The 60,948-nt window shown below is 47.3% G+C and overlaps 2 protein-coding genes across 6 annotated transcripts; one reads left to right on the plus strand and one right to left on the minus strand.

Annotated features, from left to right (window-relative positions):
- Positions 1-10,600: 10,600 nt before the first annotated feature.
- On the minus strand, positions 10,601-48,909 carry ZMYND12 (zinc finger MYND-type containing 12). Its single transcript, XM_039509380.1, has 8 exons — positions 48,763-48,909; positions 33,049-33,190; positions 27,506-27,677; positions 25,663-25,832; positions 23,170-23,292; positions 20,579-20,699; positions 13,696-13,841; positions 10,601-10,856 (listed from the first exon to the last, which is right to left on the minus strand). Exons 1-8 carry the CDS (start codon positions 48,876-48,878, stop codon positions 10,737-10,739), a joined length of 1,110 nt encoding a protein of 369 aa, XP_039365314.1. The 5' UTR covers positions 48,879-48,909; the 3' UTR covers positions 10,601-10,736.
- On the plus strand, positions 48,631-58,007 carry PPCS (phosphopantothenoylcysteine synthetase). 5 transcript variants are annotated; one of them, XM_039509383.1, is made up of 3 exons: positions 48,631-48,771; positions 49,777-49,880; positions 56,368-58,007. In XM_039509383.1, the coding sequence occupies exons 2-3, from the start codon at positions 49,788-49,790 to the stop codon at positions 56,725-56,727; spliced, it is 453 nt and encodes a 150-aa protein (XP_039365317.1). In that variant the 5' UTR covers positions 48,631-48,771; positions 49,777-49,787; the 3' UTR covers positions 56,728-58,007. The 5 variants fall into 5 exon arrangements, with proteins under 5 accessions (XP_039365317.1, XP_039365318.1, XP_039365316.1 ...); XM_039509384.1 differs by lacking the exon at positions 48,631-48,771 and adding an exon at positions 48,869-48,995; XM_039509382.1 differs by lacking the exon at positions 48,631-48,771 and adding an exon at positions 49,005-49,517.
- The last annotated feature ends 2,941 nt before the right edge of the window (positions 58,008-60,948 follow it).

The following is a 60,948-nucleotide window of genomic DNA, read 5'->3' on the forward strand; positions in this document are numbered from 1 at the left end:
GCCCTGCATATATCTATTATGGAAACATTACTGAGGAATGTGATGGAGGTTGAGAGTGCTCGTATAGAGTGTGTCTTGATAGAGGCAGGTGGTTGCTTATTGTGAAGTTCGTAAGACATGCGTATGCACTGGGAAATCCATTGAGAGAGGCATTGTTTAGATATAGCGGAGTCTTTAGCACGTTGGGCAATGGATATGAACAAGCGGGACGAATTCCTGAACAGTTTGGTTCTATCCAAGTAGAATGACAATGTTTGTCTCACATCTAAGGTGTGGAGAGCTGCTTCTTGGTAATTATTGTGTGGTTTGGGAAAGAAGGAAGGGAGGTGTAGAGGCTCGTTTAGATGGAAGGACGTTATAATCTTTGTCAGGAATTTTGGGTAGGGACAGAGGCTCACTTTGTCCCTATAAAGCATTATATGTGGTGGGTATGCCATAAAGGCTGATATTTCTTGCATGTGCTGATGTAATGGTAACGCGGGAGGCCATTTTCATTGCTAGATGAAGTTGTGAGCAGGCTGCCATTGGCTCAAAAGGAGGTTTAGTCAGAGAGTGTAGGACCTGGCTGGGGTCCCAGGGTGGGTGGGGGAACGTATGTAGGGTATAGGTTTCAAATACCCTTAAGAAAATGTTTGACAAGGGGGTGTGCAAATACTAAATATCCCTCAACAGGGCAGTGGAATGTGGTAATTGCAGTCAGGTGCACTCTAAGAGAACTAAAAGCCAATCCATGTTGTTTGATTTTAAGGAGATAGTCCAATATGAGTGGTAATAGAGAGCAGGCTGCATCGACCTGTCTGTCGGCACGCCAAAGTTGGAACCGTTTCCACTTGTGGATACTTGGTACTTCTGGTAGAATCGCTGCTATTTATCACGATATGTTTTACTGAATCTGAACAGGTTATTTCCGAATCCCGGAGCCACGAAGGAGCCTAGCTTTCAGGTGGACCATCTGCAGATTGGGATGGTGAATGCATCCCCTGTCCTCAGAGAGGAGCCATGATGCTGGGGGAAGGTTTATAGGCTGAGAGAGTATCATGCGAAGCAGGTACGTGTACCAGACTTGTCGTGGCCATGTTGGTGCTATAAGTATAACCAGAGCTCGATCTTCCTGTACCTTGTGTAAGGCTCAGAACAGGAGGGGAAAGGGAGGGAAGGGGTAGAGAAGTGGCACGTTCTAGTTAATTAGGAATGGATCCCCTAGTGAACTGCGTCCCAGGATAGCTCTGGAACAAAACTGAGGAGAGTGGGTGTTCTCGCGAGTGGCAAAAAGGTCTATGGTGGGGTGACCCCATTGGCAGACGATGCGTCGGAGTGTTCTCATGTCCAGCGCCATTCGTGCTAGTGTGAGAAGGTTCTGCTCAGCATATCCGCTGTCGTGTTCTGATGTCCAGGGAGATACACAGCAGAGATGGAAATGTCATTGTACATACACCAATTCCATAGCTTGATCGCTTCTGAGCACAGGGAATAGGACCTGGCACCTCCTTGCCTGTTGATGTAATACATGCAAGCGAGGTTGTCCATCATTACTCGAACAGGCTGGTTTCTGAGGAGTGGCAGGCATTGTGGGCCGCCCTCAGTTCCAGGAGGTTGATGTGTAAGGTGGACTTGGTGGGCCACTATCCATCTGCCCTGTATAGTGTGTTTGCATAGATGCGTTCCCCAGCTGAGGAGGGAGGCATCAGTGGCAAGTATCACAGTAGGTGGAGGTTGAAGAAAAGGGACCCGGGCACAGACATTATCGGGGCACATCCACCACAATAGTGAGTCCTTAACCTGGGTTGGCATGGACAGGAGTTTTTGCATGGTGTGCTTGTGAGGAAGATATAGTGTACGGAGCCAGCACTGAGACACTGCATGTGCAGCCTCACGTGTTTGACCACAAACGTAGCTGCAGACCTATGTCCCAGAAGTTGGAGGCATGTATGTGCTGGGATTTGGGAGCATGCTCGGTTGGCTGAGAGTAGTTGTGTTATCACAGTGAACCTGTGAGGTGGTAAAAATGATCTTGCCTGCTTGGCATCGAGTACATGGCCAATGAATTCCAGTGTTTGCACTGGGGTTAGTGTGGACTTTGTGAAATTGATAAGGAGGCCCAGTTTTGTAAAGAGGGTCATTGTAGTGAGGACTGCTTGGAGCACTTTGGCCTCAGATGGCAGTCGTCTAGATACGGGAAAATGGTGATGCCTTGTTTGCAGAGGAAGGCTGCGACCACTGCGAATACTTTGGAAAAATCTCATGGAGCTGGGGATAGTTCGAAGAGTAGCACCCTGAACTGGTAGTGACCATGGCTGATGATGAATTGTAGGAAACGTTTGTGAGCAGGGTGTACTGTGTGACATTACACCCCATATTCTTCATAGAAATATTGTTATGATACGAATATGACATAACTAAGATATGTTTTATGCAAGTTGGGTCATGTGAGGTAGCATTGAAAAGGTTATGATCTACTGTATGTATATATCGTTTCTGCATCTGAAGTTAGGAATATTGACTATGTAACAATTACAACTGCACGCATCCGATGAAGTGGGTTTTAGCCCATGAAAGCTTATGCCCAAATAAATTTGATAGTCTCTAAGGTGCCACAAGTACTCCTTGCTCTTTTTGATGATACAGACTAACACGGCTACCGCTTTGAAAACAATTACAACTCTGTGTGTACTTGGGGGAAACCCCACCAGACAGTAGGCAATCAGCCTGAATGAGCCATTTAAGAAGGACAGTTTTCTTACCCACGAAAGCTTATGCCCAAATAAATCTGTTAGTCTTTAAGGTGCCACTGGATTCCTTGTTGTTTTAATAGAACTTTGGAGATACTAATCTCCCACTTTCCTGAGGAGCTTCCTGGGATGTTGCTTTGACAGTGAGGGTCATTTGATGATGTGACCTGGTACGGAGGACCACCTTGGACTCTGCTGGTATTTTTCCACTGGAAACAAAGGGCTCCCGCCTTGAGTAAATTCTATTTAAGGCTGGGGAGTAAATCAATCAGGACTTTTCTCCATTGCCTCCCCGTCCAAGAAGGAAGATGGCTAAAAACACCTGAAGGGAAAGGCAGGGGCTGAGTCCAGTCTGTAAAGAGAAATAACTTGAACTCTAAGGTACAAAAACCCTGCAACCAGCCTAAAATAACATTTAGGGTGAGAAATTACATTTTGTAACCTGTTTCTTGAGTGTATTAAGCTTAGTTTGTGTGTTTTGTTTTATTTGCTCAGTAATCTGCTTTGTTCTGTTTGCCGTCCCTTATAACAGGGGATGGCAAACTTTTTGGCCCAAGGGGCACATCTGGGTGTGTAAATTGTATGGTGAGCCATGAATGCTCACGAAATTGGGGTTGGGGTGCAGGAGGGGTTGAGGGCTCTGGCTGGGGGTGCAGGTTCTGGAGTGGAGGGGCCTCCGGGCTGGGATAGGGGGGCTCAGTGGTGCAGGCTCTGGGCAGTGCTTACCTCAAACAGCTCCCAGTGGCATGTCCCCCCTCCAGCTCCTACATGGAAGCACGGTCAAGCGGGTCTGCATGCTCCCCTGTCTGCAGGCACTGCTCTGCAGCTCCCATTGGCTGCATCTCCCGGCCGATGGGAGCTGCAGGAGTGGCACTTGGGGTGGGGGCAGCGTGCGGAGCCCCCTGGCTGCCCCAATGCATAGGAGCTGGAGGGTGGACATGCTGCTGCTTCCAGGAGCCATGCAGAGCCAAGGCACACGCATCCCCAAGCTGAATCTTCCCCCACAGCTGATTTCAGTCTGTGTCTGCAGCTGGGTGTGGCCTTACCTGTGTGTGCCAGAGGAGGCTTGAGGGCCTGGCACAGCAAAGACAGGGAGAGGGAGCCCAGGCTGGTGGAACGGGCGGGCTCAGTGAGACCGCAGCACATCAGGTGGCATCCCGGACAGGGGGGTTCAACCTGTCACAAACTGCAATATGAAAGTCCTGTAGGTTGAGGGCCGAGAACCAATCCCCCCTGTTCCAGTGCTAGGATGATGGTGGATAAGGTGATCATCTTGAAACATTGTAGTTTGACAAATTTGTTGATATTGTGAAGGTCTAGGATGGGGCACCAACTGCCAGACTTCTTTTGTGCCAGGAAGTAGTGAGAGTAGAAACTGCATCCTCTGTGTTGTGGAGGGACTGGTTCTATGGCTTCCAGTTGAAAATGATGTCTCCATGCCCTCTCCATCCAGTACGGGCTCATGAGAGGGTCCTTGAAGAGGGACAGGGAGGGGGGTTGGTGGGATGGTATAGCTAGGAAGGGGATGGAGTAACCTTCCTTTACTATTTCCAGGACCTATCTGTCCGAAGTAATGAGCATACAAGATAGAAAAAATGGAGCTAGGCGATTGCCAAATTGTTGGTGTGTAGATGGCGTTATAGACGGTAGGGGCAACTGAAGCAGGCAGGAGGTTCTCTGGAGGTTGACCACCTTTAAATTTGCTGCTTATTAAAGGGTGTTTGGGACAGTGTCCCTCGTGCAGGCGATTGTCTGCGCCTGTTGAGAAGTCGGTGATGATGGTGTTGGTTGTCAAACAGCCACTGTGGGTAGTATGGCTGAGGATGAGATTGTGGAGGGAGCTAATATTTCCCTGGTCTCTGTTTGGGCTGTGGTGTGTACATACCAAGGGATTTTAGAGTGGCTTGGGAGTCTTTCAGTGAGTGTAAGGAGTTGTCCGTGCACTCAGAAAAGAGTTTTTGTCCCTCGAATAGGAGATCCTCAACTGTATTTTGCACCTCCTTAGGGAATCCAGAAAGGTGCAACCTCGATGCACGTCACATTACTACCACAGCAGCAATGGATTGGGCAGATGTGTCAGCCCAGTCCAGGGAGACCTGCAGGGCCTTGCAGGCTATTAAGTGGCCTTCCGAAATGAGGGGCAGGAACTGTTCCCTTTTCTCCTCTGGCAGATCCTAGCAAAGTTCCTCCAGCTCAGAATAATTTTTATAATCGAATTTGGCCATAAGGGCCTCATAGTTGGAAATTCAAAATTGGAGGGTAGCAGATGAATAGGATTTTCTGCCCAGGAGATCTAAACATTTCCAGTCTTGGTCAGGATGGCCAGATCGGGATTGGCATTGGCGTCCCTTCTCTTGCACCTCATTAACCCTGAGGGAATTTGGCGCAGGTTGTGAAAATAAAAACTACGCATTTTTTGCAGGTACATAATATTTCCTATCCACCCGTTTCCATGTAGGGGGGATAGAGGCTGGAGTCTGCCAAAGAGGGTTTGCAGGTTCAAGCAGGTCACTGTTAATAGGTATGGCAATTTTTGTTGTTGAGGAGGTATGGAGAATGTCAATCAGTTCACGTGGTTGTTCCTTGATCACCTCAAGTGGGATGTTTAGGGAATCAGCGTCAGCCACTTCATGAAACAACTCCTGAAAGTGATGAAAATCAACAGCCACTGTGGGGGAAGGTGGTGGCATGATGGCTTTGTCAGGTGAAGATGAAGAAAATGGGAGGACCTGATGTACCTCCTTATCCTGTTCTCCTTCCAGTTCCTCCTCCAGTGGTGGTATCTGCACAGGCTGTGGTTCTGGAGCTCGAGAGATTGTTGAGGAGGAGATTGATGGACGCCGACGTGTTTGCAGCGGTGGGGGATTACCGAAACATGCCCTATGCAGGGCCCTGGGGCATGGGCACCAACTTATATGGGCTCCTGGGGCTTTAGCCCCAGGAATATTCACAGTCAGGGGCTCTGCTCCAGCAATATTTGGAGCTAGGTTTCTCCCCTGCTCTGGGCTGCTGGCAGGCAGCCCCCGGGAGCCCAGAGCCTTTTAAATCCCAGCCGCAGCCGGGAATCAGAGGGCTCTGGGCTGCCCGCTGCGGCGGGGAGCCCAGAGCCCTTTAAATCCCAGCCGCGGCCGGGAATCAGAGGGCTCTGGGCTGCCCGCCGCAGATGGGATTTAAAAGGCTCTGGGCTCCCCGCCGCAGCGGGCAGCGCAGAGCCCTCTGACTCCCAGACGCGGCTGGGATTTAAAAGGCTCTGAGCTCCCCGCAGTTGCAGGCAGCCCAGAGCCCTCTGACTCCCAGCCGCGGCTGGGATTTAAAGGGCTCTGGGCTCCCCGCGACTGCCAGCAGCCCAGAGCCCTTTCAATCCCAGCCCCTGGCCACTGATTGCCCCCTCCCCAGACCCCTGCCCCAACTGCCCCCAGGACCCCACCCCTATCTAAGCACCACAGGTCCGTGGCCCCTGATGACCCCCGCCCGACCCCCCTGCCCCTCACTGCCCCGTGGGACCCCAGCCCCTCTCTAAGCCTCCCGTCTCCTTGTCCCCAACTGCCCTCTCCTGAGACCCCACCCAACTTCCCCCCAGGACCCTCCTACCTGTCCCCTGATAAACCTCCTGGACTCCCATGCCTATCCAATTGCTGCCTGTCCCCTGACTGCCCCTCCGAACCTCTGCCCCATCCAACCCCCCCTGCTCCTTGTCCCTTGACTGCCCTCCGGAACTCCCTACCTCTTCTCCAACCCCCAAACCGCTTACTGTGCCACTCAGACCAGCGTGTCTGGCTCCGTGTGGCTCCAGACAGTTGCTGCCATGCTCCCCCATGGAGCCTACAGCCCTCTCCCACCCCCAGCACCTGCCTTCCAGATTTGAACACCTCAAAATTCAGGAGTGCTCAAGCTCGGTTTGGGCACCTTTTACTTCATTTCTCCCAAATCAGTTTCCCCTGCAAGGTGCCAACTGAAGGTGATGGAGAACACCTCCTAATGCCTGGAAAAGAGACAAAGGCTGGAGGAGGGACTGTCAGTGCCTGTGCGGACTTCTGGGAAGTGCCAGTCAGGACTCTGGGGGAGCCTCCTCTCTTGGAGCATACTGTCTCCAGGGCAAGAAGCTTACACCTTCCCGGGTCTGACCTCGGAGCATTCAGCCCTTCCACATCATGCACTTTCCACAGCGAGTCTGCCCAGGCTGGTCCTGGGGCAACCAGAGGTCCCTGCACCCCAACTCTGCAGTCAGATGTGACTCTCAGCCAGACAGTAAAACAGAAGGTTTATTAGATGATGGGAACACAGTTTAAACAGAGCTTGTTGGTACAGAAAACAGAACCCCTCTGTCAGGTCCATCTTGTGGGGTGGGGAGCCCAGAACCAAGTTCTGGGTCTCTCCCCATTTCCCCAGCCAGCTCCAAACTGACACTCCCTCCTCTGGCCTCTGTGTCTCTTCCGGACAGGGAGGCCACCTGATCTCTTTGTCCCCAACACCTTCAGTTGGCATCTTGCAGGGGAAACTGAGGCACCCACACAGTATTCAGAGAAAATATTAAGAACATTCCCACTTCATCACAACAGGTGCAACAAAATATAATACTGTGTATTGAAGTAGGCAAGTGCTGCTTCTGACTTTCCACTTTTAATTGACCCTTGTAATCTTATGGCACTGACGCGTTGTAGCTTCATTTTATATCGGCTTACAGGGCGGGAGCGGGGGGGGCACCACCATTTTGGGCCCCACCAAAAATTATACAAACCTGCCGCCTATGCCCTGGGGTCCCAATATGTCTAATTAGGGGAAAGGGAATATATGATTGCATCCGTGGAGGCCCCTGAAAAGCTGGGTGCCTGAACTGCAGCAGGATAAGGCTGGTAAGTTGATGTCAATTGCCCTGATGTTGATGGGGCAAGAGAGTCTTGATAATCACCCTTGTCCTCCTGGACATCACTAAGGAAAGGAGGTGCTGTCCCTGTGGGAGAGCGTGAAAAGTGTCTTGATTGAGACGATGACGACCCGGACGTGCTGCCCCAACAACGCACAGACTGTCGCTCCTTTCTATTGGCCGCCCCAGGCACCTGCTTCCTTCGCTGGTGCCTGGTGCGGGCCGTGAGTCTGTGTGAATTCCTGTGGGTGATCTCTCCTCAGGGCCTGTGTTGAGCATGGTACTGAGGTGTGATATGGAAGAGAGTCAGCAGATGGCGCCAGAGCGCTTTTCGGAGCCATAGCCTTAGTAGGAGTCAACCCTGTCAGGGCCAAGGGCTTCACTGGAGCCAGCTGTTTTGCTGGTGTCGGTGCTGATGGTGGTGCCCACGTTGTCCTTGGCACCAGAAACAGACCTGGAGCCGCCAAGGAGGCAAAGGGATCGCTTTGGTCGCCCACAACAGGAGGTGGTGCCGATAGCGGCTGTTTCGCATGGGCAAGGTCCTTACACTTAGGCCTTGCAAACTTCCAGAGTGCGGTCGCCACTCGCTTCTCTGCTTCTCGCAGCTCTCATTCTGGGGTCCCTGTGCTGGTGGGCCGAGGCGAGCTCAGCACACAGATCCAGGAATGTGACCTTTTGCATCCAAACCTGCATTACTATGTGACCCCACTACTCAGTGCTTGTTTCTCAGGCCCAGAAGTGCTGTTCCTTGGTCTGCAGCTTCTCTGTGAAGCCAACAACCTAGAATTGTTTTTCACTGTGTCCCACAGTAAACTGTTCTCAAAGAAACTGTCATGTCCCTCATTGTCACTTCCTCCGCGTCTGCAAATACAGGACAATTGCGTGTCTGGGGCTCCATGCTTCTGTTAGAGCAGGGATGGGCAAACTACTGCCTGTGGGCCAGATCCGGCCTGTGAGCTGTTTTAAGCCAGCCTGCGAGCTCCCACTGGGGAGCGGGGTATGGAGCTTGCTCCGCTCCAACACTACAGCTGGGGCTCAGGGTTGGGGGCCGTACCATGCAGCTCCCAGAAGCCGTGGCATGACCCCGCTCTGGCTCCTACGAGCTCCAGTGGCCCCCCGCTGGCACTCCAGTGGGAGCTGCAGGGGCGGTGCCTGAGGATGTGGCAGTGTGCAGAGCCTCCTGGCCGCACATCCACGTAGGAGCCGGAGCAGGGACATGCCACTGCTTCCAGGAAGCAGCTTGAGGTAAGCACCACTCGGAGTCTGCACCCCTGAGCCTCTCCCCACACCCCAACCTCCTGCCCCAGCCCTGATCCCCCTTTCCAAACCCCTCAATCCCAGCCTAGAGCACCATCCTACACACCAAACTCCTCATCCCCAGCCCTACCCCAGAGCTCACACCCCCAGCTAGAACCTGCACCTGTTCCCACATCGCTGCCCTGATCCCCCTCCCGACCTCCAAACCCTTCGGTCCCAGCCTAGAGCACCCTCCTACACATCAAACTTCTCTTCCTTAACCCCACCCCAGAGCCCTCACCCCTTCCCGCACCCAACCCCAATTTTGTGAGCATTCATGGCCAGCCATACAATTTCTATTCCCTGATATGGTCCTCAGGCCAAAAAGTTTGACCACCCCTGTGTTAGAGATAACAGAGATGGAAAGGTGGTGTGTGGGTTTGTGGGATTTTTTTAAAATCATGAAAATTATGGGATATGGATGGCATTATGGGATGGAGAAAATTGCATGCTGGGAACTTGACCTCTAGCTCCAAAAGATCCCTGACTGAGTTATTTCTATCCCACAAACATTGCAAAAATTTTCCAGTGCAAGCAGTCAGGTATCTAATTCCAAGTGACATATAAACTTCAGCAGCTGTATACCAACACAACTTCATAGAATATCAGGGTTGGAAGGGACCTCAGGAGGTCATCTAGTCTAACCCCCTGTTCAAAGCAGGACCAATCCCCAGATTTTTGCCCCAGATCTCTAAATGGCCCCTTCAAGGATTGAATGCACAACCCTGGGTTTAGCACCAATGCTCAAACCACTGAGCTATCCCTCCCCCCAGCAACCACAGTTTGTAGTGTAGGCATGGCCTAAGGCACCTTTATATGCAGAATACAGAAAATCGTTCCAGGAAAAACTAGCAAAACTCCTTACAGCTTTATTAAAGTAAGTTCCACGTGTGGTATATACAGAACCATGGGATGCTGTGGTGTGGTATTAAAGGTTTATCATGGATTTGGTGGGAAGTAATGCATCCATCCCAAACACATGCTGATCATCCTTTATACCACGCTATCATGTATTCTCCACATATCCTCATTATCATTGAATTTAAAAAATAGTTGTGTCACAGACAATCTCCATTAAAATGACTCACTGAGAGCAATATGCCCCCAGAATTAGAATGGGGTGCTTGTGATAGGGGGTGCAGAGTATCCACTGCTAGACTGCAACTCTGCCTGTGGGACTCTGCCTGTGGGACCTCAAATCCCAAGGCATCATCTAGTCCGGATCACAGTCCTGCTGGTTGAGGATGGTAGAGTTGAAGATCTGAAAGGAGACTGGGAGGGGTGGGAGGAAATCAGGGCTGAGCTGGGACAGTGCCTTCCCATAAGGCATTTCCCCAGCACTGCTCTGTACAAGGCATGCTGTCTGGCAGTAATCCTGGTAACCTTTCCTCTCTCTGTGTCCAGATCACAAGCCCTTTAAACGCCTCCTTAAAGCTGTCTGCTTGAACATATTTGAAAGCTATAAATTGAGACATTTGAAGAAAAGAACAAGGACACAACATTCATCTCCACCACTGAAATATACTGTACTAAGAGAGCTTTTCAGAGGGATAGCATGGAGAAATGGTAGCATATTTTGCTTGTTCATAGTATTGGGTACACATCTGTTTTATAGTTGTTAACCCTGTTTTGATCGTATTCTCATTTCCTACTCTGCTACATTGTTATATATTACCACCATCCATATAAAATAAAATCAGCTACAATAAACTAAAACTGGCAAAGTGTAATTTTAATAAAAGCAAACAAATATACAGAGAATGTTTATAGACAAGTGATAGCAGGCAAAAGTACGACGTTCATAATGCCATCTAGTTGAAAAGATAAAGAGGTGAAGAAACTGGACCCTATTTTGTGTAGAAAAGTTTGGATTTAATCAATTTTAATAGATGATTAATAGCTTTGGATGCATCTTGGTTTGGCAGCTGTTTGGTTATTAGAAAAGCTTTCATCCCAAGTTCATGAGCCTGAAACGATATTTAAAAAAATATACAAAATAACTGCCATGAAATAGTGGCACAGCCTTTTCTCACAAGGGTAGGAAAACTATAGATGGGATCTTAGGAACTGTCATACTGGGTAAGAGCCATTATCCTGTTTCAGGGCTGGTCTACACTACGGGGGGAAATCGATCTAAGATACGCAACTTCAGCTACGTGAATAACGTAGCTGAAGTCGAAGTATCTTAGATCGAATTACCTACCGTCCTCACGGCGCAGGATCGACGTCCGGGGCTCCCCATGTTGACTCCGCTATTGCCGTTCGGGTTGGTGGAGTTCCGGAGTCGACAGGAGCTCATTCGGGGATCGATATATCGCGTCTAGATGAGACGCGATATATCAATCCCCGAGAAATCGATTGCTACCCGCCGATACGGCGGGTAGTGAAAACATAGCCTCAGAGAGCAGACAGCACAAGCTGCTTCGGAGAAAGTTGTAAGAAACCTCCTAGTGGACAAGTATTGAATAACATGCCCATTGGAGAACTTCGCGATCCCATTGGTTAATGGATGGTTTATGCTATGAGGCAGGAGGGTTTATATCCCTTCTAAAATCAGAGGGCCAAACTTTCTACTGAGGTAAACTGGGACATCTACATCAACTTCAATGGTGCTGAGCTGCTTTTCATCAGTGGACAATGTAGGTTATATATTATTAACATTATTAATCCCATCCAATATAGCTGTAGGTGTTCTCATTATCTTTATCAGTGTCCAAGCTTTGATTTCTGCAGAACTCTTGGCCTCAATGCTATCATAGGGCAATGAGTTCCGTAGGCTAATTTTGCATAGTGTAAAAAAAAATTTCCTTTTCTAAGCTTTAAATGTGTGGCCTTTCAATTTCATTGAGTGTGCCTTTGTTTCATAGAGTCATAAATGTTAAGGCCAAAACACTGACCTTCTACATAACACAGCCCAGAGAATTTCACCCCTGCACTGAGCCCAATAACTTGTGTTTGGCTAAAGTAGTTTCCAGAAAGGCATCCCGTTTTGATCTGAAGACATCAAGCAAGATGGAGAATCCACCATTTCCTCTGATAGTTTGTTCCAATGGTTAATCTCCCTCACTGTTAAAAAAATTGTGCCTTATATCTAATTTGAATGTGTGTGACTTTAATTGCCAGCTATTGCTTTTTGTTCTGCCTTTCTCTGCTAAACCGAAGAGCCCAGCAGTACCTGGTATTTTCTCCCTATGAAGGTATTTATACAGTAATCAAGTCACTTGTCAATCTATACTGACTGAGTTCTTTAAAGTCATTTCCCCAGCTCTCAAATAACTTCTGTGGCTCTTTTCTGCACTTGCTCCACTTTTTCAACAGCCTTTTAAAGATCTGAGATATCAGAACTGTACCCAGTATTCCAGTATCGGGCTCATGAATGCTGTATGCAGAGGCGAACCCTACTACGACTACTATATCCAAAGATTGCACTGACCCTTTTTGCCATAGCATTGCACTGGGAGCTCATATTGATTTGCTTGTCCACTATGATCCCTAAATCCTTTTCAGAGTCACTGCTTTCTAAGACACAATCCCCTATTCTGTACGTATAGCCTACATTCTTTGTAACCAGTTGTATGACCTCACAGTTGGCAGTATTAAAACATTTTGTCTGAATGGGCACAGCTCACCAAGATTGTTCTGTATGACTACCATGTCCTCATCATTTACCACTCCATCAATCTCTGTGTCATAATCACATTTTATGATTCCCCTGATTACAAATACTTTTCTGGATCTATCAGTTAGTCAGTTCTCAATCCATTTAACATTTGCTTCATTTATACTGTATCATGCAAATTTTTAATCAAAATGTCATGCAGTGCTAATTCAAACATCTTTAAAAGTCTTTGTTCTTGTATTTACATTCTCTATTTGTTATTTTGCATAACTCTACCATCTGGCTTCCTCTCCAAACTAAACATTCACAGTTGTTTCTGTCTCTGTACATAAGGAAGTCCTACCCATCTCTAATTTTCAACTTGTGCAACCTTAACTCTGCCCCCTTGGTTGTAAATATTCTGATACAGTCTTGAATAACAGGATCACATACTGTTACTGCGACATGACCTCATCCTGATGCACAAATCACACCAACCTTATCAGTAATACACCCCAGCCTCACTCATGCACAAAAGCCAAGACTTTTACAAGTGATTGATGATTTTGGATGCCCAACTTGAGATAAATTAAAGGGGTCTGATTTTCAGATGGGCAGTGCTCAGCACTTTCCAAAAATCAATCCCCTTTAAAATATCGATGCGCAAACATTTGACACATTTGAAAATATTAACCCTTTGCTCTCAAATACACTAGTGCAAATTCAAAATTGACTTCAGCGGACTGAATGAATCCACATTTACACCATGAGAACTGCAAAAAAAATGGCCCAAAATCAGGCACTCATATGTAGAACCCTTGTCTCATTCACTGCACAACATCCAGCCTGCGTGCTGAATGATGAAAAGTGGTAGGTAATCATGCAATTAAGACTGTATTGTAATGCACATGCACAAAGGCACAGCGTCTAAGCTGTATAAGGAACTTTAACTTGCCATTACCTGACTTTTGAGTACTTTGCTTTGTATCTTTAATATTAACATCGTATTTTTAAATTTAATTTCCTAGGTATTTAAAATTAATAAATAAATACTGGAAAGTGGCTATATTTGCTAGAAAGCAGTAGAATACTGTTTTCCGTTGATTATGCATTCTCCGAGGCAAGGGCTCCTGCATTTAATATTATTGTGTGAATCAAAAATATAGTGGTTTAATTAAAAACAAAAACAATCACTGAGTCAAACTTGCCTTTGGTAAATCCAAGATCAAGTAATGAAGCATTGCAAGAGCATGTACAACATTGGCAGTTTTAGCAGGTTGTTGCTTTGGTGCCTGTTCTCTGATATCTAATATTGCGTTCAGTACTTGACTTGCTTCGGCTTGCTGAGCTTCATCTACATTGAGAATGAAACATTTAAGATGGATGGATAGCATACAAGATAACATACTACTAAAACAAGCTAACTATCTGTTCTATTTAGGCATTTATGCCTCACATCATACTGATATCTGATTTCCATACAAATTCTAAAAGTAAGCATATTAAAATCTCTATCTTTTCACCCTCAAATGGCAAGTTTGCTGTTTCAGCCTCTTCTCTGATGTACGTCACAAGTCAATATTTAGATTATTCAGTCATTTAACTGCTGCATCATCAAGGATAGCAAAATGCTGCAATCTACCCTCTAATCTTCTTATTGTGCACCAGGGCCGCCCAGAGGGGGGGGCAAGAGGGGCAATTTGCCCCAGGCCCCGAGCCCCCCGGGGGCCCCCCACCAGAGTTTTTCGGGGCCTCTGGAGCGGGGTCCCTCACTCGCTCCGGGGTGCCCGGCAAACTCTTGCGGGGCCGGGCGCAGGAGCTTCTGCCGCTCCCGGTCTTCGCCGGCTGGGGGTCCTTCCGCTCCGGGGCGGAAGGACCCCCCGCTGGCGAATTACCGCCGAAGACTGAGCGGGACCCGCCGCTGAAGTTCAGCTCGGTCTTCGGTGGTAATTCGGGGGCGGGGGGCCCTTCCGCGGCGGGCCCTCCGCCGAATTACCGCCGAAGACGGGGCTGCGCTTCAGCGGCGGGTCCCGCTTCGGCGGTAATTCCGCGGCGGGGGGGCCCTGCCGCGGGTCTTCGGGGCACTTCGGCGGCGGGTCCAGGAACGGAAGGGCCCACCCGCCGCTGAAGACCCCGGGCTGCCGGAATCCTCTGGGCGGCCCTGTTGTGCACTCCTCCACGTTTGACCATCTGCATCGCTGCCCTGCAGTCATGCTGCGAAGACTGGGCTACGTTACATTTCTGCACTGTGGCAGTCACTCTGGCCATTCCAGTCAGCAGCCTGTTAATCCTAGTTCAAGATCTACATCCCAGGTTGCAAAGGGTGGGTGTAAATTAGAGTTTCTGAAATTTGTTTGCATGTCTGTCTCTAGATCCCAAAGTTACTGCCACTCTATAAGAATGTAACTGTCACCCTGATGTGCTGTTGTACCAATATTGGCACTGGGCCGGCACCCCTGGACATGAATGCAGGAACGGCCACTGCAAAAGGATTTTGACCAAGTTAGTTGTGGCAAGTCAGCAGGAACTGCAGGTGCAGGGGGTTTTCTTCTGTAAGTGGGCCGATCTTTTTATAGGAAGTCTGTGTTGCTTATTGATAATTATTGGAATCATTGTCAGTCTTGTGTGCAGGCTGTTTTCAATCTATCATAGCCCCCCAGGCAGTTTTAAGGGTAATGACATTGGGTCAAAGTTTTGAGGGAGCTATATGAGCCAACACATATAAATCAGATGTTAATGTGTGGCTAAGGCAACCGCTAACAAAACAGGTGGCTGTATTCAGCTCTGAATCAACAAGATGTACATGCCAACTTCTGCCCCAAACTGCAGCACAACATTCTGCTAGAGCAAATACCAGCACCAGGACTGAGGTTCATAAAATATCTGCCTCTGCTCCCAAGGAGGCTTCTGCTAGCTTCTGGATCAAGGTAGTGCAGGAGGTGATCTTTTTCTTTAAGTGTTCTAGATGGGAACCTGTATGTTAGACTACGGTCCAGTTTGACTCGTAAATAAGTGACAACTGGCTAAAAGGGAGCGGAAAATCATCAGAACAGACTGTAAGAGGTTGATTGGCCAGACAATTGTTCAAAAGGAAAGTTTCAGCCACCATATTAGACTCACTTAAGGTCTCCACTAACAATGGTAAATGGCCAGCGCATTCATGTCTTGGCTGAGTGATCCTTCGATACCATGTAGATGGTTACCCACATCAGCAAGACAGATATCATCTGCATATACGTACTTACTGATCTTAGCTGTTGATAAGTCGTAAGTATATATGTTGAAAAGGAAAGAAGGTAGAATGGAACCTTGTGGGAGTCTGTTACAGAGATGCCTAAGCAAACTTGACTGTTTCCAGTTTGCAAGGTGACGCTCTGATTCGTTATCATTTCCATGATAAACCGCACCATCAGATGACATGTGCCTTCAAGGTCTGTAAAATGCAGCACCTTGAGAACTGGCTCTGGAATAGGGTTTGCGGTGCTGGCCCTGAAAGGGGCCCCATTGGAGGATGGCTCTTTAGGGCTGATTGTCACTTAGAATGCAAGCCTGTGTTCTGCATTTTTTCTGCTTTAGTTTCACTTTTGCTATCCACAGGGGATACCATGAGAAGTCAATAGACACGTTTCAGCTTCTAAGAAGTTGCACTATAGAAGTGATTTATACTGCTACACATCATTGTGTTGTCTGTCCTGAAACAGCAAGTCTTGCATTACTGTGATTATTGAAGCTGGCAACATGCAGCAACTTCTTAGTGCAAGATTTTTGCAATAGTTTATGATAAATGGAAGTAATGTCACACAAACATACAGTGAAACATCATCCTGTCCTCTCTGATAATATTCACAGAATCATAGCCATTGGAGATGGAAAAGACAAGCTAGGGCATCTACTCTGTCTTGTCTCCCATCAGTGCAGGACTGTTCCATATAAAGCAGTACATTTGCTAGCATTTAATTTATATGATGGGGCTTCCACAACCCCTGTTCTCAGACTATTATACAGATTAATATATGCCACTTCCAGAACATACTTGTTCATAGAATCATAGAATCTCAGGGTTGGAAGGGACCTCAGGAGGTATCTAGTCCCACCCCCTGCTCAAAGCAGGACCAATCCCAACTAAATCATCCCAGCCAGGGCTTTGTCAAGCCTGACCTTAAAAACCTCTAAGGAAGGAGATTCCACCACCTCCCTAGGTAACCCATTCCAGTTCTTCACCACTCTACTAGTGAAAAAGTTTTTCCTAATATCCAAACTAAACCTCCCCCTCTGCAACTTGAGACCATTACTCCTTGTTCTGTCATCTTCTACCACTGAGAACAGTCTAGATCCATCCTCTTTGGAACCCCCTTTCAGGTAGTTGAAAGCAGCTATCAAATCCCCCCTCATTCTTCTCTTCTGCAGACTAAACAATCCCAGTTCCCTCAGCCTCTCCTCATAAGTCATGTGCTCCAGCCCCCTAATCATTTTTGTTGCCCTCCGCTGGACTCTCTCCAATTTATCCACATCCTTCTTGTAGTGTGGGGCCCAAAACTGGACACAGTACTCCAAATGAGGCCTCACCAGTGCTGAGTAGAGGGGAATGATCACATCCCTCGATCTGCTGGAAATGCCCCTACTTATGCAACCCAAAATGCCATTAGCCTTCTTGGCAACAAGGGCACACTGTTGACTCATATTCAGCTTTTCGTCCACCGTAACCCCTAAGTCCTTTTCTGCAGAACTGCTGCCCAGCCATTCGGTCCCTAGTCTGTAACAGTGCATGGGATTCTGCCGTCCTAAGTGCAAGACTCTGCACTTGTCCTTGTTGAACCTCATCATATTTCTTTTGGCCCAATCCTCTAATTTGTCTAGGTCCCTCTGTATCCTATCCCTACCCTCCAGCGTATCAACCACTCCTCCCAGTTTAGTGTCATCTGCAAACTTGCTAAGGGTGCAGTCCACACCATCCTCCAGATTGTTAATGAAGATATTGAATAAAACCGGCCCCAGCACCGACCCTTGGGGCACTCCACTTGATACCAGCTGCCAACTAGACATGGAACCATTGATCACTACCCGTTGAGCCCGACCATCTAGCCAGTTTTCTATCCACCTTACCGTCCATTCATCCAGCCCATACTTCTTTAACTTGCTGGCAAGAATACTGAGGGAGACTGTATCAAAAGCTTTGCTAAAGTCCAGAAATAGCACATCCACTGCTTTCCCCTCATCCACAGAGCCGGTTATCTCATCATAGAAGGCAATTAGGTTAGTCAGGCATGACTTGCCCTTGGTGAATCCATGCTGACTGTTCCTGATCACTTTCCCCTCCTTTAAGTGGTTCAGGATTGATTCCTTGAGGACCTGTTCCATGATTTTTCCAGGGACTGAGGTGAGACTGACTGGCCTGTAGTTCCCTGGATCTTCCTTCTTCCCTTTTTAAAAGATGGGCACTACATTAGCTTTTTTCCAGTCGTCCGGGACCTCCCCCGATCGCCATGATTTTTCAAAGATAATGGCCAATGGCTCTGCAATCTCATCGGCCAACTCCTTTAGCACCCTCGGATGCAGTGCATCCGGCCCCATGGACTTGTGCTCGTCCAGCTTTCCTAAATAGTCCCGAACTACTTCTTTCTCCACAGAGAGCTGGTCACCTCCTCCCCATACCATGCTGCAGAGTGCAGCTGTCTGGGAGCTGACCTTGTCTGTGAAGACAGAGGCAAAAAAAGCATTGAGTACACTAGCTTTCTCCACATCCTCCGTCACTACGTTCCCTCCCTCATTCAGCAAGGAGCCCACACTTTCCTTGACTTTCTTCCTGTTGCTAACATACCTAAAGAAACCCTTCTTGTTACTCCCAACATCTCCGGCTAGCTGCAACTCCAAGTGTGATTTGGCCTTCCTAATTTCACACCTGCATGCCTGAGCAATACTTTTATACTCCTCCCTGGTTATTTGTCCAATCTTCCACTTCTTGTAAGCTGTTTTTTTGTGTTTAAGACGAGCAAGGATTTCACTGTTAAGCCAAGCTGGTCGCCTGCCATATTTACTTTTCTTCCTACACATTGGGATGGTTTGTTCCTGCAACCTCAATAAGGTTTCTTTAAAGTACAGCCAGCTTTCCTCGACTCCTTTCCCCGTCATGTTATTCTCCCAGGGGACCTTGCCCATCAGTTCCCTGAGGGAGTCAAAGTCTGCTTTTCTGAAGTCCAGGGTCTCTGTTCTACTGCTTTCCTTTTTTCCTTGTGTCAGGATCCTGAATTCGACCATCTCATGGTCACTGCCTCCCAGGTTCCCATCCACTATTGCTTCCTCTACTATTTCTTCCCTGTTTGTGAGCAGCAGGTCAAGAAGAGCTTTTCCCCTAGTTCAGGGGTGGGCAAAGTACGGCCCGCGGGCCACATCCGGCTCGCGGGACTGTCCTGCCCGGCCCCCGAGCTCCTGACCCAGGAGGCTCACCCTTGGCCCCTCCCTTGCTATCCTCCATCCCCCGCATTCTCAGCTCGCTCGCTCCGCTGCTGGCGCAATGCTCTGGGCGGCGGGGCTGCGAGCTCCTGGGGCAGTGAGCTGCGGAGCCCGGCCTGACCCAGTCTCTGTGCTGCACGGTGGCGGCGGCTGCGTGGCTGTAGCGCCGCCAGCCAGCGGTGCTCCAGGCAGTGTGGTAAGGGGGCAGGGGACGGGGGGGTTGGATAGAGGGCAGAGGAGTTCGGGGTGGTGGTCAGAGGGCGGGGGTGTGGATAGGGCAGAGGTGGGCAAATTACGGACCGCGAGCCACATCTGGCCTGCGGGGCCATCCTGCCCAGCCCCTGAGCTCCCAGCTGGCCCCGGCCCCTCCCCGGCTGTCCTTCCTCCCCCGCAGCCTCAGCTTGCTGTGCTGGCAGCGCGGCATCCTGGCTGGCTCCGGGGCTGGGTGGCGCGGTGCAGGGGCAGATTTACAAGTGAACACAGGGTGCCCTGGCAAAGGCCCCCCAACAACAGGGGGACCCAGGGCCAGGCACTCGGGCAACTCAACACTGGCTGCACTGAAATCATATGCAGGCGGGCGGTGCAGATGGCGGGAGCGCAGGGAACGCAGGCGGAGGACTCAGGGGGAGCACTGGGAGGCCACGCAGCCGGCCAGAGAGAAGCGCCCCTTTGAAGGGGAAACCGCCGCTTCTCTCTGGCTGTGCGGCTGCCCCTGCTCCTGTTGAGTCCTCCGCCCATGTTTGCGGGGCCACATTCCGAAAGGGGCTGGGGGGGGGAAGATGGATAAGGGGTAGGGTCCTGGAAGGGGGCGGTCAGGGTGTGTGGGGGTGGATGGAGGGGGGTTGGTTGGGGACAAGGAGCAGAGGGGTTGGATGGGTTTGGAGGTTCTTGGGGGGCAGGAAGTGGGAGGGGGTGGATAAGGGGTGGGGGGCAGGCTGTTTGGGAGGGGGCACAGTCTTCCCTACCTGGCCCTCCATACTGTTTTGCAACCCCAATGTGGCCCTTGGGCCAAAAAGTTTGCCCACCCCTGCCCTAGTTGGTTCCTCCAGCACTTGCACCAGGAAATTGTCCCCTACACTTTCCAGAAACTTCCTGGATTGTCTGTGCACCGCTGTATTGCTCTCCCAGCAGATATCAGGGTGATTAAAGTCACCCATGAGAACCAGGGCCTGTGATCTAGCAACTTCTGTTAGTTGCTGGAAGAAAGTCTCATCCACCTCATCCCCCTGGTCTGGTGGTCTGTAGCAGACTCCCACCAAGACATTACCCTTGTTGTTCATACTTCTAAATTTAATCCAGAGTTCTACTGGTTAAGGAGATAAGGGGCCATACAGATACCTCAACAGGCTGAAACTTCACTTTAGTGGGTTTCAACTTAAATAAGAAAAATGTAAATAACTGAAAATGTTTCAATGTAAACTAATTTCTGAAAGATAGTGGCATCAAAATCTCAATTCTCAAAGCTAATGGCTCAAAGAGACCCCACTGGATTTAGTCTATAGAAATGTCAGACTCCCAAGACTCATATAAAAATAAACAGTGGACAGGACTAGAGAACATTCTATGGCTCCTTCCCTTCAAATTATTCTGTGTTCTATGAATAATAATAATAATAATAATAATACTGAAAACTGGATTTACTCAGAGGTTCTTCACTGATTTCCTCTTCTTCAGACAATATATTAATTTCTGCTGGAGACGTGAGAGTTTGTGATTGGACTTGAATCAGTCTACTGAAATGGGCATGCCAGATATCAGTTACCTATTGAGAAGGAAAGAGAATTAACATACAAAATTATATTATTACACAATATTTAAAAAGGGCATGCATTTTGCCCTTTCCTTTTCCTCATTTTCCAGTACATTGCTGTGACGTTATTGATATAAATGGGGACCATATAGAACATGGGTTGCAACCAAGGTCCTGTAGTGGCACCAAACCTTAGGTAAAGGGGGTCATCTAAGGTGTATAAGACCAGGTTAGGGGTTGCTGGTTATGATTATGCTGTCTGTATGTCTGTGTATCATTTTGTAGTTGAAGTTATAAGTATTGGCTCTGTACTGTCTGTATTTTGTATTATGCTCGGCTTCTGGGAAATATCCCAGACAAGCTGGTGTTAGCCCTGCCTAGCTGGCTTGATGGCCCATTAAGGACCATCAGCTACACAATTGACCCATGGAGAGAAGGCAGACACGCCTTGTGACTCAGCAAAGTATGCAGAGACTTGTCCATGTGACTGCAGACTCCATTTTGCTGTAATTTTCCACAGTGAGGACAAAGAGATTCTTACACCTGGAAAAGTCTATATAAGGCTAATGCCTCATCTCCATTTTGTCTTCAATCCTGCTTCTGACCTCTGGAGGGACTTTGCTACAAACTGAAGCTCTACACAAGGGACTGAACGACCCATCCCAGCGGGGGATGTATTCCAGAGACTTAATTTGAACCTGCAGTTTACTCCATCACTGCTGCAAGCCTGAACTAAAAACTTTGCCATTATTGTATGTAATTGATTCCATTTAACCAATTCTACCTCTCATCTCTACCTTTTTCCTCTTGTAAATAAACCTTTAGATTTTAGATTCTAAAGGATTGGCAACAGCGTGATTTGTGGGTAAGATCTGATGTGTATATTGACCTGGGTCTGGGGCTTGGTCCTTTGGGATCGAGGGAACCTTTTTCTTTTATTGGGGTGTTGGTTTTCATAACCATTTATCCCCAGGACGAGTGCACTGGTGGTGATGCTGGGAGACTGGAGTGTCTAAGGAAATTGCTTGTGTGACTTGTGGTTAGCCAGTGGGGTGAGACCAAAGTCCTTTTTGTCTGGCTGGTTTGGTTTGCCTTAGAGGTGGAAAAACCCCAGCCTAGGGCTGTGACTGCCCAGTTTAAGCAATTGGTCCTGATTTGGCACTCTCAGTTGGGTCCCGCCAGAACAGCTCCGTCACAATTGCTCAGTACAGTCTTAAATGATTCAATTGCCTGGGCCACCACCGATTATTCCATGTTCTACCAGCTCTCATCATTATGATTTTTTTTTTCAAATGTTCATCTTAAACTTTGCTCAGTTCCATTCTATTCTCCTAAGCCCATCTTCCCTGGCTAAGGTGCTCATTAGACTCATCTTCCTTAGCTGTGCGACTGTTTAACCATAATGCAAATGTATTAGTAGCAAAATTGGTTTTTATAGCAGGGTTTGGCTGAGCTATATAGACAGGTGGGGAACAAAGAGTGTTAACTCCATGTTTAAAATAATGTTTGAGGCTAGGTGATCTCAAGAATATATTTTAAATACAGGATTAACATGATTTGGCCCCATAAACAGGTAAAATTGTTAGCAATTTGCTTTGCTTTGACTGTTTGAACCATGTTTAAAGCCATTTTTAAAGACAGTTCTAAAGCCAGTGAAGACTGGAACAATCTAAATGATTCTTGTCCTTGATGTCTATGGTAAAGCTGTGAAAAAATTCACTAAGAAGCCTTCACCATCTCATAATCAGCTGGAGTTTGTTAACACTACAACTGCACTCCTGCAAGGAAGTAGGCTTGCAGGATCCAGTCCTAGGGAATAGCAGCATCTATCACCCAGCAAGTTACCAGTACAACCCTCAGTGTTGCGCTAAAGCTTGGGTTATAAAATGTCTTCACTGAGTTTCATTTGTACTATTTAAGAAAGTAGGTTACTGTACTGAATAAAATGTGGGATACGATTCTGGGATCACAACTGCATAAATTCTCAATGCAGGATATACTGACTCAACATATTAAACTGTACATTTAAAAATGTATTTAAATTATAAAAGTGAATAATAACCTTACTCCTTAAGAAAAATTACTGCAAATGCAAATATAAATTTTTAAAAGGTCTATGTTTACATCTTTTTTAAAATCTGATTTTTTTTAATTGATCTTTCTCTATCCTGGCTGTAACTCCGAGAAATATTTGGATAAGAAGTAGCTTACTTTCATGCTAATAATAATGTCTTGTTTTAAGTCCTGGCTCAGCAGAGCACTGAAGCACATACATAACTTTAGCACGTGAGCAGTCCCATTAGCTGCAATGGGACACAAAGTTAAACACATATTAAAAGTGTTTGCAAGATTGGGGCGTAAAGTGGCACTTTCACACTTGGCCCAGGGTCATTATAACATTAAGGGGAGTCGATAACACAAACATTGAGAATAACCTCAAGAGATCTTGTAAATATCAGATAAATTTACTGGTGCTACTAACCTCAGTGTATAATGAGTCTGCAATGTCCATTTTGTTCTGACGAAAGAACACATTAGCCATGTGGAAATAACCTCCAGATGTACTAATGTCATGTGTTCCAAATGCACAACTGGCAAAGTAAATCTGAAATATGTATTAAAATATAATCATATAAACTTAATAGTCACATCAAAATAAGTTTGGGGATAGGTTTATTAACTTGAAGATTAGCAATATTTTATTTATTTCTTCTATTTCCACCCAATATTAGATGCAAAATTAATTATATTTAATTCCAAGTTTAAAATGTTGCACCAAAACCATGCAGATTCTCCCTTTTTCTACAAAGGACTGAAAACCTCCCTCATGTCCCTAGCTAGGAATACTCCTGGTCCAGAAGCATAGAGATGTCAAAGTTGGCTCCTAAGAATCCCTGAACAGGGGCTGAACGGAGACATCGCCACAGCATGCTGCACTCTAGCTATCCTCTCAACTGCTGTTTGGTTCTTAAGGAACTCTAGCCATGATGGCAAGGATTAGAGCAGCCCCTAGGCAGCTTTAGCATGCACCAGGAACAGGCAGAGAATAGACAGCCATTACTGACTCCCTGACAGGCCCCCAGGTTTGGGAGGCCCAATGGAAACTGGATACAGCAGAGACTCTTCCCCATTACGCTTACAGACTAAATATACATGGCTGCAGTTTATAACTGCCAGGACCGGATTTTAGTCACCTCATGTCCTCATTTACAACTGTGCAAAGTGGGTGTGAAATGTTATCAAATCAGGGTAGTAATGGACCAGTGTAAATGACAACACTGCATACACACAAGGTACAACACAGTGGTAAATCTGAGTCAGTATCTCTGAAATTAATAAGAACAAAACTATTAGATGGAGAGAAAGAAAGGTTACTTAGTAACTATAGTTGTTAGAGGGCTTTCTCTTCACCATCTCCCCTGGTTCTTGTCATGCAGACAGAAAGCAAAAGACCAGAAGTCTGAAGTGCAGGCAATGCAATGTTTATTGGGGTTAGTTTCCAGCAAGCCTGTATACCATAACTCTGACACCACAGAGCCTTGTTTCCCAGTGTCCCATCTCCCCCCTCCTCAGTAGGCATAATTATACCTGAAATGCATGCCCACAGTGCCACCCCTTATAACTTATGGTCATGTTCCATTTTGGGGGGGTCATGAGTCTGGGGTCTTCATCCCACCCCTTTTGTACCCCATGGGAGGGGTAAAGCGTGAGGTTTGCTACAGTCAGGAGCAGGCATTTCTTTGATCTTTTAGTGTTTTACCTTCCCCCCAATCTCCCCTTACCCCTCCCAACTGGTTGCTTGCCTTGCCTTGAGATAGGAGTTGAGGCAGTCTTCAAGTGTGCGCTCATACATTATACTCGCACCATGCCCGGTAACACTTCAACTGCTATTATCTGTTCCCATTATACTAACAAACCCATCTGGCTTTGGCAAAAGCAACATACACAGTGTCTTTGTCCTTTCTTTACTCATGTGTGTATCATAAAATAAAAAAGGCAGGCAAAAATACAGACCTGAATCCTACATTGGCACTAGCACTCCTAACAATAATCACTCAACTGGACTGACACCACTGATCCACACTCATGGGAGCAGCTAAGTGATAACCCAGGCAAAGCAGTGGCCATTAGGGCTGTGTGCATTCTCCCTTGCAACAATGAAAGTTTGGACCAGAGACTATGGACTTAATACATCTTCCAGTAAAGCCTATGGAGAGTCTTTAGAAGGAACTGGATCAGGTCCTGTATAAGAGCAGCAGCCCTGACCTTGTTCCAGTTACTTTCTATTTAATCAGAATCCCCTCAGTATTCTCTGAAGGAACAAGGCAGGTGGGTGAGGGTAGATCTGTACTGACAATCACTCAAGGAAATACAGTTATTAGGAAAGTAACTTTTCTCCTAGTACTGACAGCAAAGCCCACACTTGGGAGATTAAAAAGCAGCAACATCTCCTCCTAAGGAGGGGCATCTGAGAACAGTTAAAGTTTGCAGGACTACTCTCCCAAAGGATCATGTGGCAAAAAATGTATGGGGAAAATATTATGGAAGCAGTTGTATAAATAGTGCAATAAATAGTGTAACTTGTCTAACAACAATGATCAAGAAATAAGAGCATTGCAAGTATAAAATGGACTACTTGTTTAATGATAGGCAACTACAAAAGGTTGCAGTAGGAATGTATATCTCAACTGAATGGAAAGGCTGATAAGTGTTATTTAATAATACTATAAAAAAAGCATAGGGAATACACAATTCACAGAAATAAGAGTAATTACTAGAACACAACTTTGGATAAGTACCGACATGTTGTCTGTTGTATCTATCTAGCACAGGTTTTTCAAAGGTGATTCTTAGCATGGTATCGAAAATCTGTACTAGAATCTAAGTGTCTGTTGGGGTTTCCTAACAATTTCTACATTGACTGTATACAATTATTAGGAATTTTTCTCCTACTTCTGTATTTTATTCTACGTACATCAGTAGCCAGGTGGTATAAAGACTCTTCAAAATTTCCTTTAGCAGCATAGAGGAGACCCAGGTTACGATGCAATTTAGACTGAATGCCATTACTGCAGTCAGAAGTTTTGAGGACAATCCATTGAGCTTGTGAGAGGTATTCCTCTGCCTGGGTAAGATGGCCAAGACCTGAAATTATATTTCAAGGAAAAAGAGGACAAATGTTGTCAGCAATTTTTTAGAAGCTTAGAGAATATAGCTCTTTGTGCCATTCAAACAGTTGGACTAGGATGCCGCGACTACACAGCCTGCAGCAGGGCTTTACCATTGCTAGTGAAGACCTGCCCATAGGCATGAATGTCACCTAGCCGTCTGAGTCTGAATGGGTCATTAAAAAGGACTGGCTGAGGCCAACCCCATATCAATGAAGTATGGAGAAGACAATCACCAGAACATTGACATCTACCAATCAGTGACTGAAACAGAAATGGATTTCCCTACCTCTCAGCAGGGAAGCAAAGCAAAGATCCCAGCTCAAGAACAAAGGACTGGAAAGGTGTGAGATGGGAGATAAGAGCTGGCTGCTGGAAGGAGTTGGGAGGCTCTCACCTGAGAACTGACCAAGGAGGTCAGAGAGAGCGAGAGAGCCTGGATATGGAGTTTACTACAGCCCAGCTGGGCTCTGGGCTAACTAGAACAGAGGTGGGCAAACTATGGCCCGCAGGCCACATCTGGCCCGCGAGACTCTCCTGCCCGGCTCCTGCGCTCCTGGCCTGGGAGGCTCGCCCCCATCCCCTCCCCTGCAGCCTCAGCTCATTGTGCCACCAGCGCAATGCTCTGGGAAATGGGACTGCGAGCTCCTGGGGCAGCACAGCTGCAGAGCCGGGGCCTGACCCGGTGCTCTGTGCTGCGCGGTGGCGTGGCTGGCTTCAGCCGGGCGGCGTGGCTGCCTGTCCTGATGCTCTGGGCAGCGTGGCTGTAGCACCACCAGCCACTGATGCTCCAGGCAGTGCAGTAGGGGGGCAGGGAGCAGGGGGGTTGGATAGAGGGAAGGGGAGTTCGGGGTGGTGGTCAGGGGGTGGGAGTGTGGATAGGGGTCGGGGTGGTCAGAGGGCAGGGAACAGGGGGGTTGAATGGGGGCAGGGGTCCCCAGGGGCAGTCAGGAATGAGAGGAGGGGTTGGATGGGGTGGCAGGGAGCAGTCAGGGGCAGAGGTTCCGGGGGCTGCCAGGGGACAGAGAACCAGGGGATTGGATGGGGCAGGAGTCTTGGGATGGGAGGGGGGCATCAAGGGGTGAGAAGCAGGAGGGGTCAGATAGGGGGCCAGGCCAGGCCACACCTGGCTGTTTGGGGAGGCACAGCCTCTGCTAACCGGCCCTCCATACAATTTTGGAAACCCGATGCAGCCCTCAGGCCAAAAAGTTTGCCTGCCCCTGAACTAGAATGTATTTGAACCATCTTTTAACCTTCATTTCTCTGTGCTAACCTGGAGACTTCCTATGCTGTGTTCCAGCTGATAAATAAACCCAACTGTTTTGACAACACTGTTTGAATATCACTGTAAATGCTTGCTGAGGTCCATTAATCCCTGAAGAGTATACAAGTCTCTATCAGGAGACTATCTCAGTTGGACTCGCTGAACAGAGCTCACTGTGTGAAGCAGGAATGCTGAAGTCTTGGAGGTTCAGTATTAGGAGACAGTGAGGCCACATGGCCTACCCTGAAGGAAGGGTGAGACTGAAGGGGTTCCTCCAAGAGACTGTTCCAAAGCTGGGGGTGTAGTGCTAAACCTGTGGATCTGTGACATACCAACATTATGGTTTTAGATTTACCATTGATATTATTTGCTTCAGCAAAACTTACCAGTGCTAGCCTCAGCTAAGATGAGATAAGCAGGAACTAATTCCACAGAATCTGGACCACAGGTATCAATGCTGAAACGCAGTGAATGTAAAGCTGCAGGAATTGCTTCTTCATGTTTTCCTTCAAACACAAACTTCTGGGCCACTTTGTAAGTAAAGTCAACTAAGTGTTTCTATGGGGGAAAAATTAACAATGGAATGGGAGCGAGCAAATGAAAATATTGTATCGATGTATACACCATCTACCTTTACAACCAATTGCTACATACACGGTTACAAATGGGAAACCCTGTTATGAGTTGAGTGAGTTAAAACCCATTGAGATTGACAGGTGTAAACTCACCCTTCAGTTAACATTACTTTAAGCATAACATCCCGCCTAAGACAAAAGGTGTGTGTGAACCTGCTCAGGAGCTTCTGGCTGAGCACTGTTTTGGTGTGTGCATGTGTGTGAAAAGAGAGATCACACAGAAACTGAGAATAGACAAGAACAAAGAAAAAGGGAGAGGCAAAAAAGCCAAGCATGAGCCTGTAAACACACGGTGACCCTTGGAAAAGCTAGAGAGCACATTTTTGGGACTGGTGTTGGTTAAAGAGGTTTTGGGGCTGTACGGTAATAAACTTCTCCTTTTGTTCTTTGTTCCTTCTGCTTTACATTCCTTGAAAATAAATAAGACTGCATGAAAGAAAATACCTGATTCCATCAATTTCTACTTCCAAATGGATCATCTCCAGGGTCCCAAACTTTTGACTAGCCACTCATGTAAAAAATGACAGGTTTCAGAGTAGCAGCTGTGTTAGTCTGTATCTGCAAAAAGAACAGGACTTGTGGCACCTTAGAGACTAACACATTTATTTGAGCATAAGCTTTCATGGGCTACAGCCCACTTCATCGGATGCATGGAATGGAAAATACAGTAGGAAGATATATATATACACAGAGAACATGAAACAATGGGTGTTACCATACACACTCTAACAAGAGTGATCAGTTAAGGTGAGCTATTACCAGCAGGAGAGAAAAATAACTGTTTGTAATGGTAATGAAAATGGTCCATTTGCAGTAGTTGACAAGAAGCTGTAAGGAACAGTGGGGGAGGAGGGGGAATAAACATGGGGAAATAGTTTTACTTTGTGTAATGACCCATCCACTCCCAGTCTTTATTCAAGCCTAATTTAATGGTGTCCATTTTGCAAATTAATTCCAATTCAGCAGTCTCTCGTTCGAGTCTGTTTTTGAAATTTTTTTGTTGTAATATTGCGACTTTTAGGTCTGTAATCGAGTGACCAGGGAGGTTGAAGTGTTCTCCGTCTGGTTTTTGAATGTTACAATTCTTGACATCTGATTTGTGTCCATTTATTCTTTTACGTAGAGACTGTCTGGTTTGGCCAATGTACATGGCAGAGAGGCATTGCTGGCACATGATGGCATATATCACATTGGTAGATGTGCAGGTGAACAAGCCTCTGATAGTGTGGCTGATGTGATTAGGTCTCCCCTGAATAGATGGTAACCCCTGAATAGATATGTGGACAGACTAGGCAACGCGCTTTGTTGCAAGGATAGGCTCCTAGGTTAGTGTTTTTGTTGTGTGGTCTGTGATTGCTAGTGAGTATTTGCTTCAGGTTGAGGGGCTGTCTGTAAGCAAGGACTGGCCTGTCTCCCAAGATCTGTGAGAGTGATGGATTGTCCTTCAGGATAGGTTGTAGATCCTTGATGATGCACTGGAGAGGTTTTAGTTGGGGGGGCGTTCTGTTACTTTCTTTGTTGGGTCTGTCCTGTAGTAGGTGACTTCTGGGTACTCTTCTGGCTCTGTCAATCTGTTTCTTCAATTCAGCAGGTAGGTATTGTAGTTGTAAGAATGCTTGATAGAGATCTTGTAGGTGTTTGTCTCTGTCTGAGGGATTGGAGCAAATGTGATTGTATCGTAGAGCTTGGCTGTAGACAATGGATCATGTGGTATGGTCGGGATGAAAGCTGGAGGCATGTAGGTAAGTTTAGCGGTCAGTAGGTTTCCGCTATAGGGTGGTGTGTATGTGACCATCGCTTATTAGCACTGTAGTGTCCAGGAAGTGGATCTCTTGTATGGACTGGTCCAGGCTGAGGTTGATGGTGGCGTGGAAATTGTTGAAATCATGGTGGAATTCCTCAAGGGCTTCTTTTCCATGGGTCCAGATGATGAAGATGTCATCAATGTAGTGCAAGTAGAGCAGGGGCATTAGGGGACGAGAGCTGAGGAAGCATTGTTCTAAGTCAGCCATAAAAATGTTGGCATACTGTGGGGCCATGCGGGTACCCATAGAAGTGCCGCTGATTTGAAGGTAAGAGATCCATGTACTTATCTGATCTTATGCTCAAATAAATTGGTTAGTCTCTAAGGTGCCACAAGTACTCCTGTTCATGTCAAAAAGTGATTGTAATTTTAGTTGTTATCTATAAGTGGATGAGACTTGGGTATGTCACATTAAAAGGCCATGGGTTCTATTCCTAGCTCTACCAGAAAGTAACCTTGTATAATCTCAGCTCCTCTGTTACCCCATCTGTAAATGAAGGGAATGATACTTGCAGCCTGCAAGGAAGGGATATAAGGACTTACTGAATAATAAAAGGCAGTGCACACAGATTAACACAAGTCCATGGAAAAAATGACACAAACTCATGATCTCCTAGCTCTCAGCCTAGTGCACCTACCCTTTGACCAATGGGTATTTTGATATGCAGAATCAGAATCTGTTTTTGCTGTGTCCCGGCTAGAGCTCTAGTTCTGCATGTATCATAGAAATACAATACAGGAGCATGTGCAGTACAGTTGGAATGTTCAGAAAATAACAAAAAGGGATGTTGTAGGAAAATAGTTTGGGGAGTGCGTGGTCTACAGACTTTTTACACCCAACTTGATGCAGAGCTCACCTACACACTGGTTGGGAGAAGAAATGTCTTCTCTGTGGTTGTCAAGGGGACATGCTGCTTTCGCTTATGATTCAAGGGACTCCTTTGAAGCCTTTTTGCTGGCTGTGCAAGCTGTGGGAGTAGGGAGACCAGTGCTCAGGAAGGCCAAGCATTAAAAAAAACAAAACCCACACAAATTATCCCTGGCTCCAGGCTGTTCTTCTGAGATTTATTTCAGTGATGGAACCTTCCTTGCAGACTGCTCAATTGACTTAGTATGGACCTAGTCTATGCATCAGCTGGCAGTGGAGCTTTCCTGCACTGCTAAATCAGGCAAGTGCAGACCTTGCCTATGTGCCATCAAGCAGTTTCAACATTTTCCCTGGGGGGAAGTCAAGAGCAAGGGGAACATTTACTTGCCCTTCTGCTTCTCCTCACGGCCTGTCATTTCTGAGGAAAGAGGGTAGGAAATGATACCACTATTGAGGAAATATTTTTATTTTAGTTTTGACAAAAGCCTCAAAGCCCATGAGGAAAATTAGAGAAATATAATTGAAAAAGTTTAAAACTCCTATGTAGATTCTTCCTATTGTGCATCCAAACCCTGGCTCAGAGTCAAAGATCTGGTCTGCCTCCTCTTCCTAGGAAGTAGTTGAACCTTACTGTAAGCCTGTCAGACAAGTAAGGGGTCAGATAATGTATCTGTCTGTGCCTTTTATAAATAAAACACCCAGTACAATTTTGATTGCTATAAAAGCAATAAATAATAAATACTTTCAAAGTTGTTGCATAATCATAGAATCTCAGGGTTGGAAGGGACCTCAGGAGGTCATCTAGTCCAACCCCCTGCTCAAAGCAGGACCAAACCCAACTAAATCATCCCAGCCAGGGCTTTGTCAAGCCTGACCTTAAAAACCTCTAAGGAAGGAGATTCCACCACCTCCCTAGGTAACCCATTCCAGTTCTTCACCACCCTACTAGTGAAAAAGTTTTTCCTAATATCCAACCTAAACCTCCCCCTCTGCAACTTGAGACCATTACTCCTTGTTCTGTCATCTTCTATCACTGAGAACAGTCTAGATCCATCCTCTTTGGAACCCCCTTTCAGGTAGTTGAAAGCAACTATCAAATCCCCCCTCATTCTTCTCTTCTGCAGACTAAACAATCCCAGTTCCCTCAGCCTCTCCTCATAAGTCATGTGCTCTAGCCCCCTAATCATTTTTGTTGCCCTCCGCTGGACTCTCTCCAATTTATCCACATCCTTCTTGTAGTGTGGGGCCCAAAACTGGACACAGTACTCCAAATGAGGCCTCACCAGTGCTGAGTAGAGGGGAATGATCACATCCCTCGATCTGCTGGATCGAGGGATGTGATAATAATGTGATAATGGGTATGTGAAGTCAGGTTAGAAAAAAGGCTAGGACTAAGTTATGATGAGTATTCAAATTCATATGATCATTGCACTCAATAATGTGAATGATATCTTTGCTGTACTATAGATTTTATTAAAAATCTGGTTCAATTCATTCCATATACAATCATGGATTGCTGGATGAGCAGAGGAAATGTGTAGAGAATCTTGATATTACTTCACTCACCTTGTCTTAGTTTTCCATGACATTTCAGTGTTTTGATGGAGTCTGCCCAAAGGGTATAGATACAATGCACAATTTAGGGATTAGTTTTCAATCTCAAGCTAAACTTCAAAATCCACATTTTGACAATGTTCAGAAGTGCCTTTTCCCATCTCCAAAATATTCAGTAATTGAAAACCCCTTTTTAAAAAAAATATAAAGACACTGACTTTGCCATAGTGGCCTCGCCTTCATGACTTCTAGGATGTACTATTGTAATGCACTTTATCTGACATTACCTTTCAAACCCACAGGCAGATAGTAGCTACAGGTGAACATGATAGCACATGTTCCACAGGTGAGGATACCTTCTGTATACCATGTCAGTAAGTGCACGCCAAGTTATTACTTTAATCATAGAAAAACTACATCATGTGGATCTAGTTAACAATACCTGACAGAGTACCTGACTGTTCTGTGTCTCTTTATGGTAACACAGATCAGGAGAACTGGAATTGTTGACCGTTCTGAGATACAGGTGGGGACTTTCAGGTGCTCAAGTCCCATTAAAAATCAGTAGGAGTTAGGCACTTACCTCTTTTAAGAGGCTTTGAACATATCAGCCATAATTTTGAAAAGGCAGTGATTTTTCTATTGAGGGCCCATACTGTTTAAAACAATCCTCTCTGCATATTAACAAGGGATATGCTAATAGGCTATCCACCAGATACTAGCGATCGGCGCATTAGCAATGTTCAGAATAATATCTTATTTTTGAGTCATTCTATCATCTTAATATTTTATGATTTGAGGGAAAAGCAGGTGAAGGGCTCTTTTCTTTTGATCTAATTGGTCACTCTAGTAGTATGACATGATTAGGATGTGTTTTGTTAAAGCACCCAAATGGCTCTGTTACAACAGCTAAAAATAAAAATAATAATAATAAAAAAAAACAAAACCTCCACCTAATTAAATGTCAGTCGGATGTTTTCCATACCTTAAACACATATACAGATAGGAAGAAAATTCTAATTATTTTCACAGATCTCTCAAGCAATATTCGCTTTTTCTTTTACATACCTGCCTGTGAAGAAGCTGTTCCATGCCATGTTTTCTTTCTTTTTCAGAATTGAAAAATGGAAATGATGTACGTATTGGAATCAACAATTGGCATATTTTCTCATGGATGCTAACCCAGTCAGCTTTTTGATGATCTACATCACTGGTAAAATATGAGGAAAATACTTTTTTTAAAAGTATTGTTTATCTTTATTGCATTTCTAGTTGTATATTCTGTCAATTCCTGCTGTAGTTTCTACTGGATTTCACCAATAATGAATGGTTACTCATAACAAATAGTCTGTAGCAGGATCTAGTTCCCTAACAGGATTCCAGAATAGGAAGGTAGTGCTCTTCTGCCAAGTCAACTTAACATAAGATGTTAGAACCCTCCAGAGAAATCACTTACAAAACCTTTGTTAAGGTGGAGTTAAAGCTGCTGCTATGCAACAGGGCCTTGCGAGCTGTGTACACTTTTGTAACGTGGAACTTCAAAACCACAATCTCAAATGTTGGAAAACTGGGAACTGCTAAGTTAAAGTCTCCCAGCATATCACCAAAGAAAACATTAGTGTGAGCAAACATCCCCCCTCAAATTAAGAAACGTAGGAAAAACACAGCTAAGGTGCTGATTCCCATGGCACACAGTTTCTACTCTGCTTTCCATAAAGTGAGTGGAAAATATTCACCACCAAACCTGCAAGCAATCCCCTCACTGCATCGTTAGCATCCTTAATTGTGATTATACAATTGGGAACAAAGAAAAGCAGCTCAACACCTCTAGTGTGATCTCTGTCAATCATTAGCGATTATTCCCATATCAGTACTACTTATAGCGATCACCCTGATGGTCTTGTTGCACTGCATGAATAGGAGTCCTTATCTGGAGTTCTCATGGATGCAGAGAGAATGTCATTTCTTGTTAGGAAAAGGTAAGGCACTGTGATGTTCCTAGTGCCTATCATCATCCCTACAGGTTTCAGAGTGGTAGCCGTGTTAGTCTGTATTAGCAAAAACAATGAGGAGTCCTTGTGGCACCTCAGAGACTAACAAATTTATTTGGACATAAACTTCCGTGGGCTATAACCCACTTCATCAGATGCATGGAGTGGAAAATACAGTAGGCAGGTATAAATATACAGCACATGAAAAGAAATTTCCCCTCTGTTGATACTCACCACTTCTTGTCAACTGTTGGAAATGGGGAACATCCACCCTCATTGAATTGGCCTCATTAGCACTGACCCCCGACTTGGTAAGGCAACTCCCATCTTTTCATGTGCTGTATATTTATACCTGCTCCTGTATTTCCACTCCATGCATCTGATGAAGTGGGTTATAGCCCATGAAAGCTTATGCCCAAATAAATTTGTTAGTCTCTAAGGGTATGTCTACACTACAAGACTATTTCAAATCAACTTAAGTCGAATTTGTGGAATCGACCTTATGAAGTCAAATTTGTGTATCCACACTAAATACACTAATTCGACTGTGTGAGTCCACAGTAACGGGGCCAGCGTCGACTTTGGAAGCGGTGCACTGTGGGAAGCTATCCCACAGTTCCCGCAGTCCCCGCTGCCCATTGGAATGCTGGGTAGAGTCCTCAATGCCTGCTGGGGGAAAAAATGTGTCGAGGATGGTTTTGGGTAACTGTCATCATTGAACCGTCAATCACGCCCTCCCTCCCTCCCTGAAAGCGCCTGCGGGCAATCTGTTCGTGCACTTTTCTGCTCAGTGACAGCGCGGGTGCCACAGCACTGCGAGCACGGAGCCCGCTGCAGTTATGGCCGTTGTCAACTCCTTGCACCTTATCGTCCACCTCTTCCACAGTCAGCTGCTGAGAAATAGGGCTACTTTTCAATGGTGCTGCGAGCACTGGTGGACCATGGGGGACATTTTACCAACATCAACGTCGGGTGGCCAGGCAAAGTTCATGACGTGCGTGTTTTCAGAAACTCTGGTCTATTTAACTGCAGGAAGGTAGTTTCTTCCCGGACCACAAAATAACTCTTGGGGATGTGCAGATGCCTATAGTGATCCTCGGGGACCCAGCCTACCCGCTAATGCCCTGGCTCGTGAAGCCCTATGCAGGCGCCTTGCACAGCGACAAGGAACTCTTCAAGTACCAGCGAGCAGCGTGACCTGTGACTGTTCAGTTTCTTTACAGAGAAGCTGAAGCTGCCCCTGTTTCTTTACCAAGTTACTGTTGACTAGCATCTGCAGTTACATACCCCGTCCACCCCGCTTCCCCCACTTCCAACACACGTTTAAAAATAAAATACATGTTCCACTGTAACTTTACAAAGGTTTCTTTATTGATGACTTTGCGTTAAAGGGTTGAAACTGGGACGCAGACTGTGCTGGGTAGGGTGTGCGGTGATGTGAAGACCGCCTCTAAACTCGAGGAATGACAGGCTCCTGCTCCCAGAGCGGTCTGCAGTGTTGGACTGGTTGTTTCAACGGAGCCTGCCATCCCTCCTTTTTGGGACTCTGTGTGCGGAGGCTATGTGGCCTTGTGGCGGGGGAGGACGGATACAGATTCCTCTGCTGCGTGGCTCTGTGGTCCAGGACAGGGACCGTTGCATGAGATCTGTAACCCCCCTCCCCCGCTACAAAGTCACGTACCCCCACACCCACACAGAACCTGCAAACCACCTCCCATACCGACCAGGGTGCCTACTGACTGCACTGTGTGTGTGACCTGCTGCTGATCCTGCCCCCGTCTCTGTACCCTGCTAAAGGTGACTGTCCTATGCAATACCCTACCCCCTTCCCCACCCACCCACCCCTTCAAACACAGCGTTGTGTAAAAAAGCATGACGGAAACAGTAATTAACAGCGAAGTATTTTTAATAATTAACCAGACAGTCAGGGGATGAAACTGGGATTGGGGCTTGGGTGAGTCAGGAAGGGAAGGAATTCTCAAAAATTAGGGTATGAGAGCTTTTGGGTACTTGAGCACTCTGCTGGGGTGCAGTGACAGTTTTCACAGCCCCTGGCGCCACTCCTTCTGGTTACTTTGGGTGACGGGAGGTATGGGACTTTGTGGCGGGGGAGGGCAGTTGCAGATACACTGCGGGGGGGCTCTGTCCTCCTGGCTGCGGTCCTGCAGAACATCCACAAGGCGCCGGAGCGTGTCCGTTTGCTCCCTCATTAGTCCAAGCAGCGTTTGAGTCGCCTGCTTGTCTTCCTCACGCCACCTCTCCTCCCGTTCGCTGTGTGAGCGCTGGTACAGAGAGAGGGTCTCCCTCCACTGGCTCTGCTGGTCCGCCTCGGCTCGGGAGCACCCCATAACTTCAGCGATCATCTCGTCCCGTGTCTTTTTCTTTCGCCACCTAATCTTTGCCAGCCTCTGTGAGGGGGATGTTGTGGCAGGTCTGGAGACAGTCGAAGCTGTGTGATGGGAAAAAGGAAGTGAATTCCTTGCAAAGATACATTTTTGCGAACAATGAACACAGTCTAGTCTGTGTCTGTGAACAACACCATGCACAGCACCTATCTCGTCTGCACTCCTGCAGCAGGCAATCCTGAAAGCATAAACTCTGCCCCTGTTCTACCCCATCGCAGTGTCCCCCGACCCTTGCACTTCTGGGTTGAGATCCCAGTGCCTGATGGTGCAAATTTCATTGTCGCGGGTGGTTCTGGGTAAAGTAGTCAGTCATTCCTTCCTCCGGGAAAGCAACGCCAGACAATCATTTCGAGCCCGTTTTCCCTGGATTGCCCTGGCATACGCCATAGCGTGGCAACCATGGAGCCTGTTTTGCCTTTTGTCACGTCACCGTATGTGTACTAGATGCCGCGGATAGAGGCGATTCAGCAGCGCTACACAGCAGCATTCATTTGCTTTTGCATGACAGCAGAGATGGTTATCAGCCATATTGCACCATCAACCACGCCAATGTAAATTGGCAAGGTGATGACGGGTAGCAGTCCTACTGCACTACACCTTCTGCTGCTGTCATAAGTGCCCCTATCAGAGATCAGCCGGGGGCGCAAAAGACAAAACTGGGAATGACTCCCCGAGTCAATCCCTCCTTTATGGTACCTAAAAATAGAAACAGTCCCGCCTAGAATATGGGGCAACTGTACTAGGGTTTTAGTGTATCAGAGAACTACAGAGCACAGCCGCTCTGTGTCAGATCCCGCAGGAATGACGAGCTGCGTGCCATTCACAGGGAGTGCCCCTACAACAACCCTACCTGTTGCTTCCCTCCTCCCCCAGCCTTCCTGGGCTACCGTTGTAGTGTCCCCCCATTTGTATGCTGAAGTAATAAAGAATGCAGGAATAAGAAACAGTGACTTGTTAGGGAAATGAAATGAGGGTAAGGCAGCCTCCAGCTGCTATGATAGTCCAGGCAGTACAGAATCTTTTCTTTACACATGAAGGGCGGGGGCTGATGGAGCTCAGCCCCCTGTTGCTATGATGAAGACGGTTAGCAGGCCGTCTACTTATGGGCTGACGATGAGGACAGGTAGCAAACCTACTGCACTACACCATCTGCCACAAGGCTGATGATGAGGACGGGTACCAGTCGTATTGCACCGTCAGCCACCCATAAGGCGGCGGGGGGGGGGGCGAGGATGCTACCGTGGCGTGCCGCAGCATCGCGTCTACCAGCAGCATTCAGTACACATAGGGTGACATTTACAAGAGTCAAGAGACGATTTCTTTCCCTTTTCCTTCTGGGGGTGGGGGGTGGCTGTACATTGACGAGCTATGCCCTGAACCACCGCGGACACTGTGTTTGACCCTAGAAGCATTTGGAGCTCAGCCAAGAATGCAAATGATTTTCGGACACATCGGGAACTGTGGGATAGCTTGCGTCCTCAGTCCCCCCCCCCCGCCTTCCGTCCGTGACCGTCCATTTGATTCTTTGGCTTTCCGTTACGCTTGTCACGCAGCAGCATGCTGACTCTCTGCTACGCCGTCTGTCCGGAGATTTTTTAAAAATACTTTGTGTAACATTACGGTAATTTTCCTAATTAGATGCAGGAGTCGCCGAGCGAAATCGCTCTGAGGAGGGTCACTGAAGGAGATAGAGAGCGCATGCTGCGTGAAAGCCAGCACAAAGCAGGGGCCTATGCTGCCAGTATTATGGAGGCAATGCTCCCAGAAAACCTCAATAAAGCCTGGTGCGGAAAATTGTGCTACCACGGAGCACCCAGTAAGGCAGCTCTCCCCAGGAACCTCCTGCGGAGGCTTTTCGATTTCCTCCTGGAGAGCTGCGTGGAGATCTCCCTGGATGATTTCTGTTCTATCCCCATATATATAGAGAGACCTCCTTTACACATACTTCAGATTCCTGTTATATTAAGAATAAAAGTTTACATGTTTAAAGCACTTACCGACTGCTCCTTCCCCTGATTCAGGGTCCGGGTTAACGGCCGGGGAGGGTTGGTAGGGGATCTCCGTGAGGGTGATGAAGAGATCCTGGCTGTCGGGGAAACCAACGTTGTAAGCGCTGTCGCCTGCCTCGTCCTCCACAAACCCTTCCTCATCTTCACCGTCCGCGAACATCGCTGAGGAACTGGCCGTCGACACTGTCCCATCGTCAGAGTCCACGGTCACTGGTGGGGCAGTGGTGGCAGGCTCCGTAGCGTCCGTTTGCCGCTTTGATTTTTTGGTAGCCTTGTCTGGGGTCCTTGATTTCACACGGCGCTGTGTTGCATCCCGCCTGTATCCTCTGTCTCTCATGGCTTTGGAGACCTTCCCGTAGGACTTTGCATTCTGTTTTTTGGAGCGCAGCTCCGAAAGCACAGACTCCTCGCCCCACACACCGATCAGATCAAAGACTTCCCGGTCACTCTATGCTGGGTCCCTCTTTCTATTCAGAGATTACATGAACTCCTCTGCTGGAGAGCTCTGCATTGCTGCCGGTGCTGCTGAGCTCACCCCGATGTCCAACCATGAAATTAGATTCAAACTGTTCAGACAGGAAAAGGAATTCAAATTTTCCCGGGGCTTTTCCTGTTTGGCTGGTCAGAACATCCAAGCTCGGACTGCTGTCCAGAGCGTCAACAGAGTGGTGCACTGTGGGATTGCTCCCGGAGCTACTAAGTTCGATTTGCATCCACACCTAGCCTAATTCGACATAGCCATGTCGAATTTAGCGCTACTCCCCTCGTCGGGGAGGAGTACAGAATTCGAACTAAAGAGCCCTCTATGTCGAATTAAATGGCTTCCTGGTGTGGACGGGTGCATGGTTAATTCGAATTAACGCTGCTAAATTAGAATTAAAGTCCTAGTGTAGACCAGGCCTAAGATGCCACAAGGACTCCTCGTTGTTTTTATCATCCCTACGGGGCAGAGAAAGATTATGTTGTGTATGAAGAAGCACCGGGAGAAATGCAGGTTCAACAGAACTACCACTAAGTGGATACACAATTGGTTAAGCAACTGCAAACAAAGAGTAACTATTAATGAAATGATGTTGGATTGGAGGGAAGTCTCAAGTGGGATTCCACAGGGATCTGTTCTGGTCCAGTGTTGTTTAACATTTTTATTAATGACCTGGCTGTAGGTATACAGAGCACACTGACCAAGTGTGCAGATTACACAAAGCTAGAAGGGGTTGCCAATACTTTGGAAGATACAGCTACAATTCAGAGGGATCTTGACAAATTGGAGAACTGAGCAATAGACCATAAAATGAAATTCAACAAAGACAAATGTAAGGTGCTACACGTAGGGAAGAAAAACCAAATGGACACACATAGAATGGGGGGAAACTAGCTCGGCAGCAGCACTGGTGAGAAAGATCTGGGAGTTTTGGTGCAGCACAACCTCAGCATGAGTCAGCAATGTGATGCTGTTGCAAAAAAAAGTAAATGCAATTTTAGGATGCATTAAGAGACATAGCATGCAAGTCATGGGAGGTAATAGCACCGCTCTAATCAGCGCTGGTTACGCCTCGCTGGAGTACTGTGTCCAATTTTGGTCACCAATGCATAGAAAGGATGTAGAGAAACTGGAAAGGATCCAGAGGCAAGTGACAAAGATGATCAAATGGATGGAATGCAAACCATACAAGCAAAGGCTGAAGGAATTGGGTATGTTTAGTTTGGAAAAGAGGAGATGGGGGGTGGGGGGATATTATAGCGGACTTCAGAAACTGCCACAAAAAAAGACATAGAAAAATTGTTCTCTTTTCCCACAGAAGGCAGGATAAGAGGCAATGGGTTCAAACTCCAGCAGAGCAGATTTAGATTAAATCTCAGAAAAATCTTCCTAACTGTAAGAACAGCAGGACAATGGAACAGACACCTCTGGAGATCTCCTTCACTGGAGGTTTTCAAAAGGAGGCTGGATAGCCATCTGTTTAAGATGGTTTAGACACAACAAATCCTGCATATTGGCAGGAGGTTAGATTAGATGACTCTTGCAGTTCCTTCTAACCTTATGATTCTATGATTCTTAACTGTGCATGTCCTGATTTTTAACAGTAATGCTCTTTTTGGGAGTATGTGGGGAAAGCTTAACTGTTTTCTAATGTTTGAGTTCGGGGCATTGAAATCCAATGTTCAGAAAGGTATTGGGAGCAGAAGACCACATTATGCAGCAGCAACCTTAACTCCACTTCAGCAAAAAAATGAATAAGTGAATTCTATATTGAGTCTTTGGGCTGGAAATAGAAATAAAGAACCTTGTCATGAACTACCCATTACCCTCTTTGATTTATTGTTAGGAAACACCTCTCTCATTAGAGAAAAAGACATGTGTTATTGGTTTGTCTCTGGAAGTAGTTGGAACCTATAGAAGAATATAGAGAAAGAATACTGTGCAGCAGACTGACCAGTCTAGGTGGCCGGGTGAGATATTATCATTTCTTGTTCATAACTATGATTTACTGACACATTTGTGCCTCCTTCCCCACTTTCATACCCACACTTCATTATGGCATATTGATAACATGGGGCAGAAGAAGGAAGGCATTAGGAGGATTGTGGGAAAATAGGGGCTCTGATGTTTCCAGCATGTAATGACACCCACCCACAAACTTCCATCTCATCCAAATTAGTTGGTGAAGCGGAATGACCTATTCAGCATCTAGGGGAAAGGACTGGACAAAGATGATGATTATTGGTTGGAGGAAGCAACAAGAATGGACAGAGGTTACTTCAGATCCTCTGATTAAGACAGTTTGCCTGCCATTTGTAATGAAGCTTCAAAAACTATGAATTCTGTTCAAACTCACTTGTTCTGGACACTGTGACAGCCCCAAACCAGTGGGGTACAGGAGTCTGGTCGAGGGCAAATATACTGGTCACTGGATGAGTAGTTTTCTGTTCCCTGAGTGACCAGAGCAGGGGCTGCACTAGAGTAATCAGGAACCTGCTAGAACCATTAAGGCAGACAGGCTGATTAGAACACCTGCAGCCAATCAAGGCAGGCTAATCATGGCACCTGGATTTAAAAAGGAACTCACTCCAGTCAGGCCAGGGGGAGCTAGAGTGTGTGAGGAGCTGAGAGTGAGAGCTAGAGTGAGAGCTGCTGGAGGACTGAGGAGTACAAGCGTTATCAGACACCAGGAGGAAGGTCCTGTGGTGAGGATAAAGAAGGTGTTTGGAGGAGGCCATGGGGAAGTAGCCCAGGGAGTTGTAGCTGTCATGCAGCTGTTACAGGAGGCACTATAGACAGCTGCAATCCACAGGGCCCTGGGCTGGAACCCGGAGTAGAGGGTGGGCCCGGGTTCCTCCCAACTCCTGATCAGACACAGGAGAAGTTGACTCAGACTGTGGGGAAGATCACTGAGGTGAGCAAATCTGCCAATAAGTGCAGGACCCATCAAGGTAGAGAAGGAACTTTGTCACAACACTCGGTTAGCCTCACTGGCCAAGAGCATTGCTTGGTATCTGCATTTGGCTATAAGCTTCTAACCTTTTATTTTAATATAGAGATCAACATATTATACTACTGGTCATAGAATCATAGAATCTCAGGGTTGGAAGGGACCTCAGGAGGTCATCTAGTCCAACCTCCTGCTCAAAGCAGGACCAAACCCAACTAAATCATCCCAGCCAGGGCTTTGTCAAGCCTGACCTTAAAAACCTCTAAGGAAGAAGATTCCACTACCTACCTAGGTAACCCATTCCAGTGCCTCACCACCCTACTAGTGAAAAAGTTTTTCCTAATGTCCAACCTAAACCTCCCCCTCTGCAACTTGAGACCATTACTCCTTGTTCTGTCATCTTCTACCACTGAGAACAGTCTAGATCCATCCTCTTTGGAACCCCCTTTCAGGTAGTTGAAAGCAGCTATCAAATCCCCCCTCATTCTTCTCTTCTGCAGACTAAACAATCCCAGTTCCCTCAGCCTCTCCTCATAAGTCATGTGCTCCAGCCCCCTAATCATTTTTGTTGCCCTCCGCTGGACTCTCTCCAATTTATCCACATCCTTCTTGTAGTGTGGGGCCCAAAACTGGACACAGTACTCCAAATGAGGCCTCACCAGTGCTGAGTAGAGGGGAATGATCACATCCCTCGATCTGCTGGCAATGCCCCTACTTATACAACCCAAAATGCCATTAGCCTTCTTGGCAACAAGGGCACACTGTTGACTCATATTCAGCTTTTCGTCCACCGTAACCCCTAAGTCCTTTTCTGCAGAACTGCTGCCCAGCCATTCGGTCCCTAGTCTGTAACAGTGCATGGGATTCTTCCGTCCTAAGTGCAGGACTCTGCACTTGTCCTTGTTGAACCTCATCATATTTCTTTTGGCCCAATCCTCTAATTTGTCTAGGTCCTTCTGTATCCTATCCCTACCCTCCAGCGTATCAACCACTCCTCCCAGTTTAGTGTCATCTGCAAACTTGCTAAGGGTGCAGTCCACACCATCCTCCAGATCGTTAATGAAGATATTGAATAAAACCGGCCCCAGCACCGACCCTGGGCACTCCACTTGATACCGGCTGCCAACTAGACATGGAACCATTGATCACTACCCATTGAGCCCGACCATCTAGCCAGCTTTCTATCCACCTTACCGTCCATTCATCCAGCCCATACTTCTTTAACTTGCTGGCAAGAATACTGAGGGAGACTGTATCAAAAGCTTTGCTAAAGTCCAGAAATAGCACATCCACTGCTTTCCCCTCATCCACAGAGCCGGTTATCTCATCATAGAAGGCAATTAGGTTAGTCAGGCATGACTTGCCCTTGGTGAATCCATGCTGACTGTTCCTGATCACTTTCCCCTCCTTTAAGTGGTTCAGGATTGATTCCTTGAGGACCTGTTCCATGATTTTTCCAGGGACTGAGGTGAGACTGACTGGCCTGTAGTTCCCTGGATCTTCCTTCTTCCCTTTTTAAAAGATGGGCACTACATTAGCTTTTTTCCAGTCGTCCGGGACCTCCCCCGATCGCCATGATTTTTCAAAGATAATGGCCAATGGCTCTGCAATCTCATCGGCCAACTCCTTTAGCACCCTCGGATGCAGCGCATCCGGCCCCATGGACTTGTGCTCGTCCAGCTTTCCTAAATAGTCCTGAACTACTTCTTTCTCCACAGAGAGCTGGTCACCTCCTCCCCATACTGTGCTGCAGAGTGCAGCTGTCTGGGAGCTGACCTTGTCTGTGAAGACAGAGGCAAAAAAAGCATTGAGTACACTAGCTTTCTCCACATCCTCCGTCACTAGGTTCCCTCCCTCATTCAGCAAGGAGCCCACACTTTCCTTGACTTTCTTCCTGTTGCTAACATACCTAAAGAAACCCTTCTTGTTACTCCCAACATCTCCGGCTAGCTGCAACTCCAAGTGTGATTTGGCCTTCCTAATTTCACACCTGCATGCCTGAGCAATACTTTTATACTCCTCCCTGGTTATTTGTCCAATCTTCCACTTCTTGTAAGCTGTTTTTTTGTGTTTAAGACGAGCAAGGATTTCACTGTTAAGCCAAGCTGGTCGCCTGCCATATTTACTTTTCTTCCTACACATTGGGATGGTTTGTTCCTGCAACCTCAATAAGGTTTCTTTAAAATACAGCCAGCTTTCCTCGACTCCTTTCCCCGTCATGTTATCCTCCCAGGGGACCTTGCCCATCAGTTCCCTGAGGGAGTCAAAGTCTGCTTTTCTGAAGTCCAGGGTCTCTGTTCTACTGCTTTCCTTTTTTCCTTGTGTCAGGATCCTGAACTCGACCATCTCATGGTCACTGCCTCCCAGGTTCCCATCCACTATTGCTTCCGCTACTATTTCTTCCCTGTTTGTGAGCAGCAGGTCAAGAAGAGCTTTTCCCCAATTGGTTCCTCCAGCACTTGCACCAGGAAATTGTCCCCTATACTGTCCAGAAACTTCCTGGATTGTCTGTGCACCGCTGTATTGCTCTCCCAGCAGATATCAGGGTGATTAAAGTCACCCATGAGAACCAGGGCCTGTGATCTAGCAACTTCTGTTAGTTGCTGGAAGAAAGCCTCGTCCACCTCATCCCCCTGGTCTGGTGGTCTGTAGCAGACTCCCACCACGACATTACCCTTGTTGTTCATACTTCTAAATTTAATCCAGAGACTCTCAGGTTTTTCTGCAGTTTCATACCGGAGCTCTGAGCAGTCATACTGCTCTCTTACATACAACGCAACTCCCCAACCTTTTCTGCCCTGCCTGGTCCATTTTGTATAATTTTTTTTACAAACTCATGGCTTATCCATTTGGTCACAATGCCCTTAGGCAAATTGCTTCAACTTTCTGTGAGCACATTACCCCTCCCAATAAACGGTCATAACAACAGTTACTCTTCTTTTGTATATTTCTATTATATTAAGACACTAAGCCTGCAAATACTTATTCATATCTACTGAAGTCAATGAAAGTTCAGATGCTTGAAGTCAAGAATGCACTTAAGTATTTGTAGGATCAGGATCTTGGTGCTGATTTTTTCTTTTTTCCCCTGAAGTATCAGAGTTCAACAAAAATGGTATTTTCTCACCATACCATGGTGGGTAAAAATTAGTGATTTTAAAAAAACTGAAAACCAGCTTTTATTCAAATCAGATTTTTTTATTTAAGTTAAATATGTTTCTTTTAAAAATTAAAGTATAGGCCCACACTTATTATACTCAATGAAAATCATTTAAATTTAAATACAAACAATAGTATTAAGCACTACGTGTTTGCTACCAAGTTTTAAAGAAAGTCAAATCACTGAACTGGTGGAAGTCACTGACAGCATCTGGAACCAGAGTTTGCTGAAGTGCTAAACCAGCTTCTGACAGCAGTAACCTCTTCTGCGGATGCAGAGAGAATATCTGCTTCATTTCAATCTATTCAACTAGCTCAGTTCAATGACTAGTTCATTAGAAGTTGAGACAGTGATTGAGAGTTGAAAAAGCAGAAAATTTTTTCTTTCAATATATGAATAAAATCTAAGTGTAAGAGGATCTACTAATTCTAAAATCTTGTAGGACATGGTGACCAGAAATTTTAATTTTTAATAATGGAGATATACCAATCTCCTAGAACTGGAAGGGACCCTGAAGGGTCATTGAGTTCAGCCCCCTACCTTCACTAGCAGGACCACTACTGATTTTGCCCCAGATCCCTAAGTGGCCCCCTCAAGTATTGAACTTGTCGGGGACTTTAACCCCGACAGCGAAATTCGTTGTCTGTTCACAGACAGACAACACCAGCAAGGTCCGATCAAAAGCCTTTTATTGACAAGTGCACGCATCAACAAAAGGCCGCTCGTCTCCAGTGAGAACCAGCCCTTTTTACAGCTTAGCATTAGCCTATATAGACAGTTTTATTACGTCATACATCACTCACTTGAGCAAAACCCACCCCCCTTTGTTTAACAACTTAAAACTAGACACTTTTAATATACACACATGCCTAGACTTTATGTCTACAACTTTAGATTATTAATTATATCTTAACAACACCCAAAAGTTAGAAATACAGGGGAGTTTTTAAACAAACCTATAACTCAACCAAAAGTTAGAATCTGAACCGTGGGATGCTAGAGTTCCTTATCAGCTCTTCAAACACTGTCCTTAGCACAGATAATGGTATGCCAGCAATGCAATCCCTGGTTTATCTCAGGCTTGTCTCACGTTTTCCAGGGCTCTGTTAAACAATGCTGCTTTTCAATACTTTTCCACTCTGGGATTACCCAAAACCTTTGCTAGCCTGATTTCAGTCAGGTTAGCATAACTGTTTTATCTGCTATATTTTCATTCAGGCCTAACAAACTCACAACCCTGAGTTTAGCAGGCCAATGCTCAAACCACTGAGCTATTCCTCCACCCAAAGAAAAAAAGAAAGAATGAATCAGGTCAATTCATTATCTACACATAACTATACCTTTGTTTGATAAATCAGTTAGTTTTAAATGCAAAACATTTTTATAAACTTTTTGATCATTTTCCCCATCACTTTTAAGTAGTTTTATTGAATAAAAAAAAAGTTGTGCATTTTAATTGAATTTCTATTCAAACAGAGCTTTATATAAATCCCGAGTAAAAATTAACCATCTAATAAATAAGAAATGGATTAGTCACCATTTTCTAACAAAATAAAAATGTAAAAATTAACAATCTGTGTATTTTAAGTAAACATTAAGTAAATGCATATAGATACAATGGATGTACCTGATTAGCACCAAAAAAAAAAAAAGTACCAAATTTTATGCATAGGCTATATTTAATTGCAAATCAGCATGTTGCAATGATTATCAACCAATGAGAATCAACGTTTCTTTAGAAAAATAATTAAAAAATACAAATGCAGTACACTATTATAATCAATTATTTAAATCAAAGTTTCCTGATTGCTGCCTTAAATCATGATTAAAATCAGTGAGTCTAATCAATCCACCCTGCTCCATACTCCTCCATACAGAGGTACTGTACCATAGCTGTAGTCTTGCCACTAGGAATGCTCTGCCTACCAAGCCTGGTAGTCTAAACCAGTAGTTCCCAAACTGTGGGGTGCACCCCTATGGGGCATGGCAGAATGTTCAGGGGGGCATGGCAGGGCCCGGGTCAGCCCCCATGGGGGAGTAGGGGAAGGAGCACCACCCAGCCCCAGCCCCTGGCTGCAGCTCCACTCCTGGAGCACAGATAAGGGTAAGGGGGAGCATGACGTGAAAAGTTTGGGGACCCCAGTTTCAATGGACAATCCTCCTACTGAACTACTCCTGTGTGGTACAGCCATCTTGAAAAGTCACAGAGAGGGTTGCTGAGGCAGCCAGAATACAATCTGTTAAGGAGTTTGTAGGTCTAGCTCAGGACTTTAAATTACAATTTTAATTCATAGACTATAAGGCCAGAAGAAACAATTATGCTTAAGTAGTCTGATCTCTTGTTTGAAGTGAGCTTATCTTTTAGAAAAACATCCAATTTTGATTTAAACCAGAGATCGGCAACCTTTCAGAAGTGTTGTGCTGAGTCTTCATTTATTCACTCTAATTTAAGGTTTCGCGTGCCAGTAATACATTTTAACCTTTTTAGAAGGTCTCTTTCTAGAAGTCTATAATATCTAACTAAACTATTGTTAATAGGGTTTCAAAATGTTTAAGAAGCTTTATTTAAAATTAAATTAAAATGCAGAGCCCCCCGGACCGGTGGCCAGGACCAGGGCCGGCTCCAGGCATCAGCCAAACAAGCTCGTGCTGGGGGCGGCAGATTCTACGGGGCGGCATTCTGCCCAAACCTAGGATGGCATGGCTGCTTTTTCTTTTGTTTGTTTGCTGCTTCGGCCGCCCTGTAGGGGGTGGCGGCGCAGAGGGGAGTGTCCTGCAGCAAACTCAGCAAGGCAGCCTGTGTCCTTCCCTCCCTGCCAACCGGAGTGGAGCCCTCCCGGCAGGAGGCGCGGTGGTCAGGGCCGCGTGGCGAGCACCCCGTTGAAGTGCTGGCCGTCCCCCTTCTCTCTGCTCCCCGCTCCCACCCCCACCCCTCCACTAGACCGGGCGTGCACTTTGCAGCACAGGGAGTCCCCCTGCACCTGGCTCCGGCCGCCCTGTAGGGTTTTTTTGTTTAGTTCTTTTCCCCCGCTTTGCCGGCTGTGCCGTTTTTGTTTTGTCTCCCCCCACCCCCCCGCTTGCCGCTCCAGCTGTGCCGTGTAATTGTTCCCTCCCCTGCTTTGTGACTCCGTGTTTTTGTGTTGTCCCCCCCCACCACCTTTGCCGCTCCGTGTTTTTTCCGCCCGCTTTGCTGCTCTGGCTGCCCCCCCCCCCTTTTTTGTTGTTGCTTCGAGTGGCAAAAAACCAGAGCCGAACGTGGCCAGGAGCCAGGCAGTGTGAGTGCCACTGAAAATCAGCTTGTGTGCTGCAGTTTGCCTACCCCTGATTTAAACATTCCCAGTGATGGAGAATCCATCACAACCCTTGGTAAACTGTTCCAATCATTAATTACACTCATGGCTAAACATTTACACCATAGTCTGAATTTATCTAACTTCAGCTTCCAGCCACCGGCTATTAGCAGGTCTTTAGCATTATGCAAATAGACTCAGGCTTAGGCGCCGACTTCCTTCCCTACCCAAGGGGTGCCCGACTCCCTCTTTACCCCTCCCCCCAAGTTCCCCCCGCCTCTTCCTACTCTTGCTCCGCCCCCTCCCCCTTCCCTCAAGGCCGCCCCCCCACCCCGCCTCTTCCCGTCCCCGTCCCTGCTCCTCCCCCCACAGCCGTGGAACAGCTGATCTGGGGGGGGAAATGAGGAGGGACGTGGCCAGGGAGCTGGCGGCTGAGGAGCCTGGGGCTGGACGCCGGGCGGTCTGAGGGGGAGACGGGGCAGCGCCCGGCGCTCACCAGTAATAGGTGACGTGGCAGGCTCCGCAGCGCAGCTGGGCCGGGCCGCCGCACAGCTCGCAGCTCAGCGGCCGCCCCCGAGGCAGCGCCAGGGGCACCAGCTGTTGCACGTTCATCCTCCCGCGCCGGCCGACGTTGCCGGGAAGCGGCGCGTTGCCGAGCAACCAGGCGCTTCCGGCGTGACGGGGCTGCCCGCTGGGCGTTTCCGGGACGCGGCCGTGTGGCAACTTCCGGTGCGGAAGCGGACACGCGAGCCGGCATGGCGGCGGCGGCGACTAGCACAGACAGCCCCGGGCCGGCCGCGCTGGAGGCGGAGCAGCGCGTGCGGGCCTGGGCAGAGGCGCAGAGGGAGCGCGGGCGGCGCGTGGCGCTGGTGACGTCGGGCGGGACCCAGGTGCCGCTGGAGGCACGCGCCGTGCGCTTTCTGGAGAACTTCAGCAGCGGGCGGCGCGGGGCGGCCTCGGCCGAGCGCCTCGTGAGCGCCGGATACGGCGTCTGCTTCCTGCATCGTGCGCGCTCCGCCTTCCCCTGGGCGCGCGCGCTCCCGCCTCCGGGTCCCGCTCTCTTGGACGCTCTGCGCGTGCACCCGGGGCCTAGCGTTGCTGCTGACCCAGACGCGCTGCCGGGGCTCGTGCCCGCGCTGCTCGGGTACCAGCGCGCCAAGGAGGCAGGCGCGCTCCTGCCACTCGAGTTCACCAGCCTCACCGAGTACTTGGCGCTGCTGCGGGCCGCCGCCAGGGCCCTGGCGCCCTTCGGTACGGGGCGGCCTGGAGAAGGGGCGGGCAGCCGCCCTGCGGGCGTGGGACTGGGGGTCAGTCCTGTTTGTGGGGTTCTGACCTCGGGGTGGGGATTAGTCCTGTCTGGCCGGATACTGCTGGGGTAGATGGACCCTTGGGCTGAGCTAGGATGACCGTGTGGGGGAGGGGTCATCCCTGTTTGGGGAGGTCCTGGCATTGCTGGGGTGGGATCAGCCCTGCCTGGGGCCATCGGTGATTCTGGCTCCTTTACCCACAGGCTCCAGTGTGATGTTCTACCTGGCAGCAGCCGTGTCCGATTTCTACATCCCAGCATCAGAGATGCCTGAGCACAAGATCCAGTCCTCTGAGGGTCCCCTGCAGGTGATGCATTTTCTCTTGGGCACTGGGCCTTGCTCTGTGTCCCTTGTTGGATCTTGCTTGCCAAAAGTGTGATGTGGAGCAAAATCTGGCTTCTTGATTTGGTGTGCTACTAGCGCTCTGTGGGGAGCCAGGACTCCTGATCTCAAACTGACTTATTAAGTTACCTTGGGCAAGTCACTTATGTCTGAGAGTTCATATACAAACCTGGAGTGTTAATACTCATCTCACAGGGACTAAGAGGCCTTACAACGGCTCAGCACTTTGAAAACAGTGTGCTATGGCACACTATAGCATCTACCAAACCAGCCATCCCTATTCATTAGATTGGCAGTCAACGAAAGCCTAAGTCTGCCTCTTTCTCCTGTGGTTTTGTTCTCGAGTCTTCCCTTTATTAAAGGCTTCCTTTCTGATAGGTAGCTATTTTACTGGGATCTCCAGATTCCTTTTTTAATCATCCTTTCTCATGTAATTCCTCCATGGCAACAACTCACTCTCCATTATTAGTTATTTGTATTCTGGTAGCACTTGGAAGCCCCAGTTGAGATTCGGTCCCAATTGGGACAGGCTCTTTGTGAACATGAGGGAGGAAACAGTCCCTGCTCTAAATAGCTTATAGTCTAGCTGGACAAACTAGATAAAAGGTGAGAAGGAAAACTGAGGTGCAGAGAAGGGAAGTGATTTGCTTAAGATCACACAGTAGGTCAGTGATAGAGCTGGGAATAGAACCCAGTCCTTCTGATTCCTAGTCCAGTGCCCTGACCTCTGAGACCTAGACTTATACTAACAGGTTGCAGAGGTAGCTGTCTCCTGTATGTAGCCTGAAGGGATCATTGAAGAATGAAGCAAGGTGTTCTTTCCTTCCAGAAGCTGTCGTCTATATTTATTCTTCTTTGAGTAGCCTCTGTACATGTACACTGTCAGGATGTGCAAACAGTGAAGCTTGGATTGATGGAACCTTCTTTGAAGTGCTCACATGCCCAACTCTCCTTGTTCCTCCAAACCAGTTTGTTATCCAGGGAACAAATCAGGGAATCTAGAAAAAGTTCTCAAGTCTTCCAGTTCTGATCTTTCAGCCCTCAAATTCACCTTCCTTCACCCATGGATTATGATCTCCACAGGCAATGGGGCTGGTTTGGCCTTTCTCCAGGCAGTTATTAAAGGAGCCTGCTCTCACAAGATTAAGCGGAAAGGTTCCACCACTCTTGCTAATACCAAAGGAAAGGTCTCCTTCATTAATCCTAGATACTCCCTGAAGAAGAAATAGAAGGTCCTGATGAAGACATGGATATGGATGTGGAGGTTCAGACATCACTGGATGACAATGCGGGAGCATCTTCTTCCAGAAAATACAAATTTATAGACTGCATAACATTATAGAAAGGATGGCTAGAACCCTTCTGTTGTATTAGAGGAAATCACATACCCAGTTTTTGATATTCTGGGTTCACCCACTAGGAGTAAAATTACCCCAGTCAGTCCTAGATGGTTTGTTCCAACCAGCAAAAAATACTGGATTAAATCCAGCATCTGGACCAACAATTTCAAAAAAAGCTGACAAGTTATACCAACTGCCTCAGAGCTTCTGGTTAGTCCAGCCCTATGCAGATTCATTGGTAGTGGTAGTGGCCCTGCAAAGACCTAAAGGCAGTCAAGTCTGCTGTACCCTTTCAAATAAAAAGAGTAATAAATTAGGTGCTCTTTGTAGAAAGGTATTCTCTGCCACATGCCCGTTATCAGCCAGTCCAAGCTATCAATATCACTTATGGGAGAAGATAGTTTTACTCCAGAGGGCATTCTGTGCCAAAAAATTAAAAATTCTGTGCACAATATTTTAAAATTCTGCAAATTTTATTTGTCAAATAAATGTGGAGGCCCCAGCATGGCATTGAGGAGCATAGTCCACTGGCTTCACAGAGGTGGGAGATCACTGTGCAGTTCCCCCCCGAGACAGACTCAGCAGTGAGGCTGCACCCAGACCTGGCACAGCGCAAGGACAGGGCCTGCCCCTCCATGCCAGGTGCACCAGATGTGGGCAGGCAGGCTCAGCAAGGCAGGGCTTAGTGTGCGGGGATGTAGTGGTGGGTTGAGAGGGTTCTGTGTGGGGCAATCTGGGTGTGGGTGGCTCAGTGGGTGATCCGGGTGCAGGGGGGATCTGGATGCACAGGGATTTGTTGGGGAGTTCTGGGTGCAATGGTAATGGGACTCTGCAGGGGGGTCCACGTGAAGGTGGTTGGGGCTTAGTGTGGGTGGTCTGGGTGTGGGAGGGGATAGAGCTTGGCAGGGGGTTCTGGGTGTGAGGGGCTCAGCGGGGGGGGGTCCAGATGTGGGGGAGTGGGGCTCAGTTGGGTGGGGATCCAGCTGCGGGTGGCTCATCAGGGTAGTCCAGGTGCAAGCGGAGTGGGGCTCATGGGGGGGTGTGTGTTCTGAATGCGGGGGGTGAGGCTCTGCGGGAAGGTCTGGGTATGAGGGGGTCTAGATGCACAGGAGTTGGGAGGATGGGGGAGCAGCTCCCTGTACAGTGATCCCTCCCACTGCAGCAGAGAGCGATAGGAGCAGGAAGTGCGGTTGTATGTGTGGGAATAGAGTTTGCAGAGCTTCTTACAGCCAGGGGAGAAATCTGGGGGTGGGTCTGACACGGCCCGGGATGTCGTGCAGGGGAAGAAGAAGTCCTGTCCTGCCCAGCCGGGACTAGCAGCTGAGCCCAGCACAGGGTAAGTGCCACCAGCTGGATCTTCCCTAGTCCGCCCCTTGCCCCACAGTGATTTACCTCTCTGCCAGCTGCCCAGGGCACCCGAAACATACTGCTGGGGAGGGTCGCATGACCACTCTTGTGGCTTCCCTTTGCTTCCCCATCAGAAAATCATTTTACTGTGGGAAAGCAGAGAAATCTGTGGGGGACATAAATTCTGCACATGCACAGTAGCGCAGAATTCCCCAAGGAGTATAGTTTGCACAGTTACTACCGGAAGAGCAGACAAAACTAGACAACAGATTGATTACAAAAGTTCACTTGATTGAGAGCATCTTTCAATTCTTCAGATATGACATCCAGAGCATTAGCATCTGTGATCACCATGAGGCACCATTGGAGTCTGCAGTTGTCCAGACTCCCTTCAGAGACAAGAACCCAAGTAAAAGACTTTCTATTTGATGGGGAAGGGCTCTTTAGCTCTAGAACAGTTGAGGTTTCTAGAGAAACTAAAAGATGCAGGGTCTACTGCAAGAGAGATCAGGTTTTCCAGATCTACCCTTACTTAGATGATTGGCTCATTAGTGTTTCCTCACAGGAAGATCTAGCAATAGCTATGTCACAAATATGAGTTCCTAACACTTTGGCACAAGATAAACTGGAAGACTCACACAGAACTCCAGTCCAGATAGTATCTTTTATTGAGGCAATTCTGGATTCTCAAAAAGGCAGAGCTTTTTTCCCAGAAGAAAGATATTTTACAATCCTTACAGCAATAGATATATTGGAGGACAACTCCAGTGATGTTCTTTCTCAAGCTGATGGGCCTTGTGGCTTTGGCAACATACGTAACTTCTTATGCTCCCCTAAGGTGAGAACCAGACAACACTGATTAAGAACGAGCTGTATACCAAATACAGACAATATGTTTATGAGAATATAACACTCTCCAAGGAGGTGTTCCTGTCCCTCATGTAGTAGTCTGAATGTGGTCACTTGAATTTCTGGGAGAAAAACTATGTTTCGGCATTCCTGAATTTCTTTCCCATCTTCAGGACAGAGTGTTTCAGGCAGTTACTGACAATGTTTTATGTGAACAAGCAAGCCAACTGCAAAGAGGCCATGGCTTTGTGGGATTGTTGCAAGGTACACCAAATGTATCCCATAGCTCTTCACTTTTACAGGCAAGGACAACACACAAACTCCCCACTCAACGTCCTCTCGCTTAACGTCGTTTCAATCTTATGTCTCTGCTCAATTACGGAACATGCTCCATTTAAAGTTGTGCAATGCTTTGCTATAACGTTGTTTGGCTGCCTGCTTTGTCCACAGCTGGTAGCCACTGTATCAGCTCCCCTATGTCCCCCTTCCCTCCAGCGCCTCCCACCCACTAGCAGACCCCACAGATCAGTGCCTTTCCTCTCCTCCACCCCCTGCCTCCTGCCCATGGCAATCAGCTGGCTTGCGGCATTCAGGAGGGAGGGGGGAGGAGCGAGGACTTGGTGTGCAGGCTCCCCTCCCCCCCCCGCCCCGCTTCCTGAACGTTGCAAGCCAGCTGATTGCCGCGGGTGGGAGAGAGGGGGAGGAGCGAAGACGCAGCATGCGGAGTAAAGGGGGAGAGGGGGAAGAAGAGGCCGGTTAAGGGTGGGGGTTTGGGGAAGGGTGGAGTGGGCGGGCCGAGGGTGCTTGCAGAGTAGGGGAAGCTGCTGCGGCTGCTGCGCAACATGCTTCTCCTAGTCTACAGCGCCTTCAGCCTCCTTGCCTGCCTCATTGTCTCCAGTGCCAGTGGGCTGTGCCTGTGTGGGGTAAGCCGGGGGCACCTCCCAACTATAGTACTGTACTGTATGGCAAAAAAATTATTTCCCTGGAACCTAAACACCCCCCCCCCCCATTTACATTAATTCTTATGGGGAAATTGGATTCACTTAACATCATTACACTTAAAGTTGCATTTTTCAGGAACATAACTACAACATTAAGTGAGGAGTTACTGTATTAGCAGATCAGCTGAGTAGAGACTTACACCATAATTATGAGCGGGCACTCAAGGACTTGATTGCAAAGAATATCTACTCCTGGTGGGGGTATCCAGACATAAAACTCTTTGCAACAAGACAACTCCAAATGCCTTAGGTTTTGCTCCAGGGCAGAAGCAGACAATCAATCCATCTTGGATGCATTTCATCTAGACTGGGGAATAGGTCTGCTCTACGCATCCCCCCACTCCCCTTCCTCTAACTCAGAGAATTCTCAAGAAAATCAAACGACAAAACCAGGGTTGTTATGATTGGCCTGGCCTGGGCAAGGCAACAGTAGTTCTCAGATCTGCAACTATCAGAAGAAATTTCTGTCTTCACAAGTTCAGACCTGGTGACCCAGAATGGTCAGATTTGCCAGTTAGACCACAGACTCTCTCTGCTTCAAAAGACTGTCCTGTTAAAAACAACCAACCAACCACTTCTATTAATCTCCAGTAAACAATCAATGTGGTGGTGGTATGATAATCAGTGGAAAAGGTTCTTGTGGGCAACCAACAGCTTGAGCTCCTATTCAGTCAATGCTAGGATATTTACTTCATCTGAAATACTTGGATTCTTCCATCTCATCCGTTAACATACATTTTGCAAGTATTTAATCTCATCCCATATTAATTGAACAAAGGCTATTCACTGTAGAAGAGACTCACTGCAAATGTGCCCCCTGTTGGATGGGCATGGCATAGCAAGCTTTCCTCCTATAACACCCGCTGGTGATGGCTGTCTCGGTCCTATGGTGGTCCGCAGCTTATTTTGGCTCTCTGGACAGGTCATGTTTGTTCCCATACCTTCCAAGGTACTCCAGTGCTAAGTCCACACAAAGCAATATGCAAAGGTCGTCTTCCTGGCAGTTACTAAGACCCACAACTCCTCACCAGGAATCTTCATTGTAGATCACTCAAATAGATACCAACTCCAGTACTTCTAGTCCCACTCAACTCTCAATGCTGAACCCTGCCTTGGGCTTGCCTTGACACGAACCCTTTGTCTCCTGCCATCTTGGTACTGCCTCACTCTCAGTTCCAAATTGTCTTTCAGACTTGCTGCCGTGAGAATCAGCATCTCATGTAGCCTTTGGGCATGAGGAGCATTGGACCTTGTGGAGTATCTGGAACCATAACTCCATTTTAATACAGTTGTAATTGTTAATTTCCCTTTTATTTAAATGAGAAATTAAACAAGACATGGCTGTGGTCTGGCTTCTGTAGTCCAGCTCAGCCCCTCTGAAGCTTCTGCATTTTTTTGGAGCACTGTATCTTGGGAACTCCTTCACCAAATGACCCCAAATTTGTACCATAGATCTCACTTCCTGAACTGTAATACCAATTTTCAAGTACATCTGATTATGTATGTGTATTTTATAGGTTTGAAAATTCAGTTTCAAACAGAATTATTGTTATAAACGTTGTGGTTAATGTCTCCCCCAGTAATAGACGAGGGATGAATTTAGCTTCTGGATAACAGGAGCTTGAATGTTGATACTATTTGTGCTGATTTGTCTGCTAAGTAGATCCTCATTTTTGTTATCCAAACTGGTACCCAAAATGAGTTTCACTATGCAGGTACGTTAATGACATCTTTGATCCTCCAGAATGGCATTTTGGAAATAATTCCTAAGTGTAAAACAGCGCAGAACTGTTAGGCATAATGTGATGTGAAACTGGCACATCCCTATTCGCTGTCTTTATCGCTCATATTTAAATGTCATACTAACGTGTACTGAAACTTCTAGCATCTACTGAATTTTTTTTCCCCAATGCAGATCACGATGAAGATGGTGCCAAAAATGCTGTCTCCTCTAGTTAAAGAATGGGCTCCTGAAGCATTCGTTATTTCCTTTAAGTTAGAAACTGATCCCTCCATCTTAATTGATAAATCACGGAAGGCTTTGGAGACATATCGTCATCAGGTGGTGATAGCAAATGTCCTTGATTCACGGAGAACATCTGTTCTTCTTGTAACCAAAGACTCGGAAACTAAGTTATCACTTTCTAATGAAGAAATAGCACAAGGCGTGGAAATAGAGGAGAAGATAGTGAGCCATCTTCAGTCTCGACACACTGCATTTATAGATAAACAACACTCTGAAAGGAAAGGACCAGCTTGTTCTAGCTCTGAATGATCAGAAACAAATTGAACTTTGTGAGGGTGTGAGTGGAACTGGAGGAAATCTCATTGAAGTAAATGGAGGAAAACGCTATCTGAGGCATTGTGTATGAGGTAAAAAGTGTGAACGTCCAACAAAGTTTGGCTCATACATGGCTTCATAAGTTATTTGCTGCTTATGTAAAAAAAAACAACCCCAAAACACCGAAATGAAAACATTCCCCTAAGGATGGTATTGTACGAGTTTGTAGAGAGGAGAGGGATGTCTTTCCCTAATCTTCTCCTTGTGTGGGGGTGGGGAAGCAAGGGATAGATGTGTGCATGTTACAGTTTCTGCTTCTTCAAAACTCCATGTAGCAGCCCATTTTGAATTCCCAGAAGGGTGGCCAGAGGCCATCAGAACAAAATTCGTTCCCCCACCCCCTTAAATGGGAGAGGGGTCACAGAGGCAGGGGACAACAAATGATTAAATAGGAAGGTGGGGGATTCAATCAAAGATGTAAAATGGGAACCATATGGGGACATTGAGCAGAGAACTCTGGACAGTACCCATAGCGCCACAAAGGAGGTGAAGAAGTCAGAGAAACTCTTTCTGGATGTGAGACAGTATCGGAACAGAAGTAGTCCCTGCAATTGCAGTGAACCTCCCTGTCAAGCTACTTCTTGCTGGTTTGGTAAACGACTGTTTTGGCCAGTAACAGAAGGAGGTTGATAAGGAGGTCTTGTGATTTTATGGAGCCACAGATAGAAAGTCCTTAGAGGAGTAGATGTTGAGGGAAAGTACAGCTAGAACCTCATCAGAAGGTTCTGGAGGATGTGAAAGGGAGCTGTTACCTGGCACAGTGGAGGTAGGTGTGTGCCCAGGTCTCCCTCTCTGTAGAAGGGGCAGGCATTAGGGATGTCCATGAACCACGCCTGTGCTCTCAGCTGCCAACTAATATCCCTGGTGGGCAAAGAAACCAAGGTGGAATAAAAGCTGGCTAATGGGTTCATCACCCTTGCAAAATGATATAATCTTCTGCCATGTGGTGCCAGTATGTGACACAAGGTCAGAGAAATGCATGCTGTGGAGCATGTAGAGATTGACACCAATCACAGCCAGCCCACAAGCATCATACCTGCTGCGAGGACTTACTCCTTACTTTCAATTCTTCTTTCATGTACTGTATTGCTATGTTCACATTGAAACACATTCCTTAATTACTGTTCTAACACACTGTGAGGAGAGGTGGTAACTGCAGTTAGCTGTACCTCTGTGGGCAACATGGAAGTTAATTTAAATTATGTTGAAACAGACTCACTGGTGGGTTTTTTTTAAAGGGAAATTGAATGTGACCCTGAGGTTGAGAGTTCAACTACTAATAGAGAAATTCAAAATTCCTCAAGGTGGCCTCTGCTCATTCCAAGACCGTCAAAAATTCCTGGAAGCAGTGGCTTTTGCATATCACACTCGACTGGCAGGAGACTGAACAGTCAAGGAATGCTTATACTGGGAGGGAAATGAACCTAAAGAGAGTGAGACAGAGGAGGTGGTGAAAACAGGACAAGGTCAATCAATATGAAGGGTAGTATGGGATTAGTGGAGAAAGCAGATGAGTGCCTCAGTTTCAGTGATATGGTGAGGGGCCCTGACTCATCTTGTCAATCTTTTTCAGAAAAGTCAAGTGTGATTCATAGGAGTTTAAGGAGGGAGTCCAAATGATGAAAGTTTTTTGGTATGGGTTTGGGAGTCGGAGTGGAGAAGAAGTGCTGCTTGGCCAGCAAGTCGGTAGAATCAAATGAGGTGACAACAAATGTGCAGTGGAGGAGCTTAACAGGATCATGGGACTTGCACCAGAAATGCTCAGCAGCATGGGAGGGAGTGGAGGAAGCAGCTGTTGGGGTGGGCCAGGATTGGGGTTGGAGGGACGAACCACATGGTGGGAGAGTGCTGAGTAGAGGGAGTTGTCAGCTGAGTCAGCAGAGTTGAGAATTGGGGTTGAGAAGCCTTGAATGTCAATAAATTGGAAATCACAGAAGGAGCAAATGCCGGGATGGGGTGAAGGAGATACATGAACATTGTTAAAGGAGATGAGGTGGAGATTGGAGAGGGGGAACTTGATGTAGAGAGTAGAGAGGGAAGGTGAGTGAGCAGCTGTTTTGATGAGTAGGGCTGTTGATCCATGGCTCAGCATTGTTAGAGGTTATGGGGTTGGAAGAAAGCAGGTTCCCAAAGATGGGAAATTGTAATGAGAGGAGAAGAGTGGGGAGTTTGAATTAAAGAGGAAGTAGGATAGGGAAGATTTGAGGAGAATGGGGGGCAGTAAATAACATAGAGAAGGAGATAGAACAGGGGTAGGCAACCTATGGCACGGGCGCCAAAGGTGGCACGCGAGCTGATTTTCAGTGGCACTCACGCTGCCCGGGTCCTGGCCACCAGTCATGGGGGCTCTGCATTTTAATTTAATTTTAAATGAAGCTTCTTAAAACATTTTAAAAACCTTATTTACTTTGCATACAACAATAGTTTAGTTATATACTATAGACTTACAGAAAGAGACCTTCTAAAAACGTTAAAATGTATTACTGGCACGCAAAACCTTAAATTAGAGTGAATAAATGAAGACTCGGCACACCACTTCTGAAAGGTTGCCGACCCCTGAGATAGAAGAAGGCGGTTTCTTTTGAGGAAAGTAAAGACGGAGAGTGGGGATGGGGTGTTGGAAGCAACGTGACTGGGAGAGAAGCTTTGAGGATGATGGGTGTGGGGAAGTGTGGGAAAAAGAGGCCGCCAAAGGATGGTAGAGCAAATACAGGCCGCAATGGGAGCAAAAAGAACAGTGAAAAGTGCATGGTAGTGGGAGAAGGGAAGGGATAAAGGGAGAACCTGGGATGTAGGAAATATCAAAGGAGAGAGAAGTGACAGAGATGGGGATAGGCCTGTGGGCTTGGAAATTTTGCAGCAGCAGGGTGTGAAAAAACACTCTCTGCAGCGCTGCTGGGCGGCGCGCGGCGCAAGCGCTGTGTAATCAGCCCCCCCCAGGCGCGCTGGCAGCCCTCCCAGCGCGTTTATCCCCCAGGGGGAGCTGGAGACTGGAGCGCTGGGAGAGTTTAGCGTCAAAAGCTGCGCGGCAGCGCTGCCGCGGCAGCGCTTTGAAGTTTAAGTGTAGCCATAGCCTAAGAGGAGTGGGGAAGTAGAGTGAGAAAATTAGAGCTGGTGGGCAAGGAGGAGATGAAAGTGAGAAATGAGAATATGGGAAGGGGAAAGGAGGCAGAGATGAAGCAGCAAACGAAGAATATTACGAGTCTGGAGGTTATGCAGAAGAGTGACAGGAATATGGATGACAAAGAGCAATTAGGAGACAAGTCACAAGGGCAGATATATCTTAATGCAGGTAATTTTTAATTTTTTTTTTTTGACTGCTCTGCCTATTGTTGAGGTTGCTATTTATTATAGTAAAACCAAGGGACCAACCAAGAATGGAGACCCATTGTGCTGGGCACTATGTAAATAGCCCCTGCCCTGAAGAACTTAGTCTAAATCAGACCTGCACAACATACGGCCCGCGGAGCCTCACTGTGCGGCCCGCGGGGGGATGCTAAATCCCCCACACACGGCACTCTGCAGGCAGCCCAGAGCCCTTTGAATCCCAACCGCTGCCAGGAATCAGAGGGCTCTGGGCTGCCCACAGGGGCAGGGAGCCCAGAGCCCTTTAAATTCCAGCCGTGGCGGGAATCAGAGGGCTCGGGGCTGCCCGCAGAGATTCCCAGCCACAGCTGGGATTTAAAGGGCTCAGGGCTCCCCACGGCTGCCGGCAGCCCAGAGCCCTTTGAATCCCAGCCTGCGGCTGCTGATTGCCCCCTCCCTGGACCCCTGCCCCAACTGCCCCCCCAGGACCCCACCCCCTATCTAAATGCCGCTGCTCCTTGTCCCCCGAGTGCCCCCTCACGAGACCACTGCCCCTTGTCACCCCAGCCCCTATCTAAGCCTCCCTTCTCCTTGTCCCCAACTGCCCCCTCCTGAGACCCTCCCAACCTCCCCCAGGACCCCACCCCTACCTGTCCCCTGATAAACCTCTGGGACTCCCATGCCTATCCAATTGCTGCCTGTCCCCGGACCACCCCCAGACCTCCGCCCCATCCAACCCCCGCTCCCTGTCCCTTGACTGCCCTCCGGAACCCCCTACCCCTTCTCCAATCCCCAGCTCCCTTACCGTGCCACTCAGACCAGCGTGTCTGGCTCTGTGCAGCTCCAGAC

The sequence above is a fragment of the Mauremys reevesii genome, linkage group 21 (genome assembly GCF_016161935.1).
Source record: "Mauremys reevesii isolate NIE-2019 linkage group 21, ASM1616193v1, whole genome shotgun sequence".
NCBI classification, from domain to species: domain Eukaryota; kingdom Metazoa; phylum Chordata; order Testudines; family Geoemydidae; genus Mauremys; species Mauremys reevesii.

Bases quoted from the DNA above. Each gene is read 5' to 3' on its own strand.
- PPCS (XM_039509382.1), top strand. From the start codon at position 49,022: ATGGCGGCGGCGGCGACTAGCACAGACAGCCCCGGGCCGGCCGCGCTG. The intron at 49,518-49,776 runs GTACGGGGCGGC...CTTTACCCACAG, and splicing joins CAGGGCCCTGGCGCCCTTCG to GCTCCAGTGTGATGTTCTAC. The intron at 49,881-56,367 runs GTGATGCATTTT...TCCCCAATGCAG, and splicing joins CCTCTGAGGGTCCCCTGCAG to ATCACGATGAAGATGGTGCC.
- ZMYND12 (XM_039509380.1), bottom strand. From the start codon at position 48,878: ATGAACGTGCAACAGCTGGTGCCCCTGGCGCTGCCTCGGGGGCGGCCG. The intron at 33,191-48,762 runs GTGAGCGCCGGG...ATATTTTACCAG, and splicing joins TGCCACGTCACCTATTACTG to TGATGTAGATCATCAAAAAG. The intron at 25,833-27,505 runs GTAAGTTTTGCT...ATATAATTTCAG, and splicing joins CTTAGCTGAGGCTAGCACTG to GTCTTGGCCATCTTACCCAG.